The sequence below is a fragment of the Ixodes scapularis genome, unplaced genomic scaffold (assembly GCF_016920785.2).
Source record: "Ixodes scapularis isolate PalLabHiFi unplaced genomic scaffold, ASM1692078v2 ptg001212l_1___fragment_1__unscaffolded, whole genome shotgun sequence".
In the NCBI taxonomy this organism is placed as follows: Eukaryota; Metazoa; Arthropoda; class Arachnida; order Ixodida; family Ixodidae; genus Ixodes; species Ixodes scapularis.
Genome location: NW_024610117.1, coordinates 3,057,116 through 3,129,204, shown reverse-complemented (window position 1 = coordinate 3,129,204; position 72,089 = coordinate 3,057,116). Strand labels below are relative to the sequence as shown.

Genomic DNA, 72,089 nt, shown 5'->3' with positions numbered 1-72,089 from the left:
CAAACTCTGCCTCTCGAAAAAGTGTCCAGCTACAAATATTTAGGTGTAACATTTTCAGACGACCTAACCTGGAATACCCACATTAACACTGTAGTTTCTAGTGCTTGTAAATCTCTAGGATATATCAAACGTAACCTTCACAGTACCCCGCATTGTGTTAAACTAACAGCCTATAAATCCTTTGTGAGGGCTAAATTGGACTATGCCAACTTTATTTGGTGGCCGCATCAAGCTTACCTTATTAACAAACTTGAATCAGTTCAGAATAAAGCATCTCGCTTCATATCTCATGACTACTCACGGACATCAAGCGTAACCGCACTTAAAACAAATCTAGACCTTTGCCCACTGGCCGAAAGAACTAAACTTGCTCGTCTTGTCATGTTCCACAAAATCTACTATTCCTCTTCGTCATTCCGAAACCATTACTGCCAACCTCCATCTCACATCTCCTTACGTCGTGACCACAGCCAGAAAATAAACCCTCTATTTGCGAGAACTAATAAATTCCGAAATTCCCCGCTCTCTCTAGCCATCAATAACTGGAATTCTCTTCCTGAGGCTATTGCTCTCGAAAATAATCCAGCTAAATTCCGCGATCTTTGCAAGGCACACCTCAAAAGTGTTTTTCGTTAGTCTAAATGTTTATGTCGGTAGCTAGTCATTAGTTTTCTTTTTTTTTTTTTTACCATGATATGCATCCTGATGCGATTTAACCGTAGCCATTTTTCGGCAAATATTACTATTTGTATTTGTTTGTGAATCTACTTTTGCTTTTGTTTGTTTTTATGTGAGTTTGTATTCTTATCCCCCCTCATGTAATGCACTTCTGTAGAAGTGCCTTTGAGGTATAATAAAATGAAATGAAATGAAATGACTCCATAAGAATATTCTTTCTGTTTAGATTATAGGCGCGAAAAATCCTCACTGACTTTGGCCTGAGTAACAACCATGCATTACTCAGGCTCTAGTCCGTGTGGATTTTTCGCGCCTACAATCTAAAAAGAAAGAATGGCATACACACACATCAGACGCGCACGCACTCAAAGTTGGTCCAGAAGTCCAGTTTCCCCGACGTGTTTTTGTATCGCTTTCAAAACGATACACTGATAGCGCCAAGTGTTCCCCGCCCAGGATTTTGGTGACATTAAATAGTCTACTTGTTTCTCCCTTACTCCCTCCCTGTCCTGCGGCGCATTTTCTCAAAAGTGGTCTATGGTCCAGCAGTTGCAGCGTTGTTCTCGTGTCTTCTCGTTGGGTGCTGTATTGGGTGCTAATAATGAAGCTAAATAATCGTACTAATCAATTATTGGACTAATTGTATCCACAAACCAATCCGACAAAGAACTAAACTTTTTTTTGTTTTTTATACGTGGTGCAAAGTAATCCCGCCCCAAATTTTTATGGCGTCAGGAACGAAGCTGCATACGAGTGCCCTTCAAACCACTATAATAATAATTATTAAAAACTGCCAGATCTCCGCTGGAGACTCCGAGGCACAGTGGAGTAGTCGTCACGATAAAAATCTGAAGAAACAAAATAAATAGCCTAAAGGTCGTCGTCGGCGTCATAAGGCCGCGTCAAGTGCGGAGTATAACGGTCTTGGCATACGGTATGTATTGTGCATTCGTTATTTTCTTTTCTTTTCTACCACGTCAAATTCTGACGCCACGACTCTCTACCTCCTCCGTTCCAACGCGTTGTTTGTTAATAATTTAACGAATCAGCTTCAAATAAGGGTTCTGGCACCCTGTAGAGTAAAAAAAAAAAAAAGAAAAGAAAAGGAATATTTTGAGCAGCCAGAGCAGCTCCTCTCATCAAAGACGCCTTCCGAAACTCCAACGGCTCCTTTCTTATTTTTTTTCTTTTTATTCACTTTGTTACTTCATTTTGTTGTTGGGTTCGACTGCTCCCTTCTCTGTGACGATGCCGTCTGTGGACATATGTTTGGCAGGAATCTGGTTTGGCGTTTGTTTTGTCACGCGATGGTGTGGTCCGACCGTTCAACCACTGAGTTTTTTAGAATTGAGTCACGAGGTATAAAATGGCGGATGAAATAAAAATAATAAATGCAAAGAAGCGCGCAGTTCCCCCTCGGCACTTTATTCTTCCAGAGGCGAGCATCGCAGTGCCATGGCGTTCAAATTGTGCCGTCGTCATGGCGCCATGAAAGACCCTCTTGAAGCAATTAATTTGCTTTAGCGCGTTGGCCTGCTCCTGGCTCCTGGGTTTTCGCGCGTGTCCAGAGTGCGAAGCTGCGATGACAAGCTGCAAATCCGCGCTAGATCTGCGGAAGACTACACGTGGGGTGCGGTGTGTGGATGACTCGCGAGGTGAACAAGAGGAAGCCGGTCAAAGTTCAGTGCCGGGGCGAGGTCTCGGTACGGAGCGGTTCCTTTTTCGAAGAATCGCACCTGACGCTTCTGCAACTCATGAAAATCATCCTCCGATTGCCAGAACCTACCGTGTGCCGTCATTCAGCGGGAGGCTGATATCGCAAGTAAGACAATAACTGATTGGGCGAGCGTTTGTCGGGAGGTTGTGGTAAATGCCGTCTTTAAGCATTCAGACATGATTGGTGGCGAAGGCGTGACTGTAGAACTAGACGAGAGTATGTTCGGTCGGCACAAGTACCATCGCGGGTATTTAAGGCCTGGCCAGTGGGTTTTTGGCGGTGTGGCGCGTTGCAGCGGGTGCTGCATTCTTGTTCCCGTGGAGACCCTTGACGCTAAAACCCTGCAAGGGCTAATAGCCGAGTGGGTCCGCCCTGGAACAAGAATAATCACTGATTGTTGGGCTGGCTATCGCAAGCTTGCAGATGACGCTCGCTTCACGCACCTCACTGTCAACCACAAGCTGCACTTTGTCGACGCGAACACTGGTGCGCACACCAATACGCTGGATTGCACCTGGGCCCACTTCAAAAAGTCTCTTCCATCTGGACAGCGCGAGAGCCACCATTTCACTGGTCACCTCGCAAAGTTCACGTTTTGGAGGATAGACAAGGCGCGCGGAAACACTGATAGATTCCAGTCGTTTGTCGCCGCGGCCGCCAAAATCTAGAGCCCCGACGCAGACAGGGCGAGAATTCTGACGGCCCCGGTGATTTCGAGTGATCCGCTGCGCTGAGCCCGTCACCCGCCTGCATGCATAAAGACGACTTATGCGCCAACCGCTCGTCAAGTGCTCGTAACGTCAGTTATAGATTCTGGTAGCGGTCTAAACGGTCCTTTTGAGGGCCCCATATTTTGCAAACGGAGCTGTGTTTTGAATACGGCACCCCGTGTCTCTGTAAAAAGTTCACAGGAAAGACCCAGCAAAGGTATGTGGTCCCCAACTTGGATATCGGATGTTATGATTCAAATGAAAATTCTTCTTGCTTATTTCGCGCCTTTGATTCGTATAAATGCCGCAGTTGCAGTCGTCCTGCTGTGCTGTTGCTCGCCCATTCGCCGTCGGCGTGCCTCAGCTTCGTCGTCTTTGCTAGCGGCGCACCGGCGAAGGCGGCCTTTGATCCGAATAAATGCCGCCGTTGCAGTCGTCCCGCGGTTGCTTGCTCGATCGCCGTCGGCGTGTCTTAGCTTCGTCGTCTTTGCTAGCGGCGCACCGGCGGAGGCGGTTGATCTGACACACCGCGTTCGGCTTTGGCTAGCAGACGGCGTTCGTAAAATGGCGTCAGCTGGTGCTGGCTTCACGCGGCGGTACCGTGCGTGCTTCTATTCATTCGGCGTTCGTTGCCATGGTGACGGAGAGGAAAGCAGACGAACTTCATGTTGCGGAAGAAAGCTGCGGCGCAGCGATACCAGGTGCGTTCTAAGGCCCTTCGCGCATGATTTTCAATGGGCGGAAGGCGAACGAAAAGAGTTCGAAATAAGGACTTAACGTAGAATGCTGTATTTCTCCAGCGCCTCATTATTTGACGAGCTTTGCGCGAAAAGCATGTTTTTAGACCGGAGTTTGGAGATATTTTTTTTACAACAACATGGGTCTATCAATGTGCCAACCTGGCTTGTGCACAACGGTGTAGTCATATTTTTGAAGCGTCAGTGCCCAGCGTGCTAATCGCCCTGCCGGATTTTCCAGCCGCTGAAGCCAAGACAAGGCGGCATTATCCGACTGGATCATAAAGCGCGCGCCATCAAGGTACATGTTGAATTTCTGCAGGGCGAATATGATGGCTAGGCACTCAAGCTCGCAAACATAGTAATTTCGTTGAGCTGCTGTCAACGTTTGGCTAGCAAACGCTACGGGTCGTAAGACACCATCAAAATCTTGAAGCAGCACAGCACCCAAACCGTAGCCGCTCGCATCGGTTTGCAATATATACAAAAGAGGGGTTGAGGTCTGGGAGCTTCAAGGATGCTGTTCCAGCAATAGCTCTGGACAGTTAAAGGAAAGCCTTTTGCTGTGCCTCCGTCCAACGTTACTTGACGCCATTGCGCAACAGTTCGTTCAGAGGCCGCGCTATCTCTGCACATCGGGGGATAGACTGGCGGTAAAATCCAACCATGCCGAGAAATCGCTGCAAACTCTGCTTCATGTGGGGGAGGAAACTCTGTCATATCTTTCAGCTTGTCCTCGTTAGGGCGAAGCGCTCCACCGTCGATTACAAAACCGAGCAGGTTAATCTTGGATGTTGCCAGTTGCATTTTTCCTCTGTGAACTGTCAAACCAGCATTCCGCATGCGCTCGAGGATAGTCCGAAGGTGTACAAGATGTTCTTCAAACGGGCGTGAGAAGACTACTACGTCATCCATATATGCCATGGCGTGGTTGTGCCGTGCGCCTCCAAGCACGATGTCCATAAGACGCTGGAATGTGGCGGGAGAATCGCTCAAACCAAAAGGCACGCGCACAAACTCGTACAATCCTCTGTAGCATGTGAATGCTGTTTTCGAGATTTCAGCGGGTTCGACCTCTATCTGGAGGAAACCGCGACTGCAGTCAAGAGTCGTGAAAAAGCTCGCGTTTCCCAAGTTGTACATGATCGACTCAATCGAGGGGTACGGGTACGCGTCACGAACGGTTACCGCATTCAGGCGTCGATAGTCGACGCAAAGCCGAGCCGTTCCATCCTTCTTTGAGGCAAGAACGATCGGGAAAGCCCAAGGGCTCTGCGATTCGATCATCTCTTAAAGCGCCTTGTCTAGCAGGGCTCGTTTGTGTACGCTGATCGGTCGAGAGTTGCAGCGTAGAGGACGTGTATTTCCGGTGTCAAATGAATGCTTTAGGGCACCGGTTCTGCCGGGGTTCTCCGTGAACATCGGCGAAAACTGAGTCTTTGTAGACGCCGCTTTTGCTGGTCCGTAGCAGGGCACTTCTGCTAAGAATCGCTTACCGCATATGGGGGTCGCAAAGCAGGCGTTCTAACGTCAACGTTATCAACACTGACGATACAATCCTCTCGTCTTGTAAACGGGATCAGTTCCCCGCCACTACCAAACCGGTAGCCTTTGTTCGGATAAACAAGAACAAGGTTCTCCCCGAAAATAAAATCTCGTCCCAAAATGACCGGTACCGTGAGACCAAGTAAGCAAACGAAACGCTGGCGGCGTTTTTTCTCGTTGGACCCGATCTGTAACCTCACGGCTTGAATCGCGAGCATTTCTGGTCCCGGCGCTAGCTGTAAGCGCAAGTTAGTCTCAGGCAGGTTGGCTTTCTGCTCTTTGCAGCGTTCAATCAGGTAGTCCCCAATAAGTGACAGACTCGCACCGGTATCAATCAGCGCTGCCACAGCTCTTCCGAGCACTGTAACTATCTTACGAGGCTCAATTAGCTCAGGGTCAGGCTGGATTCGACATACCGATGGTAGTGCTGCCGGGTTCTCCATGGTCACCGCGGCCGGCGGCCGCTCAGGGATCAACGCCGTCGGCCGTGCTGGTTTTCCGAGACCGCACAAATCCGGCAGTCTAGGCGGAAGTGACCTTGTCGGCCGCAGCCAAAGCAGCGGACCGAAATGCGGCGGTCAGTGTCGTGTGTATGGCTGCTTGGAGCTTGTCGTTGCGGCCTGTTGCTTCCCTCGTTGGGCCAGCGATGCGCGCCCCGGAGCGAATCACGGGGGTGTGACGTTAAACGGCTTTCACCCTGCCGTGGTCGGGATCCAGCCGGCCAGGCACTAGGCCAGGGGTCCAAGCCACCGGGCACAGGACGGTTCGAGAGCTTCCTTGGGCGGCGGTGGCGGCCGGTACTGGAGCTCTGCCAAAAGCGTCTCTTGGATGCCGCGAGCGTCCCGGGCCAGGTGCTAAAAGGTCTCGTAGCTGCGGCCATTTAGGTAGGGTAGGAATCTGGGGTGGCTCTGCTGTACGACCCGAGCAACCCTGTCCGACTCCGGTGTCGTTGGGCGGGCCCTATCGAAGAGCTCCTGCATCACCCGGACGTATTCGACCAGGGTCTCGTCCGGGTGCTGTGTTCGGCGTTCCAGTTCTCGCTGGACTCGAGACTGGTGCCCAGGCGGAAGAAATTCGTCCTGGAACCTCCGCCGAAAGTCTTCCCAGGACAGGAACGGGGCCACGGTGCGCCACCAGCGGGCTGCACTCGCCTGCAACGCAATGAGCAAAACGCGCGCGAAGACGTATTCGTCCGAGGCGCCCGCAGCAAGCTTGTAGGCCGTCAGCTCTGCGAGGAAGTCGGCCACGGACTTCCGGTCATCGTAGCCGGTGTAGGTTGGGACCGGCATCTGGGGACGCGGGCCACGACCTTGAAGTCCCGGGTCAGCCAGCAGCAGACGTTGTGAGACCGTGTCAAATAGGTTGGCCACCCGAGCCATAGGGCCTTCCGCGTCCGGCTCGTCTCCGCTCTCGGCTTGATCAGCGGCGGCTCTGCGGCGGCTCATCGCGAAAGCGGCCGCGAAAAGGAAAAAACACAAAAACCGTACAAGAAAGAGCACAAAGGAACAGAAAAAGAACACTTAATATACACTATTCACAACGGAGACGACGGCCAAGCCGCGATGGCAAAGATGGCGTCCGGGGCCGAAGCCTAGTCAAACGGCCACGTAGGCCTAACGGGCAGGACAAAGTCAAAACTGGAAAAACCCGGCTAAAAACGCCTAAAACGGGCTAAAAGGCTTGCGTTCCATCCCACCGGAGAGCAGTAGGCCCGCGTCGAGCGCCAAATAATACTGTGAGGTTCTGTCCCATTGCTCGCCCGCTAGAAAGACACGCAAGTCAGGGCACAGCAAAAACACACCTTTACTTCGTTCAGGCCAGGCTTCGAGTCCGTGCCGCCGAGGCCCTCGTGAGCCACGAACGTGATCTTTCGAGCTCGCGCCCCGTGCCCGTCGCACGCTCCTGTCGGTCACCGCAGCGCTACTACACATCCCGCATATCTCTTGCCACAAGGCGTATACTATCCGGTACAACCGAAATGACAAAAGTTATTCATGCTATTTTCCGGTGAAGAGACGTAATTCACGCGCGTTTTCCCATAGGAATATACAGGGAGGCTGAAAATGTAGACTGCATGCTGTCTGCTTCAATTTGCAACCGGAAGTCCCGTAGACACTAGCGCCAGCTGAGCCTCAAGCGTTTATTGTAGTAACTCTATGGGTAGAGGGGCTTAGAGAGATAAACCAGAGTTCCGGTCTGCACTCGAAAGTGACCCCCATAAGGCCGCTGCCATCGTACGCTAATTCGACCACTCGTCACGTGACCAAACCAAATACATGACGTCACAAGAAAGATGGCAGCGCCCAGGCAGCAGCTGGCCTCAGCTGGGCCGGAGCATTGGCCGGAGCTTGTCGGATGTTCGTTGTCGTTCGTCTCGGCGAGTTGATTTCAGACGCGGAAGCCGTCATATGAGGCCGGTCGAAAGCGACTAAAGAGTTCAGCGTGGTGTCTGACGTAGGTATAACGTGAAAATACAGAGGAACGGTGCGCATTTCGCTGGTGACCAACGGGGATATAACATGAAAGAGACAATCTGCCCTACGTTGCTCGGACCTCGGATTGATTCGGATAACGCTAGGATAAAATTTAAGCTCTTGTCGACCAGCGGAATCTTCGAGATCTGCAGTGAAGCGTGTGCAATATAATTGGATACGCAGTTTAGCGACAGAAATTGCGTGAGTCTTGCTTGGCAGTGTGCAGTCGTGGTTCCACTTCGTTCAAGTGACAGAAGGCTCACCTTGGTTGTGCGGCGCACCGGAGGGCTGCCTTGAAGCTGGTAGTTCCCGTTCCGAGCTAAATGATGCTGTGCTGCTTCCCAAATTGTTCCAGCGTAGACATGCATTTTCACGGAGCACAGACTTGCGGTGCACCGAAGAGCTGCCTTCAAGCTGGTAGTTCCAGTGCCGTGCTTTAGGTGATGCTGTGCTGCTTCCTAAATTGTTCTGGCGTAGACGTGCACAGCTATTGCAGTTGGTATTGATTCCGTTGGTCTGGCGCACGTTTCGTCGACACAAAAGTTTCATCAACACTCGTTACGCGAATTGCAAGCTATATGGGCATTTCATTGCGCGTGTTACCTACCTATCCGCCCATTCACGCCGCTTTGCGACGACAGTATGCAGCGGCTCATTGCCAGAAAAGTGGTCACACATTCCTTTCAGTTCATTTCGTCCACGGCAGTCGCCAAACACCGAAGGAGAGGATTTATTCGGACAGAATGCCACTAAAGCAATGCAGCTTCTTTAGTGGTTAGGAATCGATAAACTCTCTCCTGTCAGTTTTGGTATACTGTCACGAATGCTTGTTCCAGTCCTAGCTTCTATCAATATTTACTGTTCTAGAAAGTAAAAGACCATGCTCAGCTGTCATCGTATGTTCTGGTGGAGGTGCTGGATACTTCACCCATGGCCTTTCACTCTGTGTGTACCCTGGCGGCTCCTCAGCCGAGTTGCCCGATAACGGGACACGGGTGGCGGACTATCCCGCGTCTTAAACCCCCGGCGAGGCGTGAATTAAATCCTAAACCGAGCCCGGCAGAAAAACCGCAAGACGAGCGAGTACTAAAAGAACGACCCTTGAAAATACACCATGAAGAACGTAAAATCCGAGCCAGTCGCTGCTACCAGCAAGAACCACCGGAATTCGGTCTTTTGCCAGAAAAACCGAAGCTGACTAAGCCAACAATGACAAACGTGTAGCAGCAAATCGCGTCCGCTCCAACCATTGCTTGCATGACCGTCGCACCTCACGACTCTGACGACCTTTCACGCAAAGTGTATGAAGACGTCGAGGGCTGGATTGAACAATATGACCGTGTCGCCCGCCACAGTGGGTGGACAGACAACAGCGCCTGCACAACCTATGCTTCTTATGGAAGAAATTGTCAGGCACTGGTTTGAGCACCATGAATCCCCGTTAACGTCGTGGGAAGTTTGCAAGATCGAGCTGAAGTGCACGTTAATCAGCCAACATTGACGAGAGAGAGCCGAATTCCTGATTCTGTCCAGAACACGGCCCCAACAAGAGCATCGCCGCCTTCGTGGAGGATGTTTTGCGCCTGGTAGAGCAGCCGCACCAACCCTGATGCTACAGAAGACAAGAAGCTAAGAATCTCATGTCCCTCAGGTGAGGAACAACACCCTCGACAGCCTTGTCCGCAACCCCACGACAACAGTCGAGGGGTTCATATCACCGAGGCTTACAACATTGAATGTACTCTGCTGGCCCGAGCCTGTCACTATCAACAACTCCCCATTGTCTCGACACTTGAGTCGTCCAGCTGCAACTTCGACGCCAGCCTCCCAGGCATCCGCGACATCGACGTTGTCCGGGAGGAGATCAGGAAGCGACTTCCTGCTATCAGTTGCCCGGCTTTTTGATTGCCAAGATTGTTTCGGAACAAGTTCGACAGGCGTTTCAACCGTAGACCTCTTCGAGCGAAGCGCCATCTGAGGAACCGAGGGCGACTTATGCAACAAAGTCACGATGACTGCCACTGGCTATCCGTTAGTATTCAATGCCAATTCAACAAGACACCCCAACGCCGAAGAATTCCAGACATCGGGAAAAACCAGTCTAGGTCCGCGCTGAACAAAGTGCACCGAGGAAAACGGAGGTGCTGCGAATGGTCGACCAAAAACCCGTCTGCTACCATTGCATGAGGCTGACCATGACTACTGGAGGTGCCCGTACCAATGAATTGGTCTGCAAGGGTTCATGCCGAACAACCCTCGACCACGTCTCGAGGAGCGACATTGAAAATTATCTTCAGCGGCCTTTGCTCCTGGTGCTGACATTACCCAGGAGCTTCTGACCTTCATCACCTCGACGGGAGGTGAGCACGACAAAGCAGGTGAGCGGCAATACAATGACTGTTGATTTGGTGTCGGTTGTCGTCCAGAGACAATACCTAATAATTTTCTGACACCAATTATTTGTGTCCACTCCACGAAGCACACAATTTCCAACTTTGAGGGACAATGACGCTGAGTGGCTTGGAGAAATAGAATGGTTGGCTGTTCTCAAAAGTGGACACCTAGCTTCACCCGACTTCACTTTGCCACACGAGACTTACACAAGTTGCAGTGGTCGCGTACTGCCGAAAAAATCGCCATTGCGAAATGGAAGGGAAATGGCTTGGATAGCAAACAAACACTGCTGCCAGCCATCAATTCAACGGTACAGCAAAAGGCACAGCCACGTAAGCAATAAATGCCCGAGCTTGCTGTATTGACGCAGAAAACTGCCAGGAAAATTTACGGATTAGAAGCCAGCCCTGCAGCTTCAGTGCATCAGCTTCAGCTTCAGTCGGTCAAAGTTGCCACTCGACCAAACTGAACACCGACGTGCCAGGAGCGCCATCCGACAACAAGGAGCACAGGTACTACGAATGAACGCCTGACACGAGACTGTCAGAGAAAGAGCTCGTTATAAAAGCATTTGCAAAGAACCAATAATTATCTAATCAAGTGGAAATAAACATATTTGATACACTAACCAAATAAATATATTTCCGCTCGCCTTTACGCCTTCAGAGTCTATACAGAAATAATTGTGTTCACCGCATGTGCTGGACCTTTTGAGGATACTCGCATTTCTGACCCCTCAGTATTAATTGATGGGACATACCAGACTGGCAGACTGGTTGCATTGAGCTGCACTCGTTCCACTTCTCCCGAACATGTGACACATCCGAAAAGCAACTCCAGTGATGTGCAAATGTTGTTTATTAATTTATTCCCTTCAAGGATCTCTGTAGGCATTGCAGAGAGGATACTGAAAACTACACAGATGATAGTGACATCAAAGCACACTGACATTAATAAACACAAAACGGGCCCAGCTACCGAAAATAAATATTACACTCGTAAGAAATAATTATTGCCGCAACTTGTTGATTGCAAAATCATACACACATCTGAGCATCTAGTTTAATAGTATGGATGCATTGTTGTATAGCAGGACACTTCCTATACGTATGGCACAATAGACCCTTTGCAAAACCCTATCACGCAACATAACTGTCACCAATTTGTTTCGGCGTAAAGCACCCGAATGGGCCCCAGTTCACGTCGAACGCTAATGCAGCACTCGAGTCCAATAGGCGCTGAGCCAAGTTCACAGTGATGGCCGACAACATTTCTGTCGAACAAATGCCCGAAGTATGAAGGCTTTGGGTGATTAAAGTAGTAGCTACTGTAATTCGTTTCATCGCAATTTGGCAACCAGCGAAGGCCACAGTCTTGATCAGTCAGTATGCACGTTGGAGAGAGGCACATGGCAACATATCATCAGCGCGCTCATCTTCACAGATTTCTCACACACCTTCACTCCGTCTCTCTGATTGGCTTGAGGGTTCTGTGGCGGTTTCCGGTTTCCTACTTATGGTGAAACAAAATATGGGCGATCCACACATTTGAAAAAAAGTCTATTGAAGAGACTGAAAGGGATGGTAGTCAACATTTTTCAACAAGACTGCTCTTTGGGCAAGGTATGAACACAAATATGAGTCATTTTGTCCAGGTAGTTAGAACAAGTAAATAATTGACTGACTAATACAATGCACTCTTGATAAAAAAAATTATCGCTGCAATAAATACTACGAAAGAGAAAAATGTGCAGTTAATCTTCTATTTCCGAGTTCCGTTACATCTAACGAATCGCAGATATGCGTGATTCTATGTCTGGACCTCTAAAAGGTGGGGCTGCATTTTTTTTTTTTTAATTCTAGACGTTAGAATGATGGATTAGAAAACCATCTAAGAGGAGTATGATCATACACGTGGAGGCTACTGTGGACTAGCGATACCGATCGGCAAGGTAAAGAGCCTACTAATACAATTTTTGTCGATTTTAACTACCCAAATATTAACTGGTCACAAGATATTCCTATTTGCGTGCCTTATTCTTCTGAAAGCAACGATTTCCTAAATCTCTGTGCAGATTTTAATCTTTCGCAATTAGTAACCGAGCCCACGAGAATTACGTCCTCAGCATCCAACGTTCTTGATCTTATTTTAATTACGTCTAAGGACCTCGTAGAGCCGATCTCTTATTTTCCAGGTCTTAGCGACCATTTAGCCTTGCATTTTTTCCTGAAAAGTCCTAAGAACAATCCTGCTGATTGTGTCAAACACATCCGTGATTACGCCAGAGCCGACTTTGAATCCATAAACCGCGAGCTATGTACATTCATGGGCTCTTATATGCAGAATTTTTCAGAACGATCGGTTGAAGGCAATTGGTGTCTCTTCAAAGATAAAATTACTTCATTGATCACCAACTACATTCCCTGTCGTGTTGTCAAATCAAACTCGAAATCACCTTGGTATAATACGACTTTAAAAAGGCTGTCTAATAAGAAAAAGCGCTTGTTTCGAGCAGCTAAATCATCAATGTCTCCCGATCGCTGGGCCGCGTACCATTCGGCAGCTGAAGTATACAAATTGGCCGTCGATGAAACTAAATATAACTTCTTCAGCATAAAATTACCCTCAATGCTCACTAACAATCCAAAACAGTTTTGGAACTTAGTCAACCCTGCCGACAAACATTTAATACAACTTAAAAATTCAGGCGGAGAGGTGATTTCTGGTGAAGATTGCGCTATGACTTTCAACGAAAGTTTCATCAGTGTCTTTAGTGATTTCTTAGGTGCCAACCATCCCGTACTACCATCTTCTGATTTTTTGCCCATGTTACCAATTGTGTTTGATCCACCCGGTATTGTTAAAATTATTGAAAACCTCAAGCTGTCGTCGGCATCAGGTGTCGACGAGATAAACGCGAAATTTCTAAAAAATATTAAAATGTACTCCTCAATCATCTTGTCATCTTTGTTTCAACAATCACTTGATCATGGCGTCTTACCCGAGGACTGGAAGGTAGGGAAGGTTGTTCCAATTCACAAAGCTGGTGACCGTTTCTCCCCTTTCAATTACAGGCCAATATCTCTTACTAGCGTACCCTGCAAAATCATGGAGCACATAATTTCTTCACAGCTCTCGCGTTTCCTGGAGTGCAACTCCTTCTTTAGCCCTTTTCAACATGGATTCCGCAAATCTTTCTCGTGCGATACTCAGCTTTTAGTTTTCACCCACAACCTCCACTCGGCTCTGGACCGTGGATCCCAGACTGACTGCATCTTTCTGGACTTTGCAAAGGCTTTCGATAAGGTAACACATAAACTACTACTATACAAGCTTAGCCTACTCAGTATTGATCCATATATCTTATCTTGGTTACAGTGTTTCCTCACTAACAGATCGCAATTTGTAACTGTCAATAACAAAAACTCGTCATCGTCCCTCGTTAAGTCCGGTGTACCACAGGGTTCTGTCCTAGGCCCCCTCTTATTCTTAGTATATATAAATGACCCACCTACTAGCATTTCCTCCTCCATAAGCGTATTTGCCGATGATTGCGTTGTTTACCGTGAAATTACTAATGACTCTGACGTACACATAATTCCATCTGATTTAAATGCAATTTCTTCCTGGTGTGATGCTTGGCACATGAAACTAAACACTATGAAGTGTAAGACAATGAGGATTTCTCGCAAAGCAGCACTCTGTCCTAACTACTTCCTATCAAATAACATCCTTGAAAACGCATCAACTTACAAATATCTAGGTGTTCATATCTCTCCTGACCTATCATGGAAAACTCACACCGAATATATCGTTAATAACAGTAACCGCATGCTTGGATATTTAAGACGTAACTTTTCTCTAGCTCTATCATCATTAAAATTACTACTTCATAAAACACTGGTGCGACCAAAACTTGAATATGCCTGCTCGGTCTGGGATCCCGGTACAGAAAGCCTCATATCAGCGCTTGAAGCCATCCAAAACCGGTCAGCACGTTTTATATTATCAAACTACCATCGTACATCAAGCGTCACATCCATGAAAGCTAGTCTCTCACTGCCCCCTCTTTCCACTCGTCGCACTATCTCCCGTCTCTGTTTATTCCATAAAATTTACTATGCCAATTCACTCTTGAAAGAACAACTAATCAGTGCTCCCATCTACGTATCCTCTCGCCTCGATCACTGCTGCAAAGTTGGTATACCCACTTCCATTTCAAATTCTCTTTTCAAATCTTTCATCCCAAAAACATCTCGTGATTGGAACGGCCTTCCCTCACCCATTGCGTCCATTGGCGATTTTGGTCTCTTTAAAGAAGCTTTAACAAGTTACTATTCATGATCTGTGCCGGACTAACCATTTTCAGCGTTTTTTGTACTTCCGTTGCCCACCCCCTCTGTAATGCTTCGGCCCTGAGGGTATAATAAATAAATAAATAAATAAATAAATACATTTCTATTGGAACTCGGATGCAACATTTTGTGCACTGACCAATCAAGAATGTGAAGACTTGCTGTGTTCTGAGTTCCAAGGGGACAAATAAACTGGTTTATGAACATGAGTAATTAACTTTTTCCGAATGATTGGTTCGCATGCTTTGTAAGAGTTTGCTTGCAAGTAAATTAAGCAAACGCCAGCTTTTCACTTGAAAAAAGTATTGCGATCCAATCTAGAATCGTCGCTTAGCACAAAAGTTTAAATATCGCAGCAGCTTTCTTGCTAAAAGTTTCTGTGATTATGCAGCTACCTAGGGCTGAAGCCAATTCTCCTAGGCCCTACGTCCGACGCATACATTTCGCGTCGATTCTCAGAAATTCCAGCGTTCAAACAAAGCTAAGAGGATGCGAAAATTTCATGCTAAAAGCACTCAAAGTTCTATCGATCCTCGAACACATCCGGGAATCCGAACACCGGAATAGCGATACGGCTGATGCTGTCTCACAGGTGTTAATATCCAGATGATCCAGAGCTTATCTTGCGCAAAAAGTGTATAAAGTCTCATTCCTTCATATTTTCACATTATACCTGCGTCAGCGCGCACGAAGAAGCCCGAAGTCGTCGGAAAGCAGCTGCACATCACTGCTACCGCGCACCGAACAAACTCGCATCTGCCAGCTCTGGCGATGCAATTTTACCGGTGACGTCACGGCTCTTGGGAGGTCACCTGACGAGTGGTCACAGTTGTGTACAACATGGCGGCAACCGGGGGGGAGGGGGTGCCACTTCCGAACTTCCGGTTTATCACTCTAATGGCGAACTCGCGTGGTTCTTTCTGCGCGCTCTCGAGCGCTCTTTCCAGAGCGCGCGAAATCGATTGGTGGAAAGAGAGTGCTGTGGCCTGATTGGCTGGTTCATTCCGAGGGTATGGTGTACTAGAACTGGGCAGTGTGTCGTCCGCGCCGAGAAGCAACGGAGGGAGGAGGTCAGCGCAGCGATGACGGCACGCAAGGACGGCAGGGGGCGCTGTGGGTAACAGGCGGGCTCCTTCCCACTCGGATTGCCCTGTTGTACTGCTTGTGATCGCGTGGTTCGCGTCGTCGCTTTGTTTTGCTGCAGTTTTTTTTTTTTTTTTTAATGATTGAGTGAAATGGATTGCGATCGGTGCCATTCAGTGGCATGCAGACAACGCGTGAAATGGCATAAAAAACGGCGGGACAAGAGAGATGGGACGTGTTTTGTGCCGGGGCAGTGATTTCCCTACATCCCCCTACGGGGGAGTACCCCCCCCCCCCTCTTTTGGTTTTCCGAAAGAATTCACAACAACAACGCCCCCCCCCCCCCCCGCCCCCCCCCCCCCCTAATTTCAATTCCTGGGGCACGTGCCGGTTTGCAACAATGGCTACCGGTCCTGCAAAAAAAAGCCGGTTCCCTTTTTCGTGCCCCTCTCGAGTTCGATCGGCGTGAGTCGTGATCCCGCGACATTAAAAGGAGTGCCAGGGAGACTCTGCTTCATATAATGCAGGCAGTCATGACAGTCGTCCTCTACATTTTTTTCCGGATTTTTCGCACTCTGTAAAATATCTGCTAGATCGGTTTTATAGGCACAGGTTTCGACACACCGAAGGGTCCTGTGAAAGGCTTGGAGAAGTGACTGTGAAAATGTGACGTTGAAGGTTATGGCCTCACATCAGAAAATTATTTTGTTTTCCTAACGGCTTTGAAAAGATGAGGGTTGGCCCAGCACTCCGTCTCTTTAATGAGGAGGTGCTAAGAGGCCTCTTTTTTTACCGCAAGAAAATTGAAAGGTCTTGTGGCCCAGCGCAAGATACTGAGTCATTTATCCTGAAGATGTCGAAGCTCATCAAGATCATGACCTCACGCTGGAGAATGTAGAGGTACAGAACGCCATAGGCGCCGACTACGGGGGAGCTCGGAAGCCCCCCTCTCCCGAGCTCTTGGGAAAGGCAAGTACCATCGCCTCCGGAATCTTTGGGTACACCTCATTAATCTTATCTGTGCGCTGGCGCCCAGTGTACAATTAAAAATTTATTTGTGCGCCCTGGTGCCCACACATATCAATAGCTGGTGCTCAGTGGATAAATAAGAATTTATCCACTCTGATTATTACCAGAGCTGGGGAGTGGATACATTTTTCTAACTATTCGCACAGTCCTGTTCGAAGACCCTACGTAGTAACAGCAAATACGATAAAGGCTAGTGCTAGAAATTCCTTCGAAAGCCCAGGGAAGTAGTTGCGAAAGACGACAGTGGCACCTCTATAGCGTACTATGCAGCCTACAGAAGTAGACGATATAATCCTTTTTGTAAGCCCCATTTTGTTTTTCCAAACGTTGAAACAATTCATTACGGTAGTGCGCTTCAACCACGGAATTCATTGACCACAACAGTGAAATTGTAGGGTCACAAAAGCAGACATTTGTTTAGGTATCATGCCATCAGCATGCTTATCCTACGTTATCCAGGGGATTACACACGTTTGGTACGTCTCTTTCAAGAGACTTCCCGAACGTTTCCCGGAGGGTATGGATTTTTTGCCTATTCAGAACGCAACAATATTAGCGCAAACAAGTGATCGCCGATTTTTCTATGAGAAACCAAAGTTCTAGTTGCTGGGGAAAAAGCTCATTCGGGTCTATAATGCAGGTGATGAAATTGCGTCCATGCTAATACTCTTTCGAAGTAAATGCTAAAAAGTGCCAATGTCGTGTTCGCGCTAACAGTGTCGCGATGTGTACTGTGGCGTCCTGCCCGAAGATGCACGTCTCGGGCGAAGCATTTGGCAACGAATTAGTGCGATGAATAATATGTGAAAGAGTAGAAATAAAGAGTACCGTAAAGAATTAGCCAAACAATACGAAAGAATCAAACCCGTGCGGAACGCCAAGCCAGCCAAGCGCTACTGCTGCCTGTGCTCCGCACTCCGGCAGCACGCCTACTACACGTTGCTCCCTCCCGCGGCCACCGATCCGGTCATCGCTGAAAGAGCCCATCCTCCGCCCGCGCTCGCTACACTGCCCAGTATTCTAGTACACCATACCGAGGGCGCCTCTCCCTCTCAGAGCGCTCTCTAGCACTCCGTCCGTAGCCGTCGAAGTGCCGGAGTGCGGAGGGGCGTAGGCGTCACGTGGTACTTGGACGGAGATCACGTGGTTTTGCTGACGATGGCCGCAGTGGTCTGTGGTGGTGTGCGGGGTCCGGCATGAAGGTGGTTGATATGTGGTTCTACAAAGTGGTTGTGCATTCGCGGTGCGATGATTACAACGAACGGGACGGCATTTGTTTGTGACCGTAACAAGTAAAGTCGACGTGTGAAGTATTCCCAGTGCTTTTACGATATCATAAATCTCGCGGCGGTGATTCCGCTAAGCCTAACCGACGAAAAAACAGCTCGCAGAGCTCGCTGCTGTTTTACCGGGTTTTGTGATCGCTTCAAGAAATTTTCAGGTTTGGCAAAAGTGTGTTCAAAGGTTCGGTGTTGTAAAATAAAAAGAAAGCCGAATCACAGTCATTTGTGTGACATGGCGATATATGTTATATCCTGCTTGTACAATATTTCGCCGTGAGAAAAATGCGATTTATTAACCATTTTATATTTGCCTGCTCTGCCGAACGCATGACCGCTATCGCAGTGCGTCCACTGTCGGAAACGCGATGAGTGGACAACTCTTTCTAAGCATCGGCTTTCATTCTGTTCTGCAAAAATCAATTCGCACACTGCTGTTTTTTGTGTTTCTTTTACATGCCGATGCGTAAAACAATTTGTCACAACTGTTATTTCATCACGTTGCGAGCGTAAATGTTTTCACAGTCGTCCACCGTACGCTGTAAAATCTTTTTTTAATGCATTATTAAGTTTAAGAAGTTTTACTTTCGTGATTGGTCTGCGAATGTCCAAGCTGAAGCCAGCAGTTGTGATCGGCTGAAAAGAATCACCAGTAGCTCTGGCGGCGAGGAGGGGGCGCTCTGCTCAATCAAGGTCAGAGGAGAAAGCCCCTCTACCTAGGGTGCCTTCATGTGCGCACATGAAGGCTCCCTACCTCTACCTCGTTGTAGAGATCAGTGGCGATGACCGACGACGTGGTGAGAGAGAAAGGTGGTACCGAAGGAAGGAGAGAGCGTTAACTCAAGGTCGCGCTGCGCGGATCTGCCTCCTCTCCCACGGTGCAGCTGGTCCGGCAACGCACCTGTGCCACGCGCCGCAAAAACTCCATGACGAGCATAGCGCAGCCGTACCGACACGACCAGATGAACGTCAGCCGTCCTTCGGTGCAGCGTGGTGCGGTGCGGTGCGCCCCAGACAAATGTGACGGAAGCCTCGTCGGGTCGAGTATGAGGTAAGGCTCCTATTACCGTATTCGCGGCTTTGCAAATAATAATATTAATAATAATTTTTATTTACACAAGAAAGTTTGCCCACTCAGCGGCGTGCAAGGCTAGACAGAAAGGTTAGTACCTTTACTCATGTCCGCCTGCTAGCCCGCCGCTGAGTAGGTGTAAACATAAACAAAAAGTAGTCGCAAGTACAAGATAAGAATAACATGTATACACGCATGGAAACAACGAATAATCGGAACCCAGACGGCAAGATAAGTAAACTCGCTGTGCCCCAACCCACCCCCAAGCAGACCACGGCGGAGGCCCCAGCCACAAGGCTAAACTCGCGAGCGCTCCGCTGTGTGTGGTGCATCCCGCGCAACCAAGCCCGCAACCGCGGCCCCCGTCACGCCCCGCCCCAGGGTGACACGGAGCACGCGCGAAGACCTCTGGGTGAACCCCTTACAGGCCATAAACTTGTGAACAGATGCTGGCCGTATCGTCTGCATAGCTCATGGGATTCCTCCCTGTCCCGCGGAACAGGCTTGCGCTCCCTCAGCGGAACAGAGAGAAGCTCATCTATGCCTGCGGAGATCGCGGACAGGCCATGCCTCACAGTCCTGGCATGCAGTGGCTCAGGATGGCCAGTACGTCTATTCACACGCACTTGCCGTTGATAAGTATGACCCAGTCAGTGAGCCGCCCAGAGCGCGGCAAACCAGGCACACGCTAGCCATTCTCGGACGTTGTTCAAGCGGCTGCCACCCCGCAAGTTTAAGTCGGGTTGAATAACCTGCGTCCGTGGAGCCCGAAGCGCGTGCGCAAAGCCTCCGTGAACCGCGTCTCTGCACGCTCTCAATGCGATCCACGAGATGCCGCTGAGACGGGGACCACACAGAGCTACAATACTACAACGACGGCAGCACGATAGAGGTGTACAAGGTGCGGAAGGCCGAGGGTCCACTTGGCCTGGACACCCGAGACACAAACCCCATGGATCATCGAGCTTTGGCCACGACACTGGCTATGTGGACAAAACAATCCAGTGTTCTCGTAATTGTGACCCCTAAGATGGTGAGAGAGTCGCATGTGGCTAGTAGGGCATCGAGCAGATGGTAGCAGGGTTTCTCCACCTTACGGGAGCTGCTAAAGCGCATCAGGGCACTTTTCGCGGGGCTAAGCCGCAGGCAATTGTCAGTCGCCCAGCACTTTATGATGTTGATGTAGTCTTGGAGGAGGAGGCAGGTGTCAGGGAAAGTAAGTGGGTCCAATATCGGCATGTCGTCCGCGTACTGGACGGGAGGGAACCTATCGTCCCGGGGCATGTCATTGAAGTAGGTTAAAAATAATGCAGGACCCAGGACCGACCCTTGTGGCACACCGGAGGAGACGTTCATCGCAGCCGAGCGCGTACCTCGGTGAACGACTTGTTGGCTTCTTCCGCTCAGAAAGTTTGACAGCCACTTCAACGGAAAACCCCGGATGCCGGCGCCCGACACCTTGCGTAGCAGAAGACCGATGTCGAGGGTGTCGAACGCGTTGCTGAGATCAAGCTGAACGAGATCTGTCTCTGTGCGATTGTCGATGCAGTTGTTTACGAAATGGCTCAGGGTCGCCAGGGCCGTCTCACAGCTACGGTTTTGTCTAAAACCATGCTGTGACTCCGATAAGTAGCTAGTGCCCTCAAGGAAGTCGAGAAGCTGGCCGTTCACCACGCGTTCGAATGTGCGGCAGATGATCGATGTTATTGAAACCGGACGATAATGCGTGGCATCGTCTGAAGGCTTTCCTTTCCCCTTGTGGATAGGGGTAACCAAGGCGTGTCGCCAGGAAGCAGAAACAGCTCTCACGTCGAAAAGACTCTGAAGCACACAGGCGAGCGAGGGCAAAGTGTGCTGCGTGATCATCCTGAAAAAGGCAGGTGCCACACCGTCTGGGCCAGGACATTGCGAATGCTTGATCTCGGACACCGCAATGCTCAGTGCTTCCGCTGAGAAGGTGATCTCCTCCAGGATCGATGCATCGGTGCCAAATGATGATGGTGCAAAAACAGCGGAATGCGCAGACAACCGCTGTCCGTCGGTGTTGTAGACAGACGAGAAGTGGTCTGCGAAGAGTGCAGCAATCTCACCGGGGCATCGATCATTCCACTGGCGCTGAAGCTGGGACGTTGGCAAGGCATTCTGAAGCGACTTACGTACGACCAGAAGACCTTAGGGTCGTCCTTTGCTTTTTGTGCTATCGTGGAGGTGTAGCGCTGGTGTGCGACATGTATGGTAGCCTTTAGAGCGCGTTTGTGGCCTTTTGCAGCGCGTAAAGCCACGGGACTGTAAGAGCGGGAGGACTTCCTGAAGAGTCCCCTCTTTATTCTCGCTGCCTTCATTATGTGGGGGTGATTCATGGGAAATACTTTCGTCCGGAGGAGCGGGTGCGGAAGGGCACGCACTCCATCTGAATTGCTCCCGCCAGGTCGTACCACAGGTCGAAATTACCAAGGGGGTCATCGCCAGTCGTCGTCATGCACCAAGGTGCAAGGTGTGCCAGGCGTGCTAGGTGGCCGTGGTCGGCCTGGTCGAACTTCCATAATGTGTGTGCACGTGGCAACAGAGCGGCGTACGTCACCTCCATCGCCAGGTGATCGCTACCGGGCAGTCCCTCAAAAGTCTCACAGGAAACTATTCGGGTCGGGTCTGCTAGAAAGAGAAGGTCTAGAAAGCTGGAAGTTCCGTCGCGAGTTGAGTGCGTCGATCAAGTGCACGCCTGCGTGAGGCCAGCTGATGAGGCAATGTCGAGTAAGAAGTCATCCGAACGATCGCGGGGGACAGGATCCTCGTGTGTGAACCAGTCAGTGTGCGAGTTGAAGTCGCCGAATACCAGTATGTTCTCATAGTTCCTGAGGGAAGCGGCCCGTAACGATACCTCCAGGAGCCTGTGTGACTCTTCCCGTATCGACGGCGGCCAGTAGACACTGCCCACTAGGACTTTGCTGTGAGGCAGGCAGAGCTCCACGAAGAGTGCTTCGAGATCTTGGTGTTCAAGGTCCGTGCAACGAAAAACGCGTGCCGACGCCGGGAAAGCCAATAGAATACCTCCCCCCTGCCACACCTGTCTTTGAGGAACACAGTGTAAGCATTCGTGTCGAAAAGTTCGCTGTCTGCTACACCCGCGTCGAGAAAAGTCTCCGTGAGCACCACAACAGAACCAAGGGGCAACGAAGACACGTGTGCCTGGAGGTCTACCACCTTGTTTCGAATGCTTCGGCAGTTGCCGTACCAGAACGTCGTAACCTTCTTCCCTCCGCCGGACGATCTCCCGGTTGCAGCAGGCGTAGGCACTGTGGAGGGCTGTATCGAGGATGCCACGGGAAGGTCAAACAAGTCGTCCGCGAAAGCGGGCAGGGAGCAACCCAGGCAATACCACAAATCGTTGCTGGAGCTCAACTTCCTGTACTCTGGCAGAGAGACACGCATGAACAGTGGGGCCAGCGGTCAAATGCATCACAGCACAGCGCGGCCTGGCAACCCAGAACACGTTTGGTACAACGGGTGCAGGTGGGGTGCTAAGGTCCTGGGTTTGAAGCGACGTCGCCGGAGAAAAGAACCGTCGCGTCGACCCACTCGGTACTGAGGGAGAACAACAAGCAGGCAGCAGAGTGTCCCCATCGCGGGGTTGTAAGTCCTCTAAGCTTAACGGCAGCGCCGAGCCCGTTCAAGCATCTCGTGTAGGACGCGTCGGACGCGGTAGCGGCACACAAACCGAGACCGCGAAGCCCCACGCTGTTCGAAGGAGAGATGCAGGTGGAGGCACGGTAGGTGGCGAGCGACAGCAGCAAGAAAAAGGCAAAAATGCTGTGAGACGAGCGGCAACCTGTACGTGCGGCCATGATTGGTACACCAGCGTTCGGCGCAGATCTTGAGAGAAAACATTTCGGCAGTATTTTGGTCGTACCCGACAAAATCGTCGTTTGTGGAATATGCTCTGCGGTGGGCAAATTCCAAAGCTATCGTTTGTGTGCCGAGACAAATGTGTTTCTATCCCGCAACCCTTTAGTTCACTGTACATCTCCACATAGTAAATGAATTTCTGAACAGGCAAAGTGCGCTTCCAGCACATTTTCTGCCACTAAGATCGTGAACATGATCTACTTGACATACAAAGAAAATCAACAAATAGTTTCACAAATGGACCATAACGCAATTTAAAACAAAACTAGGTTTGTAAAACATACCTGGGTGTATAAGAAGGCATCTGTGACATTTCGAGTATTCTAGGGCAATTATTGAGGCGGATTATTACGGATTGAACACTCCGTTATCGAGCCACGCCTCTGTCAGCCTTCCACGCCAAATGTATTCACGCATGCCCGACAACGTGAGAAGCTTGGCGCCCCCTCTTGTTCACTGCTGGAACGTCTCGAAGATGGTCAGGTCCTTCGCGCCACGGAAAGATGTAACAAGACGCTCCATCATCCTTTTTGACGTTCTGATGTTCTATCGAGCTATTTTGATGGTCTCAGTCGGGCAACATGGAAACGTTTCAATGTGCCGTCAGTCAACACCAGTAATGTTGTAACGGTCTGTGAGCGACAAATAGAATCGTTTAATGGTCAGCCACCATCGTAAAATGTTTGATGGTCCACCATACACCATTGAGTAAGCCTCTCAGGCAATCAAAAAGTATGATTGTCCATAAATTAGGTCCGTTGGGCCATCAAGCAGGTCTGTTGGACTATCAAGAAAGTGTCAAGAAGGTTTGATGGGTCGTCGAGAAGGTGTTTTGTGCCAGCAAGGAGGTTTGATGGGCCATCGGAAACGTTTAATGGCCCATAAAATTTTTTGGTGGTCCTTGTGATCGGGAATGCTTTCTAGAAATACGTTTTCCAGGAAATAAAAACGTAAAGGTCTTGATCTAGAGTTTGTATGTTTGTTTGAGTTCACCCCTCTCAGGTGCTCCTTTGTATAAAGTGCCCGGTATGCACTTGAAACATTACCCAGCGGTTTTATTTTAATCAGCCGCGCCTGTGAGAAATGCAAGTGGTATCACATTTCGACTGTTATTCAGTCTCAGTGCAAAAATGCGCCAACCTTATTTTTTGTTTTGGCACCAAAGCTGCATTACCATTCAATTCCTTAACTTGCACATTTGTGACTGGCTGAAGCGGTTCAATAAGTCCGATGAAATCGCGGTGGATCCGATGCATTTCCGAATCTCTAGCAATAATCACTGACGCGATGAGAACGGTAGGGGGGTATTTCAGTTATACCGCTTATAGCGCGAGCTTCCTGTCTTTGACAACACTTGGGCGTCTCGTAAGCTTCTAGCCGAAACGCGCAGTGAAAGCATGGTGGAAGGCAACGAGCGCATGATGGAGGCCTCGCGTCCGAAACTAACGCCCCGCCGTTCTCATTCTATCAGCGGCTATAGCTCAAAAAAGTTTGAACATGAGAAGCCTGTCATAATAACTGATCAAAGCTCTGCTGAAATTGAAGTGAAACACTGGCCTCGTAGATATAAGCTATTGTGACCATGTTATATCTTGGTCTGGAGAGATTGCGTGAAATAAGATATTAACGCGTTACTATTGGTGCTCGATACTCTTTCCTATATGTATAAAAAAATAGTTCTTTTCTTTCCGTGTATAGAAAATGAACTGAAGCGATAGTGCTGTTTACTGTGATGCGCAGACTACTACAAGTCATTCTTAATCCTGCTTCAAGATTTGCCATAGCTACAAAGACTACATTCTCACATGATGTCACAAATGGTCCGCCAAATTGAGCGGGAAAATTGTGACATTATGTAACGGTGTGTTGTCACCCGAGACCGTGACATCACAGGGTCATATAGCGTCACGTAATTCTCCGTTAAATTTAGCGGGGAAATTGTGCAAAGACGAGGTTGTCGTTGCGCAAGTCCTATAAAGAATTAATGCCGTTTGTTGTTTATTCGAAAAGGTACAACGTTACTCTTTCCGGTTCATTATAACTAACCCTGCTGTAATTTCTGGTACAAAATAAATAAAAAAATAAATAAAAAGCAGCGGGCTGAAGGCATTGCTTACACCACTCTACGCGCATTTCTTATAGAGCTTCGTCTACGAAGGTTAGACACATACTTTCAGCTTTTTTTATTAAAAACAATTCTTTTTATACAAGTAGGATACAAACAATGTATTAAACGACGGTCAGCGGTACCATATAAGCAAGAAAGCAATGTTAAACACGGGCCGGTTGTAGAACAGAAAGATGTTTCGTCTCTATCAAGCTACGGTGCCTGGAACGTGTCTCCGACTGCTATGAATGCGGAGCGGAAGTTCTGCTCTTTGAGCAGGGGTTGGGGTGACGTCAGAACGCAGAGCTTTGATTGGCTCTGATTGAAAAATAGTGGGCAGACCTCAAAGCAAGTAGCCTCAAGGTATACCCACTATCCTTCAATCAGAGCCATTCTAAGCTCGGCGTTCCGACGTCACCACAACCCTGCTCAAGGAGCAGACGAACTTGCGCTCCGCATAGTGTCCTTTTGCGTCCATGCATCGAAAGCGGTCCCAAAGTGGCAACAAATTACGTCACAGAAGCCGGAGTGTCGCGCTGTCGGATTTCACGATCCTAGCGGTTGGTGGCAGGAATGCTGGCGAAAAGCACGAGCGAACGCGAGTGTTGCTGTCTTTAAAGCGTCCCATCTCCTGGCAGCCGAAGCTTCCGTGCGCTGTGAAGCTGGAAGAGAGTGCAGCAGAACAGGCGTTTGCCGCACCCATCACCGCTGTTGTGACGCCGCCAGGATCGCGGCCATCGACAGCATGAAACTTCTATGACGTCATCGGGCGAAAATCGAGGGACCGTTTTTTTTTTTTGGACGAGGTAAGCACACCAGTCAGAGACGCGTTCCGGGCACCTTATATGGCGAGCTTTCGTAGATGGTTTTCACCGTTCCGCAACGCTCTCCTCAACCCGCTACGATGCCCGCTACGAAACTCTGTTTACGAAAACTTCCCATTGTGCTGCAGCGGAAGCGCAACGCGCGTTTCAAGGCCCCGCACGTTAAGGGTGGAACACAGGTGCGGAAAACCTGCCATAAATGGGACGGTAGTAGTGGCATGCGAAATTCGTTGAACAGTATTTATTTCATTTTCAGGAAACGATTGCGACTGCCCGTAAATCCCAAGTAGTGGCTCCTTTGAACCGGACTGTCGATATCTGCACGTTAAATATACCCACGTGTGGTTCATTTGTTCGTTCTTTCCATCTTCATTCTCCAGATGTGTGGGATTTTGTTCCGGTTTATTGCATTCGTGTTCCAGCCTTTACTTTTCTTCCCGAGATAAAAAAAAGTATTTTATAGTGTGTGTTTTACCGACTGCGCAACGAAAGCTATACTTTGTACTGAGGTAGCGATTTTGGTGAGTCGCTATACGTTTTCCAATCATGGTGAAAAACAGCTCGAAAACGAAGACGACGAGAAGGAGCTAACACGACACGACTAAAGGTACAGTCGGGAGCAAAAGTTTGCGGGGCACGGGAGCGCGTGCCGAAATGCATCGCTGCGCCGTCCGACGGCGCGTCGCCGCATTAAGGATCCGTGCTTTGCGCATGCGCGCCTTTCGTGCTCGCTATCATGTCTTTTTCGCTCGTTTCTTTCCGACGCACTCTTGATAACAGAGATCGGCGCCAGGGGCACGAGTTAGCGCTTCGCTGGCTGTCATGCTGCACGTCTGCTTCAGCCGCCTTAGCCGCCGCGCTTCGTGACGGAGCTCGCAGGGTGGGGTAACCAGGCGCTTTGTCACCCATCGCGGTTGCTGACGCAGCGGAAGAGGACGCGAGGCGTGACAGCCAGCGAAACGGCAACTAGTGCCCCGGGCGCCGACTCCGGTTATCAGGAGTGAGTCGGACTGAAACGAGCGAAAGAGACGTGACTACCAGCACCTAGGGCGCGCATGCGCAAAACGCGGCTATTTAATGCGGCGGCGTGCCGTTGCACGGCGCGGCGACGCATTTCAGTACGCGCTGCCGTGCCCCGCAAACTTTTGCTCCCGACAGTACGTTTATACTCCAACGTAACGTCGACGGGCACGGCGTAGCGCAGCGTGCACAGATACTGAATGGTCGCAGATATCGAGTTCCAGGTTGCCGGCCAATGAAAGGCATGCGTTCTGCGCTACGCTGTGTGCACTGCGCTCAACGTCGGAGTATAAACAGCCCTTAAGCAGTACTCGCAGCGGAAGTTTTATTAGTGAAAAAGATTAAAGCAAAGCAGCACATGCAAAACAGGTCGCAGATAACAGCAGCAATCGCCTACTCAACTATCGAGCACAACACTAACGTAAGTGCTGAATAACCTAAAAAAACACTTTTCATATCCACTTGCAAAAAGCAAACGTCTTTATCTGACCAAGCCACCGGCGGGGCGCTGACGCATAAACCCGCAAACTGGAAATTAAAAAAAAAAAAAAAAAGATTCAATAATCTATCTTGTTTTTTTCCCTCTCTTTGGCCAGGACAGCAACTTTACCGAAATCTGGCACACACTCGCATCCATAGGCGTAGACTTCGTGGGAGGGAGGAGGAGGACATCGGGGCTCGTGCCCTCCTTAGTAAGATCCGGGGGGGGGGGGGGGGGGGAGGGCAGAGCCCCCCCCCCCCCCCCCGGGCCCGGGCCATGATCCTTACCGTGACGCTGTTTACGTGCCATGTAACGAGCTTCTATACTAGTGGTATGTAAACAAAGTAACACCCAGGTTGCCTTTATTGACAAGATACATGGGAAATGGAATCCCAGCTTGCTCTCGTAAGCTTCAATCTCTTCAATCTCTGAAGGAAGGGCTTTCGTTTCGGCGTACCGTGTGAGATAATCTGTAGCGACGATAATCCATCGGTTTCCTTGCGTCGATGGTGGGAAAGGACCAAGTAGATCCATTCCGATCTCCTGAAACGGTGCGGTCGGGGGAGCAACTGGCTGCAGGAGACCTGCCGGTTTCGTCGGCGGTTTCTTGCGTCGCTGGCACTCGTGGCACGATCGTGTGTAGAGGTGAACGGTCTTCGGCAGCTTGGGCCAGTAATACCTTTCACGAATTCGGGCCAGCGTACGGCTGTAACCAAGGTGTCCGGACGTCGGGTCGTCGTGGCAGGCTTGGAAGATCTCCGCTCTAAGGTCTGTAGGGATTACCAGCAGCCATGGCGAGCTGTTGTCTCCGAAGTTTTTCTTGCAAAGCACACCTTGTCGGAGGACGAAGGTCGGCAGGGCTCTCGAGAAGATACGGGGGACAGTCCCCCCTCGTCCTTCGAGGTGCTCGATTAGAGCGCGCAACTCAGGATCGTCTCTTTGACGTCGTGCCATGTCGTCGGTATTCACTGCGCCTAGGAAGCACTCGTCGTCATCGTCGTCGCTGCTGCCGGAAGGCGTTTCGACGGGGGCTCTGGACAGGCAGTCGGCGTCGCTGTGCTTGCGGCCTGACTTGTAGACCACAGTCATGTCGAACTCCTGTAGTCGGAGACTTCATCGAGCGAGGCGTCCTGACGGGTCCTTGAGGTTCGCAAGCCAGCAGAGCGAGTGATGGTCGGTGACAACACGGAACGGGCGCCCGTACAAGTACGGACGAAACTTCGTGATTGCCCAGACGACCGCAAGGCATTCTTTCTCAGTCGTGGAGTAATTTTTCTCCGCCTTAGACAGTGTCCGACTCGCGTAGGCGATAACTCGCTCGGTGCCTTCTTGCACTTGAACCAGTACCGCGCCAAGTCCAGCGTTGCTTGCGTCCGTGTGAACTTCGGTTTCCGCATCCTGATCGAAATGTCCAAGAACAGGAGGAGTCTGCAGTCGTCGCTTCAGCTCGCCGAATGCCTGCTGCTGCTCTTCGGCCCATTCGAACTTCTCGGCGTCCTTTGTGAGCTTTGTTAGCGGTGCGGAAATCCTTGCGAAATCTCGAACGAAGCGCCGATAGTAGGCACATAGTCCAAGGTACCTTCGCACGGCCTTCTTGTCTCTCGGCGCTGGAAATGCTGCGACGGCGCGAGTCTTCTCTGGGTCGGGGCGAACGCTTTCGTTACTAACCACGTGACCTAGGAACTTCAGTTCGTCATAGGCGAACCGACACTTTGACGGCATCAGAGTGAGTCCAACGGTCCGTATGGCTTGGAGAACAGCTCGGAGTCGTCGCAAGTGCTCGTCAAAGTGGCCGGAAAACACTACGACGTCGTCGAGGTAGCCGAGACAGCTCTGCCACTTCAGTCCTGCCAGTACGGTGTCCATTACACGCTGGAAAGTTGCTGGCGCCGTGCACAGTCCGAAGGGCATCACCTTGAACTCGTACAGTCCATCCGGCGTGACGAAGGCTGTCTTTTCTCGGTCCCGTTCGTCGACCTCGATCTGCCAGTAGCCGCTCTTTAGGTCCATCGATGAAAAGTATCGGGAGTGGCGCAGCCGGTCTAAAGTGTCGTCGATGCGGGGGAGTGGATAGACGTCTTTCTTCGTTACCGCGTTCAGCTGTCGGTAGTCCATGCAGAACCTAAGCGTTCCGTCCTTCTTCTAAACCAGTACGATTGGAGAGGCCCACGGACTGCTTGATGGCTGGATTATGTCATCGTTCAGCATCTCTTGAACTTGCTCCTGGATCACCTCCCTTCCTTTAACGGAGACTCTGTACGGTGATCGATGCACAGGGCGCGCGTCGTCCTCGGTAACGATACGGTGCTTCGCAACGGCTGTTTGGCGCACCTTCGACGACGTCGCAAAGCAGTCACGGTATTCGGTGAGGAGGTTAATCAGCTGCCGTCGTTTCGGGTCCGGAAGCTTAGGGTCGAAGTCGAACTGTGGTGGCGACATATTGTCTTGCTGAGGTGGTGAGGATTCGTCAGTAATAGCTGTGATTTCGGCGGAGTTTCGGTGTTCCTCGACGTGGCCAACGGCTGCACATTTTGTGAGGTGTTGCGTTTCATTCCGGAAGTTCGTCACGAGGACCACAGTGCGGCCATCCTGAAGTTCAGCGACTCCTCTTGCGACGCCTATTCCTCTTCCCAGGAGCAATTGGAGGCATCCCTCGAGAAGACCTTCGCCACAGGAAGCTTCATCGATCCCGACAAGTAGGAAAACACTCGACCGCGGCGGCAAGTTCACGTGGTCGGCAGCGACTCGGACGGCGGCTGACGCTGTATGGGGTTTCTTTGAAGGTAGAACAGGCTTGCGCAGCGTCAATCTGTTCTCACCAAGGTCGATGACGGCGCCGTATGCACACAGGAAGTCCATGCCAAGAATGACGCCTCTGGAACAGTCTTGTAGAACGACGAACTTCACAGGGCACGTCTCACCGTGGATCTCGATGCGAGCAGTGCATGTCCCGACTGGTGTAATGAAGTGTCCTCCGGTGGTTCGTATTTGAGGTCCATCCCATGGCGTCATGACTTTTCAAAGGCGGCGGGAGAGCCTCCCACTCAAAACGGAGTAGTCTGCTCCGGTGTCGACGAGTGCCATCACGTCGTGGCCGTCGATGATAACGTTGAGGTTATTCGACACTGATACAGCAACGTCGTTTCGGGGCGTTGCGGCGTTTGAGTGGGAGAGCTCCGACCATCTTGGAGGATCTTGGCATCGTTCGTCATCGGCAACGCCACCTCCCGGCATTGCCGCGCCTACTTTTCCCGACGGGAAGCGATGTGTGACAGGCTGTCTCGGCGAGACCGGCGGAAGGGCGATGGCGAGCGTCGAGGAGATAGTGAACGGAATACCCGGAGGGGAGACGACTCAGCAGATAAAGAGCGGCGGAGGTAGTTCTCGATGTCCCGAGGTCGCTCTCCAAGACGTGGTCGAGGGTCGTTGGGCGCAAACCCTCCTAGGCCCAGCTGGCGGTAGGGGCATCGTCGGTAGATGTGGTCCGCTTCACCACAGTGGTAGCACATGGGGCGTCGATCGGCCGTCCTCCAAATGTCGGTCTTCCTCGCACCACGCTGCTCTGGGCGTGGGGCATACTGCGGCGCCGGTGCCCCACGTCTGGGAGCTGGTTGGTAGTGTGCTGTGACGGGAGGTTCTATCTTGGCGGCGGCGGCGTAGGTCAGGACCGGCCGTTTGGGAGCCACGGCGACGGGGACCTCTGGTAAGAGGGCCCGGTGTACCTCCTCGCGAACAGCGTCGGCGATTGAATCAGCGGCTGGTCGTTCTGGAGAAGGGAGCAACCGCTTCAGTTCTTCTTGAACCACATCCCCAATGACCTCCCGAAGGTTCTCGATGCCAACTTCGCCGAGGTCAGGGAGGGAAGATAGAGGGGATGAGGTAGCAGCTACGCCGGCGACTCTCTGATAATGACTCGCCCTGGCCAACAGCGCTCGTTCAATGTTAGTTGCCTCAGCAACAAATTCATCTACGGTCGTCGGTGGATTGCGAACGAGGCCGCCAAAAATCTCGCTTTTCACGCGTCTCATGAGGACGTGCAGCTTCTTGTCTTCGGCGGCTCCAGGGTCGGCACGGGCGCACAGGCGCAGGACGTCTTCAGTGAAGCTTGTCACGCTCTCGTTCAGACCTTGGCATCTTCTTTGAAGGATGTCCTCGGCTCGTTGACGTCGGTGTTGGTTTGTGAAGGTGCGCTTTAGCTCCTCCACTCATGTCTCCCACGTCGTGAGGGAAGCCTCGTGGTTCTTAAACCACTGTCTTGCCGTTCCCTCCAGTGCGAAGTAAACGTTTTGGAGGCGCTGTTCTGCCGTCCACGCGTTGTAGCGAGCCACACGTTCGCAGTGCTGCAGCGAGTCTTCTACGTCCTCGTAGATTTCACCGTGGAATGGCATCGGCACACGGGGAACCACAGGCAGGAAGACGTAGGACGGTGCTGCTTGGTGGTTTTCCGTCGGCTGTGCCGTGGAGTTCATTGTGGGCTTCGGTAGCTTCTTTGTTTTGTCCGGCAGTGGTCCAAACTTAGGGTGTTGTCCTTGCAGACGCTGGCTTGCCTGAGGCCCTGCCTCTTCCACGAGTCGACGACTTGGAGTGGGACTTGCCGAACGGGTCCTCGGAGGGGTACTGTTGAGAAACATAGGGTGTCTACCCCGCACCTCCACCAAAATGTCACGAATGACAAGGGATGAGGCGTCGAATAACTGAATAAACTAAACGTTTAATCGGGCGAAATTGTGCCCAAAATAAAGAAGGAAACAAAAGATAACAGTAGAGCGTCGCGGGCGTCGAAGTCGGCGAAAGAGCAGAGTCGAACGCTGGGGCGAAACTGACTCGCCAAGGTCGCGGGCGGCCTCTTATCTAGAGTGAGTCACTATCTCGAAGATTCGGCGAAGAAGGTTAGAGCGTAGCGCGCTCGGGGCGAGAATGAACAAGCACTTTCTAGAACAACAAAAGCAGGGATAAACGATAGTTATGTCCGCAGCAAGAATGAACGAGGACTTTCTACAAGTCCGTGACCCTGCGCGCGGCAATATTTCTAGAGGACATATTATGAAAGGCAAGCGCAGCATTAAAACTCCGGTCCACTGTGACGACTGAGCTCATTGTGGGGAAAGGAGTATTCATGCTTATAAGTAAATGTAAAAGGTTCGCGCATAGTGAAATACGCTGGAGTCATGGCACGATGTAACATGGCTTCGACGAAAATAATAGAGACGATTACAGCCTCGCTTGTTCGTGCAGTTATTTCTTCCAGTTTCAGAAAATTACTTTAGTATTAACAAAGTAGCCGGGTACGTTTTAAAGTAGGCAGCTTGTTTTACGTTATTTTTTACTAAATAAAAGTAGCACAAACATATAAAAACCGAAACTGCCAACCACGTATTTTTCTCGACTAGTGTTGAATTCTTGGCTCATAACATTTTACCAAAATTAGTCAAAATGCGTATACAGTCTTGTACACTTTGGAAAAAGCTCTCGAATGCATACTGTCCTGCGATTGACGCGGAACACAATCATTGGTATTCTTTCAATCGTTGTAGACAATAAAACGCTTCAGCGGAATATCGCTCTAATCATTGTGCAGTTGTAGTGGTGAAAAAGAGACAAAGTCGTTTGCTAGTGAGTCTGCGCAATCAATGAAATTTCTTTGACATTAGAAAAAAAAATAAACATAGAAAGAAGAAATGATAGAGATGAAGGACATAAAATCAATAGTTCTTCTTGCTTGTTTAACAGATTAAATGAATACCAATGATTATTGTTCCGAGTCGGTCGTGCATCAGTACACGGGCAGTAACATGTGAGAGTGTGACACGTCTGACATTACCGTCTCCCTTCTGTCTTGACTTCATTACAACTGAATGCAATATCGTATTGGGCTCTCCTGGTGCAAACAATTTTCCGTGATTCTAGGTTGAGAGCTACTGAACAGAAGATACCAACTTGAAAAATCCCATTCTAATTTTGCCTCTACATTAGTGAGAATACTGTTAATCACATTTTAAAACGGCAGTACCGAACGTAAAAGTACTTGTCTCTGAGCTGTGGTCGGTTTGTTCTTTGCAGAATACTACTGGACGCTGTATTCCTTTTGGGTACCATCCTACAATGCCACGCAAAGCGTCCCAACATAGTGTTCATTTTGGGTGATGATTTGGTGAGACTGCTCTTTTAAAGTCATTTTTGCACACTACAAGGAGCCCTCCTACATGGTGTGCCCCTACAAAAAAAGTATTACCGGAATTGTTTTAAAAATCAAAAATCAGCTACGCATCACCGAACACTCATTATCCACCCAAACGTACTGCAAGAGGTCAGAATCTGATGCCCAAGTTTCAATAGTAACCGTTATCCTATTAAAATGTTTTAAGTGTTTTTTTTTTTTTATTTCAATAGGAAAATGGCGGCCGAGGGAACTCTCGATTACATGGAGCTCTATTGGTGGCGTGCGGGACCAAAACCGCCGCTGTGATCGGCCTTGTACGACTTTTCAAACGCTCACTTTGACGTCTTGATTAGGGTTATTTCTAGGGGTGTGCGAATATTCGAAATTTCGAATACGAATCGAATATTTTCCTTATTCGACATGTATTCGATTCGAAAATTGCATGTTCTGAAGTTCCCGAATATTCGGCCAAAGCTGAATATCCGGGAAAAGCGGCGAATACTCGCACAAACTGCGAATATTCGAGCAAGTAACGAATAATCTGCCTGCAACGCATTTCCCTATGAATGTTTATTCTTTGAGAAAGGCGTATGATGCGTGCGTTATCGGTCTGGTCCGTTTCTATCTGTCCGATGGCAGCAAGACAGGATCAGTTTCGGTTTCTTTTTCACCAAGCCCTTTGTTATGTGGCACTTTTATAGCATATGCGATGTAATTGCGCGTTCTAAAATTGATACAATAAAATAAACCTGGAGAAGGAAATATAAATATAAAATAAGTCTCGAGAGTGTTATCTAATATAAATGTTTGAAAATTAAAAAAAAAGAAAGAAAAAGCCAGGTGTGAACAGAACATTCCATCGCCATCGCCAACAACTCTTGCCATTCCCGCGCAGTCAAAACTAGGGATGTCGGGAACCTGCCCAGGTTCGAGTGCGACCAAGTTCGACTTTTTCGAACTTTCAACGTGATGTTCGACAAAGGTCCAACTAAAGCTCGACTTTTATCCGTATGCGCGAAAACCAAAAAAAAAAAAAAAGAACTTAGTAATTTTTTTTTGGCGGAGGAAAAATGCACTATTCGTTGGGTTTATTCGCATCACTGGTTCACATTAATAACCAATGAAAGCGTTAAAAGTGCATATTTTCGCTTTTATATGGTGTAAACATTGGTAACCATTTATAAAATATAAAATAAACTACTTTCTAAATTTTTTGTTTTCCAAAATTTGAAATATTCGTGTAGCAGCCGGGCAACACTGTCCATAAGTCGAACTTCTTCAAACTTAAGTTAATTTTCGCAGGTTTACCGAGTGAAAAGGTGTTTCTGCTGGCGGAAATGTCACGGCGCGTAGAGAGCGCTTACTTTCAGAACAAGTTGAGCAGTTAATTTTCCTACACGATAATTTGTAATGAGTGCATTACTAGAAGTATCTTTAGCCTGCTGCAGCTCGGTGAAATGCAGCTGCATTGATTTATTTAAAAAAAAGGCAATAAAACCTGCGGTTACCTCTTGTCTTGTAATTTTTGTTTACTAGACACATATTTGATATTCGATTCGATATTCGAAGCCCGTTTTTTGTCTGAATCGTATTCGAAAAATTCAATATTCGCACACCCCTAGTTATTTCTGCTCTCGTCAAAGGAAATAAGAGCAAAGTCAGACTCCCAGCTATGAAGGTGCTGATTAAGGAATGTGATGGTTAGGATTTTACTGCGTTCTTTATGCACCCTCGAACTTGTCGCTCGCTTCTAATACTCTTGGCCGTGACGTCAGGGATAGGAACCACAAGAGGGCACCACCGAAGCGTCTCGTCGTCAAGTGCACCAGAAACCGAAAGCGGGCAAAAATGGGAATCATTCTCCCAATGAAATTTTCAGAAAATAAACCAACTTTGTAATTGGATATTGGTTTGTGCTGAAACTTTGTTACCCGGTTCGGAACTCTAGTTCTATATTTGGGCAAAAGAAAAGCGTTCGGGGTTGAATAAGGTTATTTTTGCGATAAAAACAAAAACAAAACACATTGTACTTTTTTTTTGCTTTGGGGGGGGGGGGGGGGGGGGGGGAAGAGTGGAGGGAAGCACTGTGTATATTACTTTTTATTCGCACGGTTTGACAAATCGAGTGCTGATCTTAATATTAGTGCAACGCGGGTCTACAATTTTATTCTGATACGAAAATTCCGCACGTTTCATTTGTTTTATCAGGGGGTTGTCTTCGGCATTTGTATTGATGTACAAAATGTAGACACGGAATGCTCAGGAAATGTGGGGCGTGTCTTATTGGCCACGGCTGCAATAACTCTGACTGAGAACCGATAATTGTGTTCCCGGGTACTGGCTTCCTTTAGCTCTCGGCTCTCGGCACTGAGTTATTATAATGTACGCTAGAGGTTCAAATAGTGTCGGTGTCTATGCGACCTCCCGGGTGCATATTAAAGCAAACTGCAGTCAGTCTAGTTTTGCGGTGCTCCCGTGCCATCCTATGAGAAAACGCGCTTGTATTTTGAGTCCCCGCGAAAAATAAGATTAATTACTTATGTTATTTGAGTCATACCAAGTAATGTGCACCTTTATTATCATCGTGAAAGCTTAATTGCTTTAGTTACAATAATTTTATTTACCAGTAAACGATGTTAAACTTCGCTATATTTAAGGCTCAAACATCTGTTCTGTAGTTTAGCAAGACTTGTTGTTGGGCTAGTTGGTTCACGGTACTGAGTAAACTTGTATGCGCAAACACAGAAGAAGAACATGAAAGAGAAGACATGGACATGCGCAACGCAACTTTATCTCAGCCAGCTATGGTGTATGTCAAGAACGTGGCATATAACACGTAGATAGACAAAGAAACACAAAAAACAGTCGACTTGCCGCCACAGCTCTTCTCCCGAGATCTTGCTGATGCGTTTGGCGTGACCCAAGACGGTTTTGCGTTCGCAGAGAATGCTCTAACACCTGCAGGCACAAGTTTCTTTCTCAAGCAAAGGATGATGAATCTTACCCGACCGGTACATATACAATGTGGCTCATCAAGGGGTTAATTTGTGTAGTAGAGAAGGGAACGTTGAAAAAAAGGGCCCGTTGTAGAATAAACATAGTTTAGCAAGACTCGTTGTTGGGCTAGTTGGTTCATGGTATTGAGTAAACTTGTATGCGCAACCACAGAGGACGAACACGAGGGAGTGGACAAGGACAAGCGCAACGCACCATAGCAGGTGTGCAAAAGCCAGCAACGATTCTAAGCACAATAAGGGTAATATAGTGTGCCTTCAAAATTCGCCATAATTCCGGTGGCACTTTGCTAATATGCCGGTCCTATTCTTATTTAAAAATGATCCCGTCATACATGTTCAAGCCAGGATCACACAGAATGCCGCGAGCTCTGAATGACTCCGATTGGAAGGATAGTGGATAGACCTTAAGGTAGCTATTATACATCGAGGTCCACGTCGAAGGAAAAGCAAGTGTGCAATCTGCATAGAGATTCGAACGCGCGTCACCTCTAAATCCGTGCTTCGACTGCCTCATGGAAATGAGTTCAAGGAGAAAACTTGGCACGCGGCATTCGAACCACAAATACTGCGGTGACTCGTGTTTGCAGATTGTCTTTTGTATGGTGGGTGTGAGCAGTGTGACCTCGTCTGTATGAGCGGCTAAAAGATTCAAAACGTAAATATTAAAGTATATGGGCTATGCGAGCTGTTTCTTTTTATTGTTTCCTATGCCGGGCAGTTTTTATCGAGAACCTGTTCTCTGGCCTCCTGGTATTTTTAAAGATTTCCTATGTGCGGATAAATCTTGATCGCAGAACAAGCGTCTTCGCACATATGCATCAGCAGAAAGAATAAATGAGTACTTATTTATTGCAAATTTGACTATATCACTTGGCTCGCACTTTGTTTTGATCGTCCACATGCAGAGGAATTTATTTATGCAGTGTTACTGGGTAGTTCTTGCTGTCTCTCATGGTTTTCCAAATGTCCTTCGTTCGTTTGCCACGTAAATCCCCCATGCGGAAAAAACGCCAACGCCGCTTTCGGGCTAACAGTGTGTGACAGCGCAGATATATGCACGTATGAAGGTGTTTTTGCACTGCGTTGAATTCAATGAATTACAAAAAAAAAAAAAAAAAAAAAAAACCCTCTAAATAAGCAATATTTTCATTTGCGTGTTTGAGAAATGCTTCGTGATATTTGCTACATTATAGGTGTTCGCAATGTTCGCTCTTTGAAGCAAGCGCAGAGAAAAAATGTACCTGCATTACCAGGTAGAAATGAATTACCGGAAGTCAATTTTCGACTGGTTGCGGTCTGCCTCAATTTGCAACAACACACAAGCGCAAGTTGAACCTCCAATGTAGATTATATGACTCTTGGTGCTTATAGGCACTATTCCGTCCTTGAGTGACGTGATAATGTGACAATTGCTCGTCATCTATGGTGAAAGTATTTTTTAGAATGAAAACAAAAATTAATAGTGTCGCATTTTTATAAGATCATAGAGCTCGGAGTGTTTTGAAGCCATAGTTTGACCCCACCTCTGCCAACCGAAAGATGAAGAACACTGAGCCATGTTCAACACTGTAATAAGTGCATTTTGCAGATCTCTTGGAAAAACCAATCACTGCAATCTACGGACGGAGCTTGGCGAATGACGACGCTGCAAATGTGTTCAGGAATAAAATAAAACAGCCATTTGCTGTGACACCGAGCATGACTAAATCGATTGGAATGTTATGCTCAGTGCAGCAGCGGGCTGTTTTCTTTTATGCCTGAACATATTTTCAGTGTTGCTATTCCCCGAGCTTCGTCCGTACATTGCAACGGACGGATCTCCAGGTGATTTGCAGTAAAAAAGAAGTAAGACGCATCTTCGAGGGGATAATGATCATAATTATTTCTGTGTATTAATTGCTCTTCGGCATTTTCATCTACTGATGTCGCAGTCCGATTGACTTCAGAGCGATAATGAGATGCGAGGCTCCCGATGCTCAAAGTGATCCCGCGTCCACATGCTTTACCATAGTCGCTGACAGCTTAACTCAGGCAGGGGCTGGCCTATGTTGAGCGCAAATTTGTCTGCTTCCTGCGCAGGGGTTCCCGTGACGTCTGAATGCCGAGCTCTGATTGGCTCCGATTGGAAGGATACTGCGTGGACGTCTATGGTAGCTGCCTTGAGTTCTACCCACTACCCTTCCAATCGGAGCCATTCAGAGATCGCCGCATTCTGACGTCACGGCAACCCCTGCGCAAGAAGCAGACGAACTTGCGCTCGTCATAATGTTTACTCGCCTTGAGTCGTGATTCGCTCTTTTGCGTTTTTGTCGGCTGAAGCGTCGATGTTGTTCTTTGCGGAGCGATAATAAGACAGCCAGGAACTCGTCACGCCTTTGAGTTTCTTCGGCTGTCAGTCACTACAGGCCTTTCCAGTGCTTATCACCCGGCCGAAAAATGCTGAGGCACTGGGATGCGGACGCACGGGCGGAGTCTCGTATTCCGTGGCAGAGAGCTACAGCCCACGTTCAGAACATCTTCTGCAATCCAGTAGACGAAGATGGCAGGGTGCGGAAGGCGATTTTTGTAGAAAGTCTCTATCGAATACACCTTGCTCCTTAAACATCTCACGGAGTTGGAACCGAGTGCTTTTGCGCAGTTAGAACGGCTGGACGCGGGCAGGCTCGCGGGTTTCCCCTTTAAGTTGGGAGGGCTGGCTGCCGCCATCAATCTTCGAGGGCAACCTCAGAGGCAGCGAAGAGAACCGTTTCTGCTGTCTTTGCGAGTCCGCTATCTCGATGCGTCGACTACACGCCTTTCCCTCAGCGCAGCACGAAAGTGCGACAGCGTGGAACACGCGATGCACGTGCGTTCTTTTGGCGTACGGTCTGTACACGTCAATAGGGGAGGATTTAGTACTTTATAGGCGTGCTATCTAATGCAAATGAGTGGAGTAGCGTCTATTTTTCTGGCTAAAGTACTAGCCGTCTGAGTGAGAACAAGATGTCTACCACCTTTTTTCACTGCAACTGTATTGTCGAAAGTGCATAAGTCAGATCGCCTTCATCATTGGTTGTACTGATGGCAACAAACCTTATCATCCGAGTGCTGCGCGGGACATTATACACTGAGGTAAAGAAAGGTACACAAACAACAAACAATTACGCGCTATTGCGAGAACGTTTGATGTTTCAAGGGTAGGTCTGACTGCATAAGAGCAGGCGAAAGACTGAGAGCTCTAGTTTGTTTTACTTTTATATCGTAAATGCCCCTTCGATCAAGAACTAAACCCAACAGGTGTCTCATTTTCAAGCAACGATGTCATCTGCTATCTGCCAAAATTGTAAATATTGTTGTATAAAAACGATGATTGGCAATGAAAGCAACTGTATAGAATGGAGTAAAAAGCGCGCGTGCGTGGCCCGAGCCGAAGCGGTGTGGTGACATAGCCTCGCGGCTTGAAAACACATACTAATAAAAAATTCAACGTTTCCCCCCCTACAAAGTTCTAAAAGCCGCATATTTCTGTGAAAAAAAAGCCACTTTAAGAATCATCTAAGGGTTTAAGAAAGCTGTTTAGACTAAACGTTCTTAAAATAAACATTAAGGGATCTCTCATATACTATACGGCTGATTCGCGATATTTCTGTAATATTAGAGGAGCGTCAGATTTCCGTCTTCGTCGCTAGCTATACATTAAAACATTAATGTTAAGAGAACTCTTCCTGTACTATAGAGACCATGTTACAACATTGAATAAAAATATCATAATGCGTATATTGGTATAAAAAACACAATCATGTAAAAAAATATAAAAAACACCGAATTCTCCAAGCTAGATTTCAAAAATAATATGGACTTTTTTCGCCATTTTAAATGCAACTTTATCGTTATATGCCGGCGTCCTCGGACGACCCTTGCTCGATGACGGTAATTCCTGAACACTAACTATGCCCAGAGCACAGCACGAGCTTTGAGTATCTAACATTTCGTTCCTCACCTGCGTGGTTGGAAGGAACATTAGCGGTACGGTCTTGGCTAGGCAGTGACCTGACATCTTGTAGCTGGCAACAGTCTGAGAAAGTTAAATGCACTCAAAACGCCCGTTAATGGGATTTCTTTAATCACTTAATACCATTAAAATTGTACCTAGTAAAACGAAAAATCGAAAACCGATCTTCGCATTGTCCGGCAGCGTTTTCTTGCCGCTGCTCTGGCACTGCACATGATCATGTGGCAATATCATTTCAGTTCAAAATGAGAGAGACGCCTTTTTTGCTTCATCACTGAGGCTGATAATCTCGCTCTTCTCATTGGGTAGGCTGACTCGAGGGAGACTGATAAGTTTTTGTTTGAAATGCATCGTTGTACTAAATACTTTCAAGAGATTCTGAGAGTGTACAATAACAGACTCTGTTATGCCATGCTAGATTAAGTGAATATGTTTTATTTTGGTTTATTCAGGGATGGGGAGACGTCAGTTTCCATGGATCCACGCAAATCCCGACCCCAAATATCGACGTCCTGGCGGGAGACGGTGTCATTCTCAACAACTATTACGTGCTGCCATTGTGCACCCCATCCAGAGCAGCACTCATGACTGGGTTATATCCAATTCGCAATGGTATATTGAACGACTCCATTTTTTAATAACTTAAAAAATAGAAAAAGAAAAGCATTGGTACTCACTCTAGTGCTGCCGGCTATTACTTCAAACGTGAAAATTATTAGCGTTCATTCATTTGAGGTATCGCAGTTCTTACCGAAACCGAGCACCACGCAAAAATCCCCGCAACACACTTCAAAATTAAAAAACTGCATTATTTATTTTAGAGCTCAATAACGTGTTTATTGATGTAAATTACATACAATAATTTGACGACTCAAAGCAAGTCGAAGTGTGCAATAAACACTAAGAGGGTAACAAGAAACACTTTTTAACATGACACTCTAAAAAATGCTTGCGCTTCTACTTACCCGTAAAACACTCAAAGAGCCAATCATTGCGATCTAGGATATCAGCTCAGCGAATGGTGAGGCGGAACATCCGTTTAGACTTAAAGGTGAAGTCTGCGCTGTGGCATTACGCAATGCAAAGCGTCGTGCCTGAATTGCGCAATACCACAGCGCAGACTTAATTTTGAGGTCTAAACAGATATTAAGCCTCATCATTCGCTGAGCTGATTTCCTAGGTAGCAATGATTGGCTCTTTGAATGTTTTGCGGGTAAGTAGACGTGAAGGCATTTCTTAGAGTGTAGAAACAAATTTTAACTCTACATTATTCCACATTATAGATCCACGATATACAGTATGCATAGCATGGCATTTTGTCATTTGAACTTAGCAGTCTTCGATTTCTATAGAAGCCAAATATGTGAACATTTTTTTTTGAAAACAAGTCGAATGTTAACACACATATCGTTACAGGTAATCTACCGTACTTACTCGAGTAATAGCCACACTATTTATGAGCAAGGCCCGTGCGTCTACGTCCCCACAGAACACTTATACAGCCAATCATTGCGTTGGACATAAATAACATAGCGAATAACCTGATCGAGAACACGATTGTGCATACAGATGCAATCTTCTCAGATGTTATCTTCGCATGAGCACGTCAGCTTTGTCCTGTTAACAGCCGGAATCATGCTGTCGATCGCAGTGATTGGCAATCTGTGTGCTCTACGGAAAAGCGAACGCTCAGGTTTTCTTCATAAACAGTGCGGCTACTACTGGAGCAAATACGATAATTGTTGAAGTGTTACCTCCAGAGTACAATGTCATGTGAGGTTTGTGATACTGCTGTCTGTTTTGCAAATGTCCTTCTACACGTATACCTTAGTCCTTAGCCCGTCAGTGTAAGGGAGTAAATTGTGGTGCTTGTGTTTCGATTTTAGCTTGTTCTCATTTCTTGTTTGTTAATGATCTGTTTCGAGTGCATCGCAGAGTGGTGCATATGCAAGAAGTAGCGTGGGTGCATACATTCTGTTTCCCACGGTGCTCAACAATTACCCACAAATTCCAGCCGCTGCACCTCTTTTTGTCTAATGAGCTCAAGTAAATTCTTGTCTCTTGAAAGGACACTGTTTGTGCGATTTTGAATTATATTGATTTTTCCTGTTCCTTAGGTAGAGAAAAAAAAATCGGTTGACATCTTTTAGGCATAGAACACGTCTTTAATTTTTCCTAATTCTTTCAGGCATGCAGTTGACCAGTATCCAGGCTGCAGGACCGTGGGGTCTGCCGCTGGAAAATAAGATTTTACCGCAGCACTTCAAAGACTTGGGCTACGACGTGAACATGATCGGGAAAGTAATGCGGAGTGAAAATCAATATTTTATGTTGAATTCTTAGTCCCGAGAGCATAAAAACGCGGAAGATCCTGCGTGTTTACTATTCCATGATGCAGTCGGAACACCAATCAAACGTATTCCTTTAATCAGATGAGCCAACAAATTGTTGACCAGCATCTTGCTCGCGAGGTAATTCGGTCTAAGTGGCGAACCAGTTTGGACACACTTTGGCTTCTGAGACTGAACAACCACCGGAGTCCGGTACAATATGAACTGCCGAATGGGTGAACTGGTCAAGTGAGGATGACCGATGAGTTGTTCTGATCGCATTGCTGTGTAAAATATACTTAGGTCCCGCTAAAAGAGTCGAAAGCCGACACTAAGAAATGCCCGCATGTATACTGTCCCGCCATCCAATATAAGCACCAATCACTGGTCCAGCATCCACCAGCTGACCAATTGGGCTTCATGAGTGCAATCTTGCTTCAAATGCCATGAAGTATCAGCGTGCAAGAAGGGCAGATGTAATTTTGTCACTGTAAGTGCGCTGTCACCTAGTGCAATAAAGCAACCCAGCCATTCACTCCGGGTAAAGTGATTAAAAGGCCGCAATAAACGATTGGTGGTTTAAATGTGGTGTGTTCTGATGTTGACGAAGTCATTTATCACAGTATTCACAAAAATATCTGTGCGTCTTAAATGGACATATATAGCAATAAAACAAAACATATTCGCCAGATAACAATCAGGAAGTTTAAGAATCAGCAGTAAAATGCAATGCCATTCAACTGGCCTGAGCGCAAAAAAAAAAAAAAAAAAAAAAAAAAAACATTAACTGAACGGGGAAGAGAAACACAAAGGTTTGTCAATATTATGACGGGGACAAATCTGTATATTTGAATTTTAACAAACACTATAAGGAATAAGAACGTTTTCATCACATATTCTTTCGTGTGACGAAAATCGCAGCACTACATCCTGTAAACAAATTATTGCTTAGAGCCTCCGAGATGTAGTGCCCCATGGTACTGATTCACAATTAACTCGTCCACACTAGACCACAACTTGATAGTTTTTTTAACAATAGTTTTATCAATCTCGATGAATTTACCCGAAGTGAAGCGTTTTCTTCCTGTTTAAAAATGTTCCGATTTGCTTCAGCATAAATCTGCATCACCACCCTAGATAAATAAGCATCAGTCATAAAGGCACTGCATTTTAATTTTCAGATACGAAGGTGGAAATATCGCAATTTAATAAACAGAGAAAGTAAAATGTAACTTGTTATTTTTTTCCAGTGGCACTTGGGATTCTTTAAAACGCCATACGTGCCGATCAAGCGGGGTTTCGACACTTTCTTTGGTTTTTACACCGGTTCCAACGATTACTACAACCACACCTCGGGCAGTGTAAGTAAGACACAAAAATAAAGCACAGGTGCATTTTGGCTAAAAATTAGCTTGGAGTGTAACAACCATGCAAACTAGAGAAGTGCGTCGATTAAAATATTTCACCGGATTAATCGCCTCCTTTTAGTTGATTAATCAATCGATTAACGCTTTTTTCATTCTCGTGCATAAGAGTTTAAAAAAGAAAAAAATGTAGTGTTTGCGTTTGCTTAATATGGCTTGAACGGCAGAATATACGTAGTTTCTGATTTTAAGTGAAGCCTCTAAGCATAGAGGTTCGTTGATATTCTCCGGCAATAGCGAACTGCCTTAGTCTCTCAATAGTCTCTGTTGCGCTGAACGGGCACTCGCACGGCGTTGAATTGACTTTGGAGCGTATAACCGTATCAACTTATTTGGAGTTACAAATTTCGCCACTACGTTTACTTTACGTCAAAATTTCACCCAAAGTTTACCTTCATAGAGGTGTACCCGCCCACGTTTGTATGGTGAAAGCGTTGAACATGAACTTTTCTTTTGCTAGCCAAGATTTTTCCGATTAACCAGTAAAACATTTAATCGCGATAGCATTAATCGATTAAGCGGTAGGTTAATCGACAAAGTGCCCAGCCCTTCTCTTAACGTGAAAAACATATGTATACGTTAGAGTCACCGCAAAATTTTAGCTGTCACCTCCAGTGTTCAGGTGAATACCCTGGGGAAAGGTCAGCTGTCGCTCTGGGGACCTAGGGAATTATCTGTGTGTTTTCTCCACCAAATTTGTCATCATTTTTGCTTTGTTTGAAAGGACTTATATTGATAGTATGCCTTGAGTTCGTAAATAATTTTTATTCTACTTTCAGGACCACATTGGACTCGACTTCAGAGAAAACGAGACGCCAGCATTCAATGAGACCGGACACTACAGCACACATCTCTTCACCGACAGATTCATTACCGTAGTCGAAAACCGGAACAAATCCAAGGTATTTTTTAGAATAAATAGTAGAAGTAAAAACCTTCATACTCAACGCGTCTGTAGGTACTGCACACAACGGCACTGGATACGCCTAATGCCCCTGAGTATGAAAGGTGGAGACATCTTCTCTCTCCTCCTCTGACGCGCACACCTTTTATCTTTATGTTTTGTTTTGTTTACACCCCCGCGTCGACTGTAGCGACGGCTGGATCGGCCCAAGATAGCAAGCGGCCTGCCTATTCGCGACTCCAGCAAAACGGACGCCGCCAAGCGGGAAAACCGGGAACCAGTCGGTCCAGGTCGCTCCGCGCCCCGCCGCGTCTCTGATGGCTTTCGCGGACACGTGCTGTCGGCGCGGGGGCGAGCAACGTAATTTGACGAAGGTCCGAAAATTTCTTAAGTTTGCCTGAGTGTTCATTAGTGTGGTGAAGCCTCAGTAGGTTGTTTCTTTCCATCACGTGTTTCAAAGCCCGTTTACTCCGCAACACACGGTCGCGTGCTTTCGATTTTTTGTGTGAGGAGGAATCACGGAAAAACGTTTGGATTTGTCGTCTGTCTCTAATCACATTCAAAGTGACGACTGCTTGGTAACTGATAAGTGCTGATAAGTGGTTTCTTTATAAGGATGTGGAACAGTGGACTGAGGTCGACAGACGAAGTGTTTCACTGGAGAGAACACCAATGTTGCAGTCAAGTGAATGGGAAGGTTCGATAGCTGCTTTCCTTGAGTTTGGTTCTGCTCGATTAGCTTCAAGTTGATTTAGCCACTAACGCCGGCCGGTGCGTTGGCTATTCATCTTGGCGGCTTTTCGCCGAAAAAGTCCACATTGAAGGAGTTGGGCTAATTTCGCAATTACTTGATTCAGAAAACCTGCTCGCTGCATATGATTAATGAGGGAAATGATCTGCTTTCAAAAGGTGGGGGACGCGTCTCGCAAAGATAGAAGCTGTCACGACATTAGGATCTATCGCGCCTCCTATATTTATTTTATAACCCCTGTCGAAGCCAGCAGCAATATACGTCTGTATTGCTCGGGTTGACCGGCCACAAAAAATACTCATTTTCTCCGTTCAGGATTCGAAGTCAAGTTCAATGCAGAGAGGTTCTGCGTGAATCTCCAATGAAGACTCTCTTCAGTTTGTCCGCACTCGTCTCCGTTCTACCGGCTAGAACCATTTGGCTAAGTTTAAGTAGTATCTCTCTGTCTGTCAAATATACTTTCATTCAGCAGTTCACGCCTAATAGTTAGTTAACTAAGTTCATATTTCACCCGAAGAATATACTAATATCGGTTTAGTGGGACATAGTACGTAATATAATACATAATCCGCATATTCGTTAAAATGACTTCTCGATTGCTATTAAAACCTGAATTGAAATACGAGTATCAGCTGCTTAGTGAAGCGCCAGCGAGTTGACATGCTCCTTGGCTCAAGAAGCTGCTTAATTTTTGTAATTTTCCCCCAGCCTGTGTTCTTGACCGAGCACACGACTGCAGCTGTTTCTTGAAACGCGGACAGGCACAAAAGCTCAATTTCGCGGACATATAAGTCGCATGGTCGAGGCATGCAAGTTAGCTAAAAATTACTATCGGTGAAACAATTTTGTAGCCCTCGCCGCTTTCCTTAGATGATCAAAACTAATTAGAGTCTATTACCGTTTCTCCGGAGCCCATAGTTTCGGTTTTAATCGAAGTCTCCGAAACGAAAGTTTTGACATGAAAAGAACAAAAAACACCAGCAAAACAAAACTATGCTGGGCAAGTTTATGCGCACCGGCTACACTTAACTGTCTCAGTTCAAATACCCATAAAATTGGCCATTCAACAAAAGAAAATTTGTTAAATTGAATGCGCCACCCATTCAGGCGACGCGGCCGAGCCGACGCGACCTGGACTCAGCCGCCATGTTTGTTTGGTGGTGGCGCCCCCTATAGGTCGCTGGAGTCGCGAATACTTGAGAAGGCTGAAAGACACACAAATACATTACACACAGGCTAAAAGCACCCTGTTACGGTCTACCAGCCGCGAAGGATGTGCTCAAAGAAAGACGATGAAAGCCGTGACGTCGCACAGTCGGCGTTAGCTGATTGGCGACATGAGATCATAGCATGCGCTGCACTCCCACAGCCTAGGAATTCCATCTCTCTCCTCCTATGACACGCATCCCTTTTTTTATGTTTTGCTTTTTTTACACCCGCGCATCGACTGTAGCGCCGCCTGGATCGGTTCTGGTTAGCAGGCAGCATTCTTTAAAGGATGTCGCTACGTTTTCGTATAAAGGGGCTTTAGATACGCCGTGCCTTGATTATCATTAATTCGGGTTGTTATATTGTTGTTTTGTTGGTCTCGCTTATCGACGCTAGCGAGTGCGTCGCCGGGAACCTGCTGCTTCAGCGGCGCGTATTACCGGGTTTGAACCGATAAAAGCGCCTAGCAGCTCGAGGCTCTTTTTCGTCCTCCTGCCGAGATGCAATAAACGCAGTCAGACCAATTACAATCTCCGTCTCGGTGGGTTGCCCGGAAACGTAAGAGGGTTAACTAAGGAGGCAGAAGCGCGGTATCGCACCGAATTGCTCTACTATCTCAGTGGCAAGGGCACCTAATCCTTTGGCCTCTGAGACCACATGTTTCTTAAAGCATGATACAAGTCTCTCTTCTAAACAAATGAGCTCATTATTAGACTTTCAATAATTGGTGTTTCAAATACATTCTAATGCACTAGCGTAATTTGGAAAGTTTTCATACTGCATTGCCTGGGTAGAGCGGACGGCTCAGGGGCGATGGGCGTGTAATTTTGGGTTTAGTTGACCACTGTTCACAAGTAGATAACTATTTTGAAACAGAAAGTTTCTAAAGGCTAGAAGACATGCTCGAGAAACGAAACGATACTTGCAGAAAATTTGGAGCGCGAAAAAATTGATTAAAGCTGTTTCTATAAAGAACGTCTAAAAAATCGAATGATATTCATATCTTTGAGGCTTTCGCATTGCCATCCTTGTGCCTGCTACACGAGTGGAAACGTTCAGTTCACCACTATGCTTCTCGCGTGATTAATCTCCAAAAATGGAGTGATTTAGGGCCTTTCGATGACGCTCAGTGCAAGTTTCCATTCATACACATGTTTATTTTCACGAAAACATAGGTTATTTTAACCAATTTAAACTGTTGTAAAGTTTAGTGACATTGTTCAGCTAAATTGCATCTATTTTTTTACAATCTGTGACCTCCTCAGGGGCTAACACGTCGTACCAAGACGACATTTTTTTTTTTTTTTTTCTGAATAACCCTTCCTGTAGAAATGTCTGGAAGTCTTCGCTAAAACACCCGATATTTGCACTTGCCAAGGGGGCACTGGGCGAACTGACCTTTACCTTCCAACGCAGGTTTATGCCTAAGCTTCTTCCGAAACTGGAAGATACGCCGAGAAACCTTAGCAGGCTGTTCGCGTTATAGCCACTGGCAGTACAAGAAACGGAGGGCGTGTCTAGTTCCAAAGATCTCATTAACGCTCCTTAAACAATGAGATAGCGGAATTATCCTATAATAATGATATGAAACGAGGCAAGAAGTATGAACGTATTGACCGTTCCTTTAGGGTCATAGTAGAGAGGGTAAAAAGAAAAAAAAAAGCCTTCCCCCTCTCACCCGTATGTCGTCTGCTCCGCCGACGGGGCCGTACCTAGCATCCGGCTGGCGTACCAACTCTGTCTAAAATCGCGTCATTTTGAAAATTTCAAGCGCAGATGCGAAGATTTTGCTATGCCAGTTATTGTGTAATGCTATTCTAGATAAAAAGACTAACAGGGTCCAAATGCGCTGTTACATGCGTGCAAAAAAAAAAAAAAAAACAGGGAAAACTGTGTCAGGTTGGCTGGTCTCTCCAGCGAAAAGTAAATACGGTTGCTGTACCTTTTTTACTATACAAAGTTCGTACTGGTGTTGGCTTTTAGCGACCATGAGTGGAAGTCTGAAATAATAAATAAAAACGTGCTCTCCTGCCGCAATACACGCAGTAGTTGAGGCTAATACTCCCGGCTGACTCAACTGCTATTTAAGTAACGGAAAAAAAATATGCTAGTTGATCATTTACCGAAATAGAACAACAGAGAGCTCTAGGCTGATTTTGGAGTAGCCATAACTATTCTAAGAACGCGAACCACTTCACAACGGAAGCCACGAGCGAGAGTTCGATGTTCCGTGTAAGCCCGCCGGTACAGCTTAAAGATGGAGAATGGCAACCTCCCGGTTTGTCGTCTGCTAGCGGAGTCGGGCGCGTGCCCTCTCTCTCGTTTTACCCCGGCGAACCCGCTAAATTTCCCGGATGTATGGAGAGGGCGCTGCTGTAAAACAAAATGCTGCCCCCCAGAGAGCGCTAAATGGAATGGTCTATACCCGAACTCATCTCTGTGACGTCACGGCGCGGTGGTGGCGCGTCGGTCGCACTTCCGGTCTGGGGCTGTGGGCAGAAGTCCCTATGCCAGACGTGTATTCCTGCGTTGTTTTGAAAGTAAGCAGCAAAAACCTGCCTTCTCGTCAAAACGCCGGGACTAGGGCCGTACCAAAAGAGTCGAGAAAGGTTTGAAGGTCAGTTTTCACATGCTCGGTTTGTCCGAGAATTCGGATATGTGCCGTGAAAAGGGGAAAAGCAGACGCCGTCGGACAACGATCGCTTGGGCGCTAAGCACTTTGGGTTAAATCCACGGATACTTGTGGTCATCAGATTTATTTGTTTTTGTTCCAATATGAACGCCAGAAAACCGTCAAGCTGTACGAACCATCTGCGGACTACGCTCAGTGCGTCTTCAAGTTCAAACGGCCGCCTGATCTTTCGAACTGTCGTCTGTTCTTTCAAACGTTTCTGCTTGTCTGCTCTCCTAGACGACGCCGGCCCGTAGATCAAATGTTGGCCCGGTACTTGCGATAAGAAGTAAGTGCAGGCCTCAAAAGACTTAAGTTTGAGGGTTGGTAAGCAGGCTCGATGTAAACAGTAGATACAAGGAGATGTTGATCATTGTTACCAGTGATTATCGCTGACTTGCTATGGCTAATTCGTTTGGTCCGACTCTGCACGCGATTTTCAGTATTGGCGTCGACTATCTCAGCGACGGGTTACGCTTTTGCAGCCCGAGCGGCGTCGTGACCGAAAATTACGAGAGAAATCTCATCATGCGAATCAGGTTTTAACGTACATACTGCGGCGTCCACGCGGAATGAATCGCCACATGTCACATTATTCACTCGAAGTTTCGCGGAGTAACGAGCGCCGGTAATTTCGTTGACGCCGCTCAAGTAATCAAACATCGCCAGGAAGACGTAGAATCAACAATTCGAACGCGAAAAAGAGCATAGGGACTCACTCCGACGTCGACAACATCGCATTTCAATGGTTTGTTTATGGGCGACGGCGAGCTCTTGCCCACACCCCCACCGCGCATGCGCGGCGCCCGTACGTGGCGTCCGCTAGAGGCGCTCCGGTTTGTTTGTAAACATGAGTTGGTGTTTAGGACACGAACTGCGTTTCCTAGGTTATTGGCGACTATAGAATTGTTCGTGATAGTTCTTTGAAGTTAGAAACAACGTGGATATTCACATCAGGTAACTAAAGGCGCTCGCAGTGTTTGCTATTGTCGAATACAAGTTAAGTGTGCTTCAAATAGACACCATACCCCGTTAATCCTAAGAAATTCCTGCGCGTCTACTTACCTGCAAGCCCTCAAAAACCCAATCTCTGTGGTCCACGAAATGAGCTTAGCGAATAATGAGGCGGAACATCCGATTAGACCTAAAAATGAAGTCCGCGCTGTGGCACTACGCAATGCAAACCGTCATGCTAGCATTGCGTAATGCCACAGCGCCGACTTAATTTTGCAGTCTATACAGATGTTCCTTTTCATCATTCGTTGAGTCGATTTTGTAGGTCGCAGAGATTGGCTCTTTGAGTGTTTTGCGGGTAAGTAGACGCGAAGGCATTTCTTAGTGTGTAACACCGTGTCATGAAATCCTTCTGCGGACTAACCAGAGAAGACCATGGCCATGAAGAATAACGTGACGTGTGTGCCTGTGAAGAGAAAGAAAAGCCTTGGCGCCAGCTTAGGACAAATGAGGGGGGAGAATGGAGTTATTTTAATGCACCTAGCTAGAGGTTCCATTGCTGCTAGTGTCTATGGCACTTGCGGTTTCACATTGACGCTGACTGCAACCACAGCACTTTTGCGGTGCTTCTCAGCAATCCTTTGGGAAAACGCGCGTCTGGTTTTTTCTTGGACGGAGAATAACTGGAATTATCTTTGCTACTTGTGTCGTGGTGGATAGTAGGTAACTTTATTAGCATTATGAATGGAAAATTGATTTAGGTGAAGTGATTTCCGATCAGTGAGCGATGTTTAACTTCTTAGTATTCGGGGTTTAGTCCTATGCTCGACGGCAAGTGTATAAAGACAAGCGGCGAATCCATGCGAGAATAACAGTCGAAGAAAACTTAGGACTTGAAGAAGGGCCAACATCCCAGTGACGCTAATATTGATAAGATTAGGGTTTTTTGATGCTACTAAAACGACCCCCATATACGAGCGGTTTAAACGCGTGAAACAGTAACAGCTCGCACACTATAAAGTGTGTTTTTCTTTTAATTATTCTGCCCAACCCCACGGGCGGGAAGAGTTTCCCGAATTTTTTTCATTTTAGAAGTTTTCGAGCGCGCAGATATTAGTTTCGAACACTAGACGAAACTGGCCTTTGCACCCCTACATGATCAGCAAAAGGAATGAAACGACTGTTTTATTTATTGAAAAGTGCACTCATTACTGGGTTTCACTTTATACTGATCGTTTACATGCACAAATAGGTACTGACCCAGTGTTAGTGACCTCTCTTGACGTCACCCTTGATTATCGAAATTCTCGTCACTGCTTAAACACGTAAGCCTCCCTGCAAAAAACAAAACAAAACAAAAAGAAAAAACAGAAAAAGACAACAGTGCCGTGTTTGCGCCAAAGCTGTCGGACAATGCACATACATATGTGTACGAAGCCATTTTAGCACCATTTTAATGCCACAAATTCGAAGGAAAAGCGCAAAACCGAGTAATAACCTTGTCTGCGCGATTTTGAAATGTAACAGCCTACCTAGTAGGTACAGATTATTCGTGATATTTGCTCTTAAAATCAAGCGCAGGAAGAAAATGCACTCACTTGTCCCCATAGAAATGCATTACCGGACGAGGATCGCGCTGCAGATAGGTTCAATCTCCACCCCTGCCCGTTTTGATCTGGATGAGCATCGTACCGGCGTTAAATCTTGTATTAATTCTACGTGATGCACGTTAAAGGCCCCAGGCTAGCGGTTGTATTGCGCTGGCTAAATTGCTCATCTACGGCTGGGGGACTCGTCGCCCGTTGAGGCAGGCAAAGTTCTAGGCTGTATAAACATACTCACAACCCAATATTTTTTGCATTAACGGAAGTCAATTTGAGACTTGTTGCTGTCTGCTTCAATTTGAAACCGCACATTAGATTATACTCTACTGTAGTTTATAATAACTCTAAGGGGGAGGGGGAGCACTCAATTGCTGGGCCTGTTCGGATAAAGCTGTTTTTTCTCTGTCCAGCCTGCCTTGTTCTTCTTAAGTGTGAGTAGTCCGCTCGAAGTGAAGTCCGCGTGAAGTGCGCCTCGGTAGATATCTCTTTGTGAATCACTAAGGAACACTGTCTGGCAATGTAAAATTAAAGCCGCTTACAACTCTCTGTAACGCCGGATTAAAGCGCAGCTCTTGAGGAGGAGGATCAAAGGATACTGAGGGATAGGTGACTCCCTGAGGTCACGTGACCTCAGGGTGTCACGTGACCTGAGTGGGTCACGTGACCTTAGTGGGTCATGTGACATCAGGGGTCACGTGACCTCGTGGGGGTCACGTGACCCCGTGCCCCCTGAGGTGTCACGTGCGGATCTCAGGGGGGTCACGTGACCTGGGGGGGGTCGCGTGACCTCAGAGGGTCACGGGACTTCAGGGGTCACATGACATCAGGAGGGTCACGTGAACTCAGTGGGGGTCACGTGACCTTAGGGCTTAACCCTTATGACCCTCGTGAGTGTAACCCTCGTGACCCTCGTGAAAGTAACCCTAGTAACCCCTGGGAGGGTAACTCTCGTGACCCTCGTGAGGCTAACTTTCGTGACCCTCGAGAGGGTAACTCTCATAACCCTCGTGACCCTCGGAGGGTAACCCTTTTGAGGGTAACTAACCCTGTAACCCTCGTGAGGGTTACGAGGGTAACCCTCGTGATCCTCGTGAGGGTAACTTTCGTGAGAGTAACCCTCGTAACCCTCACGAGGGTTACGAGGGTTACGCGCAGCTACGCCGACGGCGCCGACGGTGACGCCACTCAAGCCGGAAACACGCGCCTAAGAGCTGCGCTCTAAGAAAAAAAAAAAAGATGTGGAACGAGCTCCTGGTGCATTCTTAACTTGTGTCTGACGCCTGTGGTGGTGTGGTGTGGAACCGTTTTTAACAGATTCCCCGCTCAACTTTTATCCGCAGCCGTTTTTTTGCTACATCAGTCATCAGGCAGTGCACCATGCGTTGAATGCAGAGATGTTCCAAGCTCCAGCACGCAACGTTCTCAAGTTTTCATATATTGGAGAGCCAAACAGGACCATTTACGCAGGTAAAATATGAAATAATTTCCGGACTTAGCTTACAATCACTCTAAATTTACTGGTCTATGCGTCCAGTCATTTTCGTCATTTTCTCACTCGCACTTGTATGAACTTTAGCGATTATTTAACTGACGTCGTTTCTAGTATAGTTTAGCATGTACGTGTCGTGCCGTCTTGTGGTCTCCTAATGTACCTTTCTGGAAAGTAGCGAGCGTCCTGAAGCGGCGTGCGTGAGGCATTATGGGAACAGTGAGTGTCGCTGCACCGTCGTCTGCTGCTACCACCGTACCACCTGTGGGAACGGCATTGCCTACGTCCGCGTTGGGTCCCTGTGTGCGCCAGACGGCAATATTTGCAGCGTCCTGGGCGGCGCTGCGTTGCACACATGAGGTGAGCAACCCTCAACCACAGCTCGTCTGTCTACTGCCCTATTTGGATGGGCCATCGTTCTGGATGACCTGCTGTTATTGTTGAAATGGACCATTGCGCGTGGGCCACGCACCAAAACAGCGAGATATCATTCACGCATATAACTTTCTATTTTTGTTTTGCTACAGGAATTACTTGATCTAGTTGGCACATGCTGTTTTAATTTGACAATAATAATTAAAAAAAAAACACAGCTCGTCCCAACAACGTTTGGAGACCTTTAACTCGCCTGGATGCATGCAGGGAATTAAAAAGTTGCTGCAGTTCGGGTGGTAGCGTGCGCCACCTAGCATGCAAAATCTCGACAATGCTAGTCGTGGCTTGGCTAGAGTTTGCGACACCCTCACTGCTCCCATAATGCGTCGGAGCGCTCACTGGCGCCGCCGGTTTTTTCAGGAAGTCGAATGGGTTCTACCCGGACTTACCTGCGCAGACGATGTAGTACTGACCGCGGCATCAGTCTGCGACATGCAGAAAATCCTAGATATCTGTTCCGAGGTAGCAACAGAACATGGATTGAAATTCAACACCAACAAGTCAGCAGCGGTGCTGTTTGCAGGTCCATAAGATCCAACATTTGGTAGTCTTCGACTCGGGGTGGACTGTGTACCTGTAAGGAACTCGTACAGGTACTTCGGCATTACACTCACAAATACAGAGGACTACTTGCAAGAGCACCACGCCTATCTTCGCCAAACAGCCATCAGAGGAACCAGCGTTCTGCGCAGACGGAATCTCTGGAGTTGCAATAGATTCGTTGTGACCCGGGAGCTGTGGAAGGCGGTTGTGGCACCAGGACTGACGTTTGCTAACGCTGTAGTGTGTGTCCCTGGAGATATCCGAGCTCACATAGAACGTAGGCAGAGGGAGGTCGGGCGCCAAGCGCTAGGCTGTCATGGTACAGTACCAAATAAGGCTGTCCAGGGTGATTTGGGACGCTGTTCTTTTGAAGCCCTTGAAGCTACCAGCAAAATCACCTACGACGGACGTTTCCGACATATGGACACCTGCCGGTGGGCCAAAAGGCTGTTTTGGTACACTCAACTGACTGGGCCGCAGACCCGTTGGCAGAAACGCCTATACCAGCTCGAAAGCAAGTACGGTTTTTTTTGCCGACCCTGGCCAAGCGGGAATGGGTGAGAGAGGTCCGGAAAAAGGTTTGCGACCAGGAAACACAGCAGGAGCTCAAAGATGCCCAATTGAAGACTACGCTCGATGTGCATGTTGCAAACAAGAGGACCATCAGCCCGGAGGCTAGGCTATACGATAATAGCCAAGGGTAGTCGTTTGCTATTTGACGCACGAGCCGGGGCACTAAGGACCCTGCCTTACAGACGACACTTCGCTTCTACCGTGACCACGAGCGTGTGCCGGGTGCGCGGGGCCCACGACGAAACAGTAGAACACACTGTACTGGAATGTACCGGACTCCGACCATCTCGGTCACGAGACAACGACCGAGACCTTCAAAGCCCTCTGGAGCTTGCCGAAGTATTGGGCTTCACTGTTACTAGAAATGGGCACCAAACCATTGAGGTTAGGCCATCCGCACCAGCGGACAGGCCTGCCTCGAACGAGACTACGGCCTTCAGCGGCCCCCGTAGGCCGTCTGTGGAGGCAACAAAGAAAAGATTAGAGGACTGGTGGAGAAAGATCTACCTTAGGGGGAATAACACGCAGATGCCCCCAGGCTTGGGCATGAACATTGTTCGAGCCCGCCCGATCTAAAGAGAACAGCCGCATGATCATCATCATCATCATCATCATCAGTTCCACTGTGTTCTTTGGAACCACTATGCTTAGTTTTAATATCTTCAATTTATTTTTGCGACTTGCGTGCTTTAATTGCGGGCTAAATATAATATTTTTGGCTATTTGATGAAGTGAAAAAGATAATATAGTAACATACAATCTGAGAAATGCAAGGCATCTCGGGCGTCTTGTTATCGTTCCGCAGCCAATGAGATTGCGCTATTGGCCCTTAACGTCGAAGAACAAATTCCGACGTGAGCAGCATGAACTTAATAAGCCCTGTGTTTCTGAAGCTTTCACTCAATTGTCATGTTAACTCACCTGACGACCAACTTAAACTAAACAGGCGCCTATCTAGAACCCTGGCTGGCGCAGGGCGTGGCAGATGGATCGGCGCCCCTCACAATACAGCGAAGCGCTGATAAAGCGCTGCTCACGTGTCGTCAGTTGCTTATTGTCTGCCGTAAGCAACGCTTTTGACGATGCGATAAAAAGCTGGTGAAAGTTCCCGTCAGCACGCGTTTAGCGCGAGGTCAGCGCTATGCCTATTAGCGGCGAGATATTTTGGTGGCGCCCTCCTATGTTTCCCCCTCATGACGTCATTATCTTGGGAGCAACAAGGTCGATCGTTTTTGTAATGAGCATGGTGGAAGCTTGAAGTCATTGCGCATTAAAACCAGCACTGCCAACACCGTCAGAATTTAGGTTCCTACAGTAATTTCATTTCTGTATATGAGAAAGCCTTTGCTGCCGTCTTAGTCAGCATTCGGCCAATCGTGGAAGGCCGACCACAGTGACGCTTTCCATCGCGCACGTCGCCGATAGCGCCCCGCTGCATGTGTGAAAAGGCCTTAAATGCCTCACTATGTCGATCACTCGTGAAAATTCTCCCGGCATTTTTCAGTGCAGTTCACACGAACATACACTCAAAGTCGAATAAAAATACTTGGATGTTACCCTTTGAAAGAATCGTTACTGGAACTCACACATCGCTTTTATTACCTCAAAAGCTACGGACAAATTATGGCAGATAAAACGTTTACTCAAAGTTTTTATAACTGAAGGTAAATTACTCCCTTAAAAAAACAATAATTTGGACTTTATTTGAATAGGTAAAGGTCTTCTGGGGCCCCTACATGGCTCTTATTGTAGAGAGCTTGGACATGATCCAAATAAAGGATCTATGATTCATTTTCAACGAAGTTGGCCGATATGACTCATTATAGGTATTAAAGGAAAAAAGTGATTTAGCACGCCTTATTTACCGCTAAAAATGATAGAGTAAATAGGCTCTACCAAATCATCACGGGTGATCCTCATATCAGTACAGACCGCCCCATTAGCTTTTCCCCTAGGACCAATTTTAAGGCCTCCGACACAAGAACATTAGATAGCTTCCAGATTAACATTGACTGCTTTAAATATTCATTTTTTCACTCGAATTATATTATATTGGTAAAACCTACTTACCAGCAGCTCTCACGCCGACTCCCTTGACAGATTCCTGCATCAGCTGAACATCTCTTCGTGAACAGTTTGTATTTTGTTCTCCCATTTATTTTTTGTGTCGTGTTATCAATGATGTTAGTCTTTCTCCTCGTTTAATGGACCCCTATCGGGGTGGTAATATCGTGAAATAATAAAAAAATGTACAGCGTGCTAACAGGGCTACAGTTTCGGAACTACAAAATATATATACTCCGCCCCGATGTAATGAAAGCATCAACTAATGGTATTCGTTTAACTATTCAACAAATAGGAAGACCAATGACTGTAATAAACACCACACTGTAGAGAGGAAAAAAAGTTGGACGCACTTTTTCCACCTAGTCTGCATAGTCAATTTTTGACTGAAGTGATTTGGGTTAATATCAGAAATTGCTTCTTTTTTTTTGTATCCCAGTGCACAATGCATTTATGAAGATCTGAGGGTATTAACGACTTGCATTGCCTTACTGATTGCTTGAAGGGTTACTCCAGTCAAAGGTTGAACCAAAGTAAATGAGTAATATCAATTTACGGAGACTAAATACGAGCGCTGCCAAAATGTTTCATTAATGGAAAACAGGTCCACTCTAAAAACAATGTTAAAAATGCTGCCACCATGCAGCTTCTCAGCCGACACTCAGTAGGTTTGCTGTTTGTCAAACAACCTTGTGACCTGATGATCATCTTTTTTTTTTTTTTGAAGGAGGTTTCTTGTTCCTACTGCCACTTCTTTCACCGTGTTTTTCTGCTGCGTTTTAGTCGTCCCAGTGTAGGATTTCTGCTTGTTATGTTATGCTTTAGAGGCCGTAGTTTGTAAGCGCTCTGCGGTGATCGCGCACGAAAATTATTGAATCCCTGCTCGCCCCAGCGGGCCGTGGTTCCGAAGGTGGCATTGACTGGCGGCCGTAGTTCAGTCCGTTCCTTCTCAACGCGAGCTTATGATTAGCTCCCACTAGGGCTAAGCAACGTGCATATCCCACCACAATGATTGTAGTTCTTAGAAGATAAATGGCGGCTCGTTCCGAGCCAGCGTTCATCATGGCAAACTCGCCTTTCGGCCAGCAACTTTATGAATGTGTATTCATATTTGCTACAGATGTCGGATATCCGCAAAGCAAAGCCCTAGTACAGCCCTACCATCTTACATGATTGATCGGAACTGTTCTTGCAACTTGGCCTGTTGTAAGTTTTGCGGTACTATAATTCGAACTTTGCATCACACGATGGCCATGGCCCAAGAACAAAGTTTTGAGATGGCCTATAAAATCACACAACGCATGCAAAAAGGAAGTGTGCCTTTATTGAAGGGCCACTTCCTTCAGTAAAAACCGTTCTAACCCTAAAACCGAGAAATTGTACGGGAGTTACCCTTTAAGCCGTGTCCACACTGCGAATAAATCATACGAAAGTCAATATCCAGGCATTGTCCGAAGTAAGTTTCTTCCTTATATGACGATCTCGTCCAATATCTGATAGGAAAACCGTTTATAGACAGGTTCGAAACACATATATATATATGAAGAAAGCATGCTTTGAGTTCGCACTCACTTGGGGCGTGTTCGTAAGTCCTTCTGTCATGATGTGTCAAGTGGATACTGTGTATTTTGCATGATGTATGCGCCGCTTGAGTGTGGCGTTCGGAAATCTAAACGTGCTCAGGTTGGAATCTCTAAGAAAATCCGGGGTGCGCAAGTTTATGCTGTTCACTTGGTATAAGAAAGGGAAAGACAAATTCAATCTAAAGTTTGTATTGGACACTTTCTTAGCCCGCGATTCCAGTTCCAAACGCCGCTCGGAAGGTAAAGCCACTGACACCCCAAATTATATGTTTGGGTTGTCAGCGAATTTTTAAGCTAACGCTGCACTGTTTTTTTTTTATATACCTGCAGTAAATAGCGCGTAAAAGTATTCCTCGCGATCCATAACCTATGAAACAAGCGTCGTTCGCTTTGTTTACTCTGCGATGAAAGTCGCAGAAACAATTTGGGAAAAGCGAACGGCGTTCACCCCCGCGAGTCACAGCCAGAAAAAGCGGCCACGTGATTTAGAGACGTTTATTTAATGTTTATGTTAACGACGCGCTGAGGTTGGCAATCACTGGGCACGTGTTGAGTTCCACACATTGTTAATCTTTGACGATTCAATGACATCCCAGCGGTTGGACACTAGTCATTACCCAATGCATATCGAGGCATTGAATGTCACGAGCCCAAATGTTGTGCTGACACATAGCCCGTGTCCACTATATTAGCCGAATTTCAATATGCGGCTCATACAGTGGACCCGGAGATCGCAAAGCTTGATGGCGAAATCATTAGGATCGCCTTGTTCACAGTACCAGTAATGGGATCCTCACAAATTCATGATGTTTTGCGATTGAGAGACTGAAGGAAAACCTTTATTTCGATTTTCAAAATTACCGGTTTCAAAAGTACCTTTCCATTCATGGTTAAAATTAAGGTTTACGAAGAAGCTTCCTGGTCAGTAGTCTGTGTACGGGTGTATATGGGTCCTACTAGTAACCTTCTATAAAGGGGCAGTGAAACCCCATTTGGTTTCACTGCCCTTTAGCGCACCCATGTACTGATAACAATGTGGTTGCCACAATGCCGCTGTGATTCACAGAGCTAATATAAATCAAATGAACAGCCAGACACACGTCTCTGTGCAGGAATGCTAGACGCCCTCGACGAGTCCATGGGAAGGGTTGTGGAGGCCCTAAGCAGCGCCGGCATTCTTGAGGACACCATCATCGTCTTCAGTTCTGACAACGGCGGAAGTCCATACGGACTGGAATCCAATCGGGGCTACAACTGGCCGCTGCGGGGAGCTAAGTTCACTCTTTGGGAAGGCAGTGTCCGAGTTCCGGCTTTCGTTTGGAATCCAAAGCTCCTGAAGAAGTCCCGCGTCTCCAACCAGCTCATGCACATCAGCGACTGGCTTCCCACACTGTACACGGCAGCAGGTAAGGAAGGTGGAGATTTTCGGTAGAAAATTGTTTTTCAATATTGCCATAGCACTTTGTTGTCTGCAATATTGTTCGTCGTCATCATCATTTTTATCAACACTTGGAGTTGTTCAAAATCAAACGCTGCAAGTAATAGAGGTCTAACGGGATATTTTGCAAATAAAAATTAGAAGTAGCAACTTGAGTGCACTTCACTATCTATCCTTTTATTATACACTAAAAATTCACTTTCGCATGGAAATAAATAAGAAATAAAATAAGCAAATTGTAACTCGTCTAATGTAAACTGATTCAGAATTTAGTTGACGTTGTCAATATGGGACACCAGATGAGTGCAGGAAAAAAAACTTTCCAGCGATTTTACGAAATTATTTCAAAACAAGGCGAACACAATACATTTCGCGTATAAAAATTTGAATTGCTGTTCGGACAAAATTATTTAATGCTTTCATTGAGAGGTAAAGTAAGCTAGATTTTAAGAATGTTGCAGATTTTTCGCTCGTTCAAGGCAAAAAAAAAAAATCTATTATGCCTTTGGAGTGAACATGAGCTTAATCGTGTCTTTTTAACGAAATTTAAAAGAAGTGAAATGTACACTATGTCATCTATTCACATATTGTTAAGAAGATGAAGACGACGACGGGGCAGTGGCGCGCACGACTGTCTCGCTCCAGGACCCACGGGCCGGCTTGGTCTTCATGCATAAACTATTCAATTTTTTGTCATGGCCTGTCCTGTCATCTACGCTGCCGACAGCATCATCCTAACAATATTTTGATAATATTTTTTCATCTATTATCAAGTGTCATTGGGGTTAATAAAATGATTACCGAAATTTAAGTCCCTGGCCAGAAGTCAGATAATAATCATTCGCTAAAGCACACAACAGTATGATAAACTAAAATGACTTATACTTAGTACAGGCGAGGTTTCCCAACCGCACAATATAAGTATGTCATTAAGTTTGAATTGTTTTCTATGCGACGACTTGATGTAAACGTGCTTACTTGGCCTGCTTCGAATTTCTTGCAATCGATAGCGTAGAGTGGATTTGAGTCAATCAATCAGATACGTTCATTGTATCGTTATTCCGTTCTCGAATTATCTTTGTCGCTAGGCACCATTCTGGTTCTTACTGTAGCTCGTGCACGATGGGCGATAATTATACGATTCGAAAATGTGGCTTCATAAGTTTCAGATATGGTTTCTCGAAGCTCAGGCGATATTGTATTGCTTTTTGACGAACTCCTTTATTATTTCTGGACGACGGAAATAAATTTCCAGCAATTTCAAAAATATCCTTAAATAACTCTTAGGCACGAAAATAGCTGAAGTGTTGGTATAATCTGAAGCGTGGCTCATCCTGTGACCCGAGGGTGGACAATACACTCTCAGGGATATGTACGCTATCCTGCGATGCACTCAAAACTCCAATCACTGTTGTTCTTGAATTGGTTTAGATGCTAAGGTAGCTTTAAGAACGTATACATTGCCCGGTGAATTGTGCACCATACTGACCAACGCGCTTCTCGAACTTTCTCACAGGCGGGAACGCGTCTGCTCTTGGCGGGATCGACGGGGTCGACATGTGGCATTCGCTGACCCACGGCTCCGCGTCTAAACGAAAGGAAATCCTTCTCAACATTGATTCATTGTACAACATTTCTGGACTGCGCTACAAACAGTACAAGCTCGTGGTGGGCGGAGGTTTTGACGGCGACTTGGACGACCACTACTATTTTCCAGGCGGTACGCGCCCCACCAATAACATCGACCAGTTGAGGAACCAATCAACGATGGCACGGGTGCTCAAGGAGTTCTACGAGAAACAAGATCGGTCTTGGTCGCCTCTGGCCTGGAGCAAGAACGTGGCCGTGGACTGTCGAAGAAATAGGCTGACTGAGAACTTCGTACCGATGCAGCCGCCGTACCTATTCAACATCGAGGAGGACCCCTGCGAGCTCAACAATTTGGCAAAAACTAAGGGACATGTAAGCTCGCATTGTCAAAGTTGTACTTAAAGGAGCGATGCAGCAATTTTTGTACTTTTCGCAAATACCGCTTAAAACAGATCCCTAACGTTAATGACCTATGAAACATACGTTAGTTTTTCACCAACGCAATAGAAGTCCCAGAAAAAAATTAAAGAAAAACGAGCAGCGTTCACCCCCTCAACTCGCAGCCAGAACAAGCGGCCCCGTGATCTGGAGCCGATTATATGCCGCCAGTGTTGATCATAGCTACGCGCAGGGGTTGGAAAAGCGTACGACACGCGCCGAGTTCCAGGCATTGTTATGGCTCGGCTGTTGTCGTCGTTGCAGCGATTGGACACGGGTCACTACCCGAATGCTTCTCGAGCTAGCAATTATCACGAGCCCAAGTCGAGTGCCCGCGCAATGCTCGGGTCCAATCTATGAACCGCATTCAAATATCGTCACTTGGGTGTACTGCGATCCCCACGTTACGTCATCGAATTTTGCAAAGAGAAATTGAATGAAAATGATCGCTTTTGTCCTTGAAATTACACCGCAACAAAGGAGTTTCTTGGCCAGTGGCGTTGCGTGTGAGTGTCCTTGAGTCCTGGGTGTGCCAGCAAGCTTGTGTCAAGTGAAAAACATTCCAATTGAATATCGTTGCACCGCTCCTTTAATTTAAACAATGCCTTCGTGTTGACTCATTACCACCTAGAAGACAAGGCCGGCGCATTACATCATCGCTAGTGGATCTTCGACTCATCCCGAAAACTTTTAGGCGGCGCTGCGTGGTACCATTACTGATGACATTATGGGCGAAAAGGCACTAGCCTTGTCGTTTAGGTGGTACTGCCTTACATCCAAGCAGTGAACGCGGTGGGTGAGTTACTGCGATCTACGTAGCGCGTGCCTCTGATGATGTGAGCCAAAATAAACAAACTTTAGGGCTCAAAGTTGCTATCTGTGCAGGGACGATGAGCAGGAACAACCATTTATGTTTGCGTTAACTGTCTCTCTGCACATTTTGTTAACGAGTTTGGGACTCGTTCACTGCCGGGTGTGTTCCGTAAATCGCAGTGAGTTACAGACCGCGGACTCATCGTAATATAAGGTAAGCAGGAAATCACAGAGCCTCTGCCTCTGCTTCAATACTATCCCGCCTTTCAACCGAAACACCACTCTTTGGTCTTCCTTCTTTCGACATTAGCCGATGAGAATCTCGATTGGTCTCATGCTCCTCAGCCGTGTAGCCTCGTATGCGGCATTTATTGTAAGTGCTTTTGCAAGCATACTGCTTTACCAATGCGAAATTATTGCGATTGAAATTATCGCGATTGAAATTTTAGTTGGTTGCACTAGAAAAAAAATCATTAAAACACGATTGGAACTTGTTCTAGTGATCGCGAGAATGTAAGACGAGCTCGTCTACTGTTCAACGGTGTGTTTGTGTTCATACACGAACACACATACTAAACGTAGACGCCTTCCCTGTACAGCGTTGATTTAGCAATAATAGAAAAGGGACAGATATATGACAAGCGCCCTGACGTTGCGTAATTTAAAACTCTTTAATTGAAAGCCGCGGTTGTAGTGTCGGTTGCGCCCGCACTTGATGTGAAGCGAAGTGTAGTTAACCACTTTACTCTATGAAGGAGAACGGGAAGTTACAATACAGAAAGAGTGTTTTCTTGCGAAAACGCCAGGGTCGCTGGGGCACAGTGTACGAGGGGTTTCCTTTTTGCAGAAGCCTATGCAGATTGAATATCTTTGGGGAAGTCACGTACTCCGGGCCTGATCACCTGCTAGATTAAAATTATAAATAGCAGTGGTTGCGTGCATGCATTAGTGACTACGCTAGCTTCATTCCAATAACTACTACCTCCAGTAGGTATTCGATCAAGAATACCGCACGCAATTGCCCGACAGCCTCCGTATCCGACGAACATATAGTGAGTGAACCGCCAATGTCGAATGCAGAATCTAGAAAAAAAAAAGTCAAGTACATCTTTGGTTATGTCGTTTTCATCAAGGTTGCTCTAACGAATGTTGATTGGCTTGTTGCACGGGCGCTCCGCAACGTTATATGCACTGCCTGCATTTGGAAACGTGGAAGGAGCCCAAAGTCTTGATACTCTTGGTAATTTGAATGCAGACACTTCGTTTCCTGATGAAAAAGTTGGATGCCTACAACTCCACCGCGGTTCCACCTCTATACCAGCAGGACGACCCCAGGGCATACCCCGAGTACCACGGCGGCATCTGGTCTCCATGGCTAGATTGATTAATACTATTACTCTGAATTTAGGACTAGCTGTCTTGCAAACTAATAACGAAATGGTAATAAATTGGGTAGTTGATAAAAATTCCTAATAGACACGTTTTAGATACACAGGGGGCTTTTTACTAGACGGACCAGACTTTTTCTTTTTGAAAAAAGAACTTGCCTGAGGTATTTTTATCCCTCTTGAATTAAGTTGCAGGCCAGGAGTTTCAGTAGAAAAGAGGTCCCTACCGAAAAAAAAAAACAGTATGATTACAGTATGAAAAACAAACCGGAAATCTGAAAAACTGTTTGAATATGCCAGGAAACATACCGTATTCAGAAAAAACGGTTTAACAAACTGGGTTTATATCGAGAAATATACCGGGAAAGAAAAGAAACGATTCGCCGAAACCAGGAAACGTACCGTATTTAAAAAAAAAAAAACGGTTGAGGAGTCTACAGACTTGATCCTCAACCGTTTTGAGGAGTCTTCAGACCTCAACCAACTTCTATCTTGGTATATTTCCCGGTATAGACTCATGAGTCCGCATACCAGGAAATATACCAGGATAGAAAAAATATGGTTTGCATAAACCATTAAATAAACTGATCTTGCAAGAAACGGTTGAACAGTCTGGGCCTATAAAGAGAAATATACCAGGACAGAAAATAAACAGTTTGCACAATCTTCATTTTTACTCGGAACCTTACCCGGAGCATAAGACCCAAATTGCATGCAAACACGGGTCAAACTGTGAAGCAAACATACTATACAATTTGAGTAAGTCGGGCTTAATCTGGAAGATGTACCAGGATTGCAAATTTCAGTTTGAGCACACTGGACAGAAAGATGCCAGAGGAACATTTAGCAAACTGGGTACTATACAACATTCACAAAATTTAATTAAAAATTCAGGGAAGATTTAGCAACAAAAATTATATACTTCGAAATTTGTAATCTGAGCAAATTATTTGCCTGCAAAAACCTTTAGAGGTATAAAAATTGCACTTGCAAATTCTTTTGTTTTATGTCTAAAGATAACACCTAGTTATTATTGAGTGTGGAATATAAAAGGAATGTCCCAGCCAACTCGAAAAAGTGGTTTGCACATCTGCGTGCACTTTCTTTTGTACCCTGAATAAAATAAAAATATTGTGCATACAACTATAAAAAGGAGTAGATTCAAGGGGCAAAGCAAACAAATTTCTGTTTGGTATAGATATATTTAATGGTGGAATCAAAAATGTATTAACATATATTAACATATATACAGCTAACATAGCATTCTTCATCATGGTACACAAATTCAAGAATCAATTAGCACAAGTTTTATACACAGAGGTAGCATGAACTGAAACATCATCTGCTTACATGGCATGTTCAGGTACAAGTGCAGAATGTGAACTTTATGATTAAACTTTTTCTGCTTCACACATCTTGTGGTGATACTCTCAGACAAATTTCTCAACTGGAAGAAGTCACACATACAGGCAAGAATCACAGTGCATACAAAAACATGTGGTTCATTCTAAGATACTGTTCTACACACAATTAAAATATACGTCCTACTGCACAGAAAAACTTATAAGCATTTCATTTGTTATTTACCACAACACAATGTAGATTTTTGCAAACACTGCAACTTGTAAACAAACAATCAGGCGTTAAAGAAGTGCCGTCTCGTCACTTTGCTGTTTGTGATTATAATGCAAGATCGAGAGGGAAACCTTTCTGTAATTACAAATAACTTGAGCAAACTGCATTTCGAAGTGGACTCTATTTTTTGAAGGAATATATGTTCCAAGGTAATACTTCATTTGCTGGCATGGACATGCGATTGTGGCCCAAATCATCAAACACTGCGTAGAACAGTGCTTCCCTAGGTATTATTGCCCCGAGATGAATAGGCACTTGTAATCTGGAATTCGGTATATTAACAATCAGTATACAATAAAACTATGATCATCTTTAAAGGGAAGCATTAAATTTGAGTAAATACTGGATGTCCAAATGGATGGGCGAGCTGCCCCTCAGTTCAGTCACGCTCAAAGTCATTTGGCAGCGTGCAAATGTAGCTGGCGGATGGATTTCCAAACCTCATAAAAAGACACGGTGCCTTCACCTTGCATGGCTCCGCAACATACATTGTCGGGACCATCGAAACAAAGCACCCTTTGATGTGCACAGGAAAGTCCCCACTCTCCGCATACACAACTTTCTTGCGGAGCAAAAATGCCCTCTTGCTCACCGAAAAAAATTTTGTAATGACAAAGTACCTGCCATCCTCACACTCTACAACAGAGGAGTCAGAACTGGTGGCTGTTTTGTACGACGTGCTGTGCAAAATGTGCCCCTTGTAGGCTAGTCTGTTATACTCCATTGCCATCTCAGGGCAGACCTTTCCCACAAGAGCAGACTTCACCTCCTGAGGAGTTGCTATCTGGCATTGATATCCAAGCAGGCCAACATCGTCCAGGTGAAGAGCATTCTCAAGCGTTGCGTATCCTAGCATGTCTCGACAGAGACGTGTAACGCTGTCAGACACCAGTGGGGACGCAAGAAAAGACTCGAGCTGCTGTTGCATGACAACCCTCTCGACAATCTGCAGAGAGACACCACTGGCGCCAGTCACAAGCTTAACAAGCCTACTGCGTTGCCTCCCTCGAAGACGAATGACGAGTGGCCCCAGATTGGACCGAAGTGACGAGCCACCTCCGGCAGGTGCAATAGCTGGTGGATCTTGAAGCTCAATGCAGTGTCCCTATACAGCCGCTGCGTTCCAGCCACGAAGTTCTCCAACAGCTTTTCTGCAAGTAGAAAATGTTTCAAAACTAGTTTGAACAGCAAACAAAAATAAATTAAAATAACAATAAATAATTTACGCTGAACTTGATTTTGAACAAGTCTTAAATTAAGATGAATAATGATCAAGAGAATACGAAAAGATTGAGTTGCCATTCCCATACAGTCGCCATTTTCCATAAACAGAAAAATTAATAGCTTGCGACAAACATCTTTGTTCATCTCCGTATCATGACTATCTGCGTTTTGCCTGTTCCATCGTTCGCATAAGAGAATGGAAGCATATTTTCTAGTGCAACAGTTGCCGCAGCACGGTTTGAGTTTTAACACTTTCCTGACCGCTCCCACAGAGCGTCGGTGACCTGTAATCAACGGGCACGGAGACTCATTTCAAATAATAATAATAATAATAATAATAATAACAGTTTATTTCCATTACACCTAATGGTGGAGCCAAGAAAAAAAGCCGCGCTACGCGGCTTGACGAGTTCTCAGCCCCAGTACATTCTGCAGAAGCGTCGGAAATATCAATATACAAAAAATCGTGCATAATCACAATGAATACGGGAAAAAAAATAAAAATAAAACATGAAACTAGAAAACGGCACTGAGCACCATATTAGTTGACATTCGCAAATCAACACAAAACACACTTTTAAACTAAGAAAAAAAATCGCATCAATCTATATATGCAAAATCATGCATGACAGATCGCAATCCACCCAGGCTTAATTTATCTATAAAGACATCTTTAGAATGCAATACATTTAGAAGCTTTGAGATTCGGTATGCTAACATTTCCTTGCCAGTGTTTAGCCGACACGTTGGTACGTGCCAGTAATCTGGATTACGAATTTGGTATGGTACGATATGTTGTTCCAAGGCAGACAATTCCACCAGGGATGAAGTGTTGTAAAGAAATTCTGTCCTAACTTTTGTGGATAGCCTATAGTTATAAAGATTTTAAATACTGAGTATATGATAACTTTTAAACAGGTTTTCCGTGTGCGAAAGATAAGGTACGTTCGCAATTACTCGCAACATTCTTTTTTGAAGCAGGTGCACCTTCTCAAGATTGGTTGCAGTGGTAGTACCCCAAACTAACGAACAATAATTTAAATGCGAATAAAATAACGATTTGTATAATAATATTTTAACAGTTGTAGGAAGTAAATACCGATGCCGACATACAGTACCCACAGTTCTTGACAATTTTTTATTTAAATGTTCAATATGGCTATCCCAGGACATATTCTGAGAACACACTACTCCAAGTGTTTTAAAATTATCAGTTAATTCGATATTTAACGAGTTTAAAGTAATGGTGGTGATTGGAGGGAGAATTTTATGTTTAGGTCGAAATAGTACGGCTTTAGTTTTACTTGTATTTATTTTTAAAGCGTTCTTTTTTGTCCATACCGATATCTGACCTAACAATAGATTTACTTTTGACACGAGTTCCTCAGGATCGTCCGCAGCATACAGAAGTGTTGTATCGTCAGCATATCCCTATTGGAAAACCGCAATATGAACAGCGTGTTATGGATATTGGTAAACAATATCTTTTTATTGTATTGTAATACAATATCGACAGTGTATTGGAAAACATTACATTTATTGTATTGTATTACAATAAGGATTTGTTATGGGATTCCAATATCCATAATACGCTGAAAATATTGGAATCCAATACCGTATAAACCCTTATTGGATCCCCATGTGTCGTATGGGGATCCAATAAGGGTTTACGGTTCCAATATACTCAGCGTATTATGGATATTGGAATGCAATATATTATATCGGCTCCCAATAAAACTATATACGAGTTGGAATATCACGTTCAGCGCAACATTTCTCTGCAACGCAGTCTCTTCTTGTGTGTATTTCTGAGTGATAAATTAAAAAAAAATGTTGCTGTTGTGAAATTGTGAATAAAAAAGCAAAACACTGGACTTCTCCATACCAAATATATTTAACATATTCCTGAACTGGAGGATCTGGCATTTACTGCAAAAGAAAGTTAATTGTTTGGGACTCTCATTCAAAAACTTGATGTTTGAAAACAAAATGTGAAATCCTCACCTTAATGAAAACAGCACCTGCTAGCTGTAGCCATATAGAAACTGCAAAATAAACAAGTAGCAATCCTTCACCAAGCGGGTAGATTCAAAATTATGTCTGCGTTTTATTGTGGAAAAATAAGCTTCAATGCCACTGCCACAGGTCATTGTGAGCTCGGTCAATTAAATATACGTATCCGCTCGTCTGGCTTCACTATTCCTGCTTCGCACCTAACTAGAGTATCTGGAATGCTCACCTTTGAGGAAAAACGAACAGGTGCTTGCTTGCTTGTAGGCCATGGAAACTGGAAGAGAGATTTGCGGTTAGTTGCGTCCAAGTAGCAGTTACTTTGAGTAGCCACGTAAAGTACACTAAGTCTGAAAGATTCAAACTTACATGCGCGGGACATAGATATTATCTTGCGACGTAACTGGGCACGTGTCAATGTCGCCCGCTTGTATTACAGAAAAATAAGTTTCAATGCAGAAGCTCCCAGTCGTTCTGAGCTCCGTCAAGTAAAAATGCTGTACCGGTCGTATGGCTTCAGTATTCCTGCTTCGGGAATCTGGAGTTCTCACCTTTGAAGAAAAGCAAACTGGGACCTGCTGGCTCTTAGGCTGAGGAAACTGCCAGAAAGATTTGCGATTAGCTGCGTCCAAGTATCAATTTTTTTGACCAGCCACCTACAGCACACTAAGCCGGATAAATTCAAACTTACATGTGCGTGACATAATATGCCTCTTGTGACAAAACTGGGCACACGTTTTGTCGCCTACAGCAACACTGAAGCCAGACAGACAAGCGGTACGGCACCTTTAATTGACGGAGCTCAGAACGAGTAGGGACGCTTTCACTGAAGCTTGTTTTGCTGCAATACACACGTGTATTGCAGCAAAACAAGCTTCAGTGAAAGCGTCCCCAGTCGTTCTGTCAATTAAATATGCCGTACCGCTTGTCTGGCTTCAATATTGCTGCTTCAGAGCAATCTAGAAAATCTAGAATCCTCACCTTTGAACGAGAACGAACTGGCGCCGGCTGGCTTGTGGGCCATGGAAACTGCAAGAGAGGTTTGCGATTAGTTACGTCCAAGTAACACTTTTTTTGGGTAGCCACCTACAGCACACTCAAAATTACATGCACGGGACACAGATGCCTCATGCGACGGAACTTCCTTTGTCCTTGTTTTCTGTTAACTCTGCTCACCTTCCCCACTGGCCCCCAATTTCTGCGCTACTTCTTTAATCTCGATTCCCTGGTTCCCAAAGGCCATGCCATGGCTTGCGCCAGTCACGTTCTGTCAGCTCTGCGACTGGCGCTATTGTGGCAAAGACGCCACAGCACCTGGCACTTCATGTGCTCTCTCAATATTTTGAGCACGGCACAAAACAGGTGGATGGGTGTCTGGTATGCCATTTGCTCATTTGCGGATCGTTCCGAATAAGAGGGTAGGCGCTTCTGCGACCTGGGCGCATGCCCGGTATTTTGCAATAGTTGAAACCAAACTCTGCAGGAATCTTGAAACATAACAAACATAATGTGCACACCAAAAGGCATAGCAAATGAAACACCCACCGTATATCTGTTTTCGTTTCTTGTCCGCAAGAAGCTGTCGTATATGTAGCCTCCCTTGCTTAAGCCGTTCCTCCCTAGTGTCCGGTTGGGTCTCGTCCTGATGAATCGTCGGTGGAGACCTGAGGAGCGGTCAACATCAGATTAGACCTTTTTGAGACAAAACCATATACTTGCTCAGAGGAAGTACACCCAAACGAATCTCAGGCATGTCATTTATAGTGCGTTTTAAATTGAGACGCATGATGTAAAATGAGACGTCAATACTGACGCACCCCTTTTGCGAACCCAAAATTTTGTAGGCCTTGTTCCCCTCGCTAGGGGGACCAAGCACATGAATCCCGGCATGTGGATGAAATTTTTACCTTAACATCCCGACTCAATGCCCATCCCTGAATATTCGGCCACCACACTTTTAGAAAAAAAAAATATTTTTTTTAGAAAACACCGAGTCATTTACCACCCCTACAAACGCCTCAACCAAGCATACTCGTACCGTGGCTTGTTTGCTCAATGCCGCCCCCGAGTTAATTCGGGCTGACAATTTTTTTTTTCAAATGGAACCCACATTTTTAGTTTTGGTTTTTCTTGTAGAACCAGGTGGATACTTTTATAAAGCTTCCTCCCTATGCGCTTCCGAGTCAACATTTTTGCAATGGCCAACCCCCGGGCTTTGATTTTGCGCTCCTTGATGAATGCTGAAACTCATATAGGCGGGCAATAGCTCGCCTTGAAAATACTTGCTTTTGGTGGCCGAGAACAAACTCGTGTTCCTGATATGCAGCCACTTGCTGCCAAGAATTGCTGCACATATCCTAAAGATTAGTCTAACACAGATGCTTTGGCCGGACAGACACACAAAAGCCTGAAACAAGGCCACTATACAGACAGGAAATAGAG

At 46.7% G+C, this 72,089-nt stretch overlaps 1 protein-coding gene across 1 annotated transcript; it reads left to right on the top strand.

Annotated features, from left to right (window-relative positions):
* The first annotated feature begins 22,285 nt into the window (after nt 1-22,285).
* On the top strand, nt 22,286-64,774 carry LOC8035749 (arylsulfatase B-like). The gene is made up of 10 exons (XM_042288165.1): nt 22,286-22,584; nt 33,470-33,560; nt 41,030-41,189; nt 42,766-42,878; nt 44,158-44,268; nt 45,111-45,233; nt 53,765-53,891; nt 60,224-60,517; nt 62,066-62,511; nt 64,646-64,774. Exons 1-10 carry the CDS (start codon nt 22,286-22,288, stop codon nt 64,772-64,774), a joined length of 1,893 nt encoding a protein of 630 aa, XP_042144099.1.
* The last annotated feature ends 7,315 nt before the right edge of the window (nt 64,775-72,089 follow it).

Excerpts from the sequence above, each read along its gene's own strand:
- LOC8035749 (XM_042288165.1), top strand. The coding sequence starts at position 22,286 with ATGCTTCGGCAGTTGCCGTACCAGAACGTCGTAACCTTCTTCCCTCCG. Across the intron at positions 44,269-45,110 it reads ACAACCACACCTCGGGCAGT|GACCACATTGGACTCGACTT; the intron begins GTAAGTAAGACA and ends TTCTACTTTCAG. Across the intron at positions 60,518-62,065 it reads CACACTGTACACGGCAGCAG|GCGGGAACGCGTCTGCTCTT; the intron begins GTAAGGAAGGTG and ends ACTTTCTCACAG.